The sequence below is a fragment of the Impatiens glandulifera genome, chromosome 3, assembly GCF_907164915.1.
Source record: "Impatiens glandulifera chromosome 3, dImpGla2.1, whole genome shotgun sequence".
In the NCBI taxonomy this organism is placed as follows: Eukaryota; Viridiplantae; Streptophyta; class Magnoliopsida; order Ericales; family Balsaminaceae; genus Impatiens; species Impatiens glandulifera.
The window spans coordinates 60,815,027-60,887,115 of NC_061864.1; the positions used below are offsets into that span (position 1 = coordinate 60,815,027).

At 30.4% G+C, this 72,089-nt stretch overlaps 7 protein-coding genes and 1 pseudogene across 7 annotated transcripts; 3 read left to right on the top strand and 5 right to left on the bottom strand.

Moving 5' to 3' along the window:
• Window positions 1-5,959: 5,959 nt before the first annotated feature.
• LOC124930555 lies at window positions 5,960-13,811 on the bottom strand. The gene is made up of 6 exons (XM_047470889.1): window positions 13,324-13,811; window positions 13,130-13,229; window positions 12,790-12,889; window positions 10,785-10,843; window positions 10,155-10,312; window positions 5,960-6,045 (listed from the first exon to the last, which is right to left on the bottom strand). The coding sequence occupies exons 1-6, from the start codon at window positions 13,544-13,546 to the stop codon at window positions 5,960-5,962; spliced, it is 726 nt and encodes a 241-aa protein (XP_047326845.1). The 5' UTR covers window positions 13,547-13,811.
• A 7,940-nt stretch (window positions 13,812-21,751) lies between these two features.
• Window positions 21,752-24,179, top strand: LOC124932825 (V-type proton ATPase subunit c''2). The gene is made up of 4 exons (XM_047473503.1): window positions 21,752-21,987; window positions 22,094-22,171; window positions 23,523-23,693; window positions 23,789-24,179. Exons 1-4 carry the CDS (start codon window positions 21,857-21,859, stop codon window positions 23,958-23,960), a joined length of 552 nt encoding a protein of 183 aa, XP_047329459.1. The 5' UTR covers window positions 21,752-21,856; the 3' UTR covers window positions 23,961-24,179.
• A 5,323-nt stretch (window positions 24,180-29,502) lies between these two features.
• LOC124930664 (3-ketoacyl-CoA synthase 11-like) lies at window positions 29,503-31,689 on the top strand. The gene is made up of 2 exons (XM_047470998.1): window positions 29,503-29,665; window positions 29,823-31,689. Exon 2 carries the CDS (start codon window positions 30,008-30,010, stop codon window positions 31,541-31,543), a length of 1,536 nt encoding a protein of 511 aa, XP_047326954.1. The 5' UTR covers window positions 29,503-29,665; window positions 29,823-30,007; the 3' UTR covers window positions 31,544-31,689.
• A 3,255-nt stretch (window positions 31,690-34,944) lies between these two features.
• On the bottom strand, window positions 34,945-39,716 carry LOC124930556 (annotated as a pseudogene).
• A 4,838-nt stretch (window positions 39,717-44,554) lies between these two features.
• Window positions 44,555-45,088, bottom strand: LOC124930557 (EG45-like domain containing protein). Its single transcript, XM_047470890.1, has 2 exons — window positions 44,968-45,088; window positions 44,555-44,859 (listed from the first exon to the last, which is right to left on the bottom strand). Exons 1-2 carry the CDS (start codon window positions 45,086-45,088, stop codon window positions 44,555-44,557), a joined length of 426 nt encoding a protein of 141 aa, XP_047326846.1.
• Window positions 45,089-53,307: 8,219 nt separating this feature from the next.
• Window positions 53,308-57,906, bottom strand: LOC124931151 (potassium channel AKT1-like). Its single transcript, XM_047471547.1, has 12 exons — window positions 57,673-57,906; window positions 56,912-57,277; window positions 56,697-56,754; window positions 56,301-56,621; window positions 55,981-56,226; window positions 55,802-55,900; window positions 55,620-55,652; window positions 55,361-55,546; window positions 55,043-55,237; window positions 54,873-54,948; window positions 53,788-54,396; window positions 53,308-53,710 (listed from the first exon to the last, which is right to left on the bottom strand). Exons 1-12 carry the CDS (start codon window positions 57,870-57,872, stop codon window positions 53,442-53,444), a joined length of 2,658 nt encoding a protein of 885 aa, XP_047327503.1. The 5' UTR covers window positions 57,873-57,906; the 3' UTR covers window positions 53,308-53,441.
• Window positions 57,907-60,157: 2,251 nt separating this feature from the next.
• LOC124931738 (GTP-binding nuclear protein Ran-3-like) lies at window positions 60,158-62,467 on the top strand. Its single transcript, XM_047472286.1, has 8 exons — window positions 60,158-60,253; window positions 60,433-60,502; window positions 60,625-60,681; window positions 60,761-60,878; window positions 61,441-61,530; window positions 61,624-61,803; window positions 61,882-61,959; window positions 62,176-62,467. The coding sequence occupies exons 1-8, from the start codon at window positions 60,251-60,253 to the stop codon at window positions 62,243-62,245; spliced, it is 666 nt and encodes a 221-aa protein (XP_047328242.1). The 5' UTR covers window positions 60,158-60,250; the 3' UTR covers window positions 62,246-62,467.
• A 6,432-nt stretch (window positions 62,468-68,899) lies between these two features.
• LOC124928678 lies at window positions 68,900-71,909 on the bottom strand. Its single transcript, XM_047468929.1, has 4 exons — window positions 71,821-71,909; window positions 71,082-71,486; window positions 70,838-71,003; window positions 68,900-70,298 (listed from the first exon to the last, which is right to left on the bottom strand). Exons 2-4 carry the CDS (start codon window positions 71,472-71,474, stop codon window positions 70,015-70,017), a joined length of 843 nt encoding a protein of 280 aa, XP_047324885.1. The 5' UTR covers window positions 71,475-71,486; window positions 71,821-71,909; the 3' UTR covers window positions 68,900-70,014.
• Window positions 71,910-72,089: the final 180 nt, after the last annotated feature.

Below are 72,089 nucleotides of genomic sequence, written 5' to 3' on the forward strand. Positions count from 1 at the left end.
TTTATATTATTTATCTTCATAATAGAGATAGAACACATTTTAAGGATTCTTTTACAAATGCCCTTAAGCTGATAGCGAACACAGATGTTGTCGTAACACTACTGTTCGCTACTCAGCTATTAGCGCAACACAACTGTGTTGAAGGAGCAAGACTAACTGCCATCGCTTCTTCAGCTCTGCTACTTGATTAAGTCTACTGTCAATGTGTTACGATCCTCGAATAAGAAAGTGCACCCTCCTCGGTCTTATGAATTAATTGGGTCAGCTCTATGTTCCGTTTAACAATTCATCTTTTATCTTCTCTTATTTCCTTTAAAACCGAATTCTGTTATTTTGTAAGTTGTTATAACAAATTTGTAACCGACTCTTGGGTACTTCAGCCTCTTTAAATGGTGATGCTCACCCCACTTTTTGGGGCTATGAATTGAATATTTTGGAACTTGGTGTTTAAGTTATCTCTCGGCCCTCCTCCCCCTTCTTGGACCGCTAGGTGTGATCTAGTGGTATTTCTCTCCTCCCCCTCGGCTCTTCTCTCCCTAACCTCGAATTCTCCTCTAATTCTATATCCGCTGCGCTAGAGTGTTGAATTCCATCATCAAGAACCCGTTTCTTGAATTAAAGAACTTGAAAGGCTCGGCCATAATTAAAAAATCCTAACATCTTGGTATCAGAGCTGGCCGATTCTCAACATGGTAGAAACTTGCCAGCAATCGGAAATGGATGCGCTCAAGACCCTGATTGAAAACTTGTCCCAGCAAACAGCAGCAATGCAAGCTGCCATAGACCGTAGATTTGATGTGGCCGAAGAAAGAATGGCGGCCCTTGAGAGCGGGGCATCTGGAAACATGCAAGAACCCCGCCACAGACCCTATGATGATAATTCTTGCCACGGTCCTTCATCATTTAGGCCCCCGCACCCTGGCCAGAACCGCGACCAACACTATGCTCCTCCTACTCGGCTAACCAAGGTCGATTTTCCTCGGTTTGATGGGTCGGATGTCGAAGGCTGGCTAATATCTGCCGAGCAATTTTTCAGGGTGGATAAAACTAGGGATGCCACGAAACTAGAAATTGCACCCATTCACTTTTCTGGCGAAGCAAGAATGTGGTATGGGTCTTATCTACAGAATCGTGATCATATGGAGGCCCTATCTTGGGACGTGTTCAAGAGAGATCTTATGACGCAATTCGGACCCTCTATACACGACACTCCAATGAGACAGTTGATGAATCTGAAACAGGTCGGGTCGGTTCAAGATTATAATCTGCAATATATGTCGATCTCTCAAAAACTCTACAACATGCCAAGGGAGTACGTCATAGATTGTTATTTGTCTGGTCTAAGGGAAGAAATTGCAAACTGCATCAGGCTTCGATTCCCAGATTCTTTAAATGAAGCCATGGCCATGGCTAAAGTCCAAGAAGCAACGTACCGGTCTTTAATGAGCAATGGGAATTTGTACAGCGCCGAGCCACCACTACTGCCCAATCCGAGCATCGTCAAACCAAGTTGGCAAAGCACGAACAGAGCCCCATACATCAAGCCGAGCTCTTCATATGGGTCTTCTTCGAGTGCAAATCAGGGCCATGTTAAGCAATTAGATCCAGCTTCAATGGATGAAAAGAGAAGGAAAGGCCTATGCTACACTTGCGACGAAAAATGACAACCAAATCACAAGTGTAAATCAAAGTTATTCATGGTCTCGGCCAATCAAGAAAATCAAGAACCCGACCAAGAACCTGCTCCGGAGGTAGATCTTGATGATTCTCTTTTGCAGCCTGACGCAGTGGAAGAATTAGCCATATCCTTACATGCATTGACGGGTTCTAAAACTTTTCAAACGCTCCAGATTCTTGGCAAAATTGGGAACCTACCGGTCGTGATATTAATTGATACAGGCAGCACTCATAATTTCATTAATAGCAGGATAATGAAGAACATTAGCCATGACATACTTCCCACCCAAGTGCTCTCGGTCCGAGTGGCAGACGGCTCTAACATTCTATGCTCTAGTTTCTGCCAAGATCTGAAATGGTCTATGGAAGGCATGTTTTATCAAGCAAATATGAAGGTATTAACAATGACAGGGTATGATATTGTGCTGGGAATAGAATGGCTGATTACTCTAGGCCCTTCAAAATGGGACTTTGAAAAATTAACACTCTCTTTTGAAAGGGAAGGGCTAACCACGGTCTTGCAAGGCATACCCCATACACAAATCAATTTAATGAAGGGTGATCACCTAGAGAAGTTATTAAAGAAAGGCAATGTTGCTGCCATGATCCAAATAAGAAGTGAAAACGAAGCACAATTTTTCTCGCTCTCTACAAGGCCACCAGATGATATTACTGAAGACCTTCAGCAAATGCTAGATGATTTCAGCCCGATATTCCAGCAACCTGAGAACTTACCACCCGCCAGGGAACAAGATCACCGTATCCCATTAAAGGAAGGCACGGAAGCTGTATGCATGCGTCCCTACCGATATCCTGCCCTGCAGAAGACAGAAATTGAACATTTGGTCAACGATATGCTAGACAGGGGAGTCATAAGAAGAAGCCACAGCTCTTTTGCCGCCCCTGTGGTGTTGGTCCGAAAGAAAGACTTATCATGGAGAATGTGTATTGATTATAGGCGGCTCAACTCAGCAACCATTAAGGATAAGTTTCCTATCCCGGTCATTGAAGAGTTAATGGAAGAATTGCATGGGTCCAGGTTTTTTTCCAAACTCGATTTGCGCTCAGGATTCCACCAGATAAGGATGCACCCAGGTGACTGCCACAAAACAGCATTCCGTACTCACGAAGGCCTATATGAATTTTTGGTGATGCCCTTCGGCCTAACCAATGCACCGTCCTCCTTCCAAAGCTTAATGAACGCGACCCTGAAACCATTTCTAAGGAAGTTCGTGCTAGTATTTTTTGATGATATCCTAGTATACAGCCCGAGCTGGAAGGAACATATCCAGCACCTACATAAGGTACTTTCAATATTGCAACATAACGAATTATTCCTTAACAAGGGGAAATGTAATTTTGGGTGCAAGCAAATTGCCTATCTTGGCCATATCCTTGATGAGAATGGTGTAGCCACAGATCCAGCAAAGTTAGAAGCAATGAGCACATGGCCAGTTCCAAAATCTCCTAAGCAATTGAAAGGGTTCCTTGGTCTGACCGGATACTATAGAAGATTTATAAAAGGCTACGGCTCCATAGCAAGACCACTCACGACCCTGTTGAAAAAGGGTCAGTTTGAATGGAATAAAGAAGCTGAAGATGCATTTCTATTATTGAAGCAGCGTATGCTTTCCCCTCCGGTCCTAGCGCTTCCAAATTTCGATATTCCCTTTGTAGTAGAGACCGATGCAAGCGGAATTGGTATAGGGGCAGTTCTAATGCAAGAAGGTCGACCAATTTCATTCATAAGCAAGGGGATTGAACCAGAAAAGTTACCATCATCCACATATGAAAAAGAACTCATGGCCTTAACATTTGCGGTGGAGAAGTGGCGATCTTACCTTAGGTACAAGCAATTTATTGTAAAAACCGATCATGAAGCCCTTAAATACTTGCTAGAACAAAGAGTTCAAACCCCGGCTCAAGAGAAATGGCTCTATAAATTGGTGGGATATGACTTTGTTGTTCAATATAAAAAGGGAAAAGAAAACTTGGTGGCAGATGCTTTGTCTAGGCGGGTAGCAGGTGTTCAATGTGCAGGAATTTCAGTCTATCACACTGCTGTCCAAAAACAGATTCAGGAAAGCTATGAAGAAGATCCCAACTTAACTAAAGTTATTCGTGAAATTCTGGCTAATGTTGATTCTCACCCAGATTGCTCATACGACCGCGGGTTATTGAGGAAAAGGGACCGGCTGGTGGTGGGGAAGAATAATGACCTCAGAAATACCTTAATTGCAGCCATGCACTTGGGAGCAGAAGGGGGGCATTCGGGGACTCTGGTCACCCAGAAGAAAATGCAACTTGTTTACTATTGGCCAGGAATGCTTAAAGACATTAGGGAATTTGTCCGGACCTGTGAAGTTTGCCAAAAAAATAAATCTGATAACTCAGCATATAGGGGTCTGCTTCAGCCCTTAGCAATTCCCAATCGATTCTGGGAATCGGTCTCCATGGATTTCATTGAAAGCTTGCCTAAGTCAAAAGGTAAAAGTGTTATATTTGTGGTAGTTGACAGACTATCGAAGATGGCCCACTTTATGAGTCTGCAACACCCCTTTTCTGCCCGGACAGTAGCTGAGTTATTTGTGGATAATGTTTCCAAGCTCCACGGAATGCCAACAACCATCATTAGTGATCGGGGCAAAGTGTTCTTAAGCACCTTTTGGCAGGAATTTTTAAGTATACAAGGAGTAAAACAAGCTTTATCTTCAGCCTATCACCCCCAGACGGATGGCCAGACCGAGATAGTCAACAAATGCTTGGTCACTTATCTACGCTGCATGGCTGGCCAAACACCGAAAGATTGGGTACGCTGGTTGCCTTTGGCTGAATGGTGGTATAATACTAATTTTCATACAGCAATACAAACAACTCCTTTTGAAGCCATATATGGATATTCCCCCCGGTCCACACACCGTATGTAGCAGGTGACTCGAGAGTGGAAGAGGTGGATGTATCGCTAACAGCCAGGGAAGCCTCACTCCAACTCATAAAATTCCATTTGAAAAGAGCCCAGAATCGTATGAAGCAGCAGCAGGACAAGAAGAGAAAAGATGTCACGTTGCAAGTGGGTAGCTGGGCATTGGTGAAATTACAGCCATATAGACAACGTTCTATCCAGAAGTTATTCCACAAGCTCTCACCAAAGTATTTTGGGCCATTTGAAGTGTTGGAAAGGATTGGAGAAGTTGCTTACAAGCTGGAACTCGGGGCCGACAACAGAATACATAATGTTTTCCATGTCTCACAATTAAAGTCATTCAAAGGTACCCCTGCTGCTGTTGAAAATATTCCCCAACTTAGCACACAACCAAACAGGACCGGAAAAATTATTGGTGAACAAGATATAATGGTCCAAGGAAAAATGAAAAAACAGATGCTAATCAATTGGGATGGGGCCCAAACAGAAGACCAAACTTGGGAAGATGCAGAAGTTATAAGTATTCAATGCCCAGAAATGCTAGTTGCAAGGAGGCCAACAAGACAACACTCTCTTCGTCGGGGTCGACGAACTTCTGATGGGGGAGATGATGTTACGATCCTCGAATAAGAAAGTGCACCCTCCTCGGTCTTATGAATTAACTGGGTCAGCTCTATGTTCCGTTTAACAATTCATCTTTTATCTTCTCTTATTTCCTTTAAAACCGAATTCTGTTATTTTGTAAGTTGTTATAACAAATTTGTAACCGACTCTTGGGTACTTCAGCCTCTTTAAATGGTGATGCCCACCCCACTTTTTGGGGCTATGAATTGAATATTTTGGAACTTGGTGTTTAAGTTATCTCTCGGCCCTCCTCCCCCTTCTTGGACCGCTAGGTGTGATCTAGTGATATTTCTCTCCTCCCCCTCGGCTCTTCTCTCCCTAACCTCGAATTCTCCTCTAATTCTATATCCGCTGCGCTAGAGTGTTGAATTCCATCATCAAGAACCCGTTTCTTGAATTAAAGAACTTGAAAGGCTCGGCCATAATTAAAAAATCCTAACACAATGCTTCTTCAACTCTGCTGCTGGAGCAAGGCTGTTGTCAGCGCTCCAGCTGCCATTGCCTTTGCTGCTGGAGAAGGTTGCTGTCAGCGCTCCTACTGCCAACACCTCTGCTGCCAGCTTCTTCAGATCTGCTGTTAGAGCAAGGTTGTTGCCAGCGCCTCTTCAGCTCTATTGCTGGAGCAAGGCTGCTGCAAGCGCTCCTTCAGCTTTGCTGCTGGAACAAGCTTGCTGCTAGCGCTTCTTCAGCTCTGCTACTGAAACAAATTTGCTGTCAACGTCTTCAACTCTGCTACTAGAACAAACTTGTTGTCAGTGCTTCTTCAACTTTGCTCAAAGCTGCTGCTAGCGCTTCTGCTGCTAGAGTTTCTTCAAATTTACCTGCGCATTAAAATATTTGTTGAACTTAGTTTTATTCATTTATCAACGCATCATCAAAACAATGTCGTATTGATTTTAATTATTCTAAGCTTATTTTAATCAATTAAAGCGTTTTTCATAATTAAACTCAATTAACGATTTCTCCTTTAATCTTAATTTAAATAATTTCCCCCATTTTTCTTTCTTTAACTTAATTTAACACGCTTTGTTAAATTCGACATCCTACTTAGTTGAATCGGATTTTTCGTTTCGAATTTTTTTATTCGAATAATACTTTCAACCGTTGGCGGGTCGTTTGTTGCTCATATTATCTGATTGTGTTATTGATCATTTCTCGAGTCCGTATATACCATTCTTAATTAACAGTTAAGGAGACAAAATAATCAGATCTGAAGTTTTTTTTTTCCAATAAAGAGTTACTAAAACTAGTTTTTTATATAAATGCCCTCTTACACCTATCATCTCCTAATTTGTATGAGTTTCTCTCTATTTCGATCATATGATCCTTTATTATTTGACACGACATTTTCCGACATTGTTTACCAACCATCGAATACAAATAATTTTAAATGCTGCTTAGACTATATGGTAGATATTAGTCCGACATTATTTCATTGGTTCGTTCAACTTTTCTACTTAAACACTCATTATTTAGGAATTCAAATGAGTTCGTCTTTGTTTATTAATTTTTTTTTTATTTAAATTTTTTTTTTGTAAATTTTTCGTACAATTTGTTATCTATATCATCAATGGTTTATTTTAATTTTGTATTATTTATTAATTAATTTATATATATAACTAATATTTAAATTTACTAAGAATTCTTTTTTATAAAAAAAAACACCATTATTCTAAATAGAGTGAGTATTCAAAATGATTTATATCCGCTTTACAAATCTCATTCTCAAACCCAAAAACATTAATATATTAAAAAAAATAGAGTTTAATATCGTTATATTATTCAAATAATTGTAGAGTTGTATACTTGTGTTTACTATCTTTATATCCTTTCATGATACCATGATATTATGTTTTAATATAGTTATATTATAGTCGGATTAACTATCTTTTTAGATAATCGATCAAATATAACTCGCATTGTAATGAATATTTATTTTGTGAAGACTCCTAACTAGGGTTGACCCTGACAGCAAGCGCCCTTGGGCTAGTGCAACCCATTTAATAAAATAAAGAAGATATTTTTAAACATAAATAGATTTAGTATAGTGGTTTAAGATGAAAACAGTTCTAACCTCAATAAAACTTGTTTTATTTTTTATTTTTTTAGTTGTTAAAATTCACGTTTGTTTAGGTTGGGACAACCCAAAATTTGGGGCCGACTTTCCTCGTGTCTGTGTAGATCATAAAAATTAATGTCTTTAAGATTATATAGTCGTGTTTTCATATACTTAAACAAAACGGATGATATTTTTATAAATATAAAATAATTTAAAATATAAAATTTGTTTTGAATTGACATTGATAACATTTAAATTGTTAAATATTATTATAATTTTATTTGTTTTAAATATGAGAAGTATATAAATGAATAAAAATAGTTATCTTTTACAATTTCTTTTATTTAATAAATTAAAAACTTGTAATTTCTAGTTATTATTTATCTCTTGTCATATTTATTTACTAAAGAAAAGTATTTCAAATAATTACTATGATCAGATTGTACAATTCAACCTAACTTTTTTTTTTTTAGAGGTTGATAACTCATTTCTCTGCCTTCAACGGTTGAATCAAGATTAGGACATATCAAAATTTAATTTTATGTGTTAAAATTTTAGCATGATTTGAGTTTTATTTTATTCATTTGGGACCAAAAAGTTTATAAATTTTTAATTATTCTCTCTTAGTTCTTTTGCGTTGTTAAAGTTTGTTATAACTTGATTGTATACCTAACATCTTGTTATAGTGAAACTTATTTGAACGTAAAGTGCCGTGGTTTTACCCCTTAATTTGAGAAGGTTTCTATGTAAAATATTGTGTGTTCATTGTGTTATTTATTTCCGTCTTTATTTGCTCATAGATTTTTTAATCAAGTAAATAATCGAATATACATTTTTTCAAACAAGTGGTATTAGAGCTTAGTTAACTTTTTTGGACTTGATTGAAATATGAAGATAAACACAAGTATTATAATTTTGATGAATGGTTCAAATTATCAAATTTGAAAAGGAAAGATGAAAGAGCTTTTATTTGTTAAGCCTTTGCTCGATTTTATTGATATTGTTGTTGAGAAACCTATCCTCAAATCTGGTTGAATGGAATTTTGAGTATGAACAAGTATGTGGTTTTATTCGTTAATTTGTTAAAAGATTGTTTATAGGCATATTCAACATGAGACATGTACACAAACTTTGTGGAATACACTAAAAAATTTATATTCTTCAAAGATGATAAGTAATAAATTATTTTTGCTTCAAAAATTAATTCAGACGCTTCTACGGCTGATCACAACTATAAAAGTCATTTAAGTGATTAGTCATAAAACTTTATCTTTACACCTCAACTAATTTAATTTATGAAGAAAAATAATTTATTACTTCTAGTCTTTGAATAATATAAATTATCGAGTTTATTCCACAAAGTTCGTGCGTGTCTCATGTTAGATATGGTTATAAACATTCATTTCAACAAATTGACAAATAAAACCACATATTTGTTCATGCTCAAAATTCCATTCCTATTTAGATTTGAAGATATGTTTCTCAACAACAATATCGATGAGAGCAAAGGTTTTCATTTCCAAATTTGATAATTCGAACCATTTAACAAAATTATCTTACTTGTGTTTATCTCCGTATTTCAATCAAGTCCAAAGTAGCTAACCAAATTTTGATATCACTTGTGGAAAAAACGTATATTCGATTCCTTATGAGCAAATAAAACACAAATAAAAACGAAAGTAATAACAAATAAACACACGATATTTAGTGTGAAAAAACTTCTCAAATTAAGGAGTAAAACTACATAATTTTACGTCCAAATCAAGTTTCATTATAATCAGATAACGGGTAAACAATCAAGATAAAACAACCTTTAATAGAAAAAAAAAAAAAAAAAACTAAAAAATGACATAACCAAAAAAATACAAACTTTTTTTTTCCAAAACGAATAATTCATCATTTCAATCGGCAATCGGCAATCGGCGGACTCCATTTGAACATGTGATAGTTTAATCTAAAGAACAACTAACCAAACCTGTTATATTTTCTCTCTCTACCTCCTTTTTCTATTTTATTTGTTAGGACTACTAGAGCTACTAGAATTAAGTTTATAAGTTTATTTTTCATGGTTTGGGCCTAAACAAATAACCCAATAACTTTTAACAAGATCTTAGTATGTCATAATAAAAGCAAAATATTTAACCCTTTTTTTACCGGAGTTTATTCCTTAGAGTTAGGCATGCCAGTGGACCCGAGTCGGGTAGCAGAAAGAACCGAACCCATCAATTCAGATTTTAATTTTTAGTTCCCCGAAAAAATTCCAAAATCGAACCTAACTCGATCCAATAATATGTTTCTCTTCGGGAGCTTTTTATTAAAAAAAAATGGATTTTGCTCCTAAAAAAAGGCATACAAAGATGATTTTAAATGGTTTCTCATTTAGTTTGTTCTAAATGCTCAATAATAAAGCTAAAGCAAAGCTATATATATATATATATGCAGTTTCTAAATTCTAACATAAAAACAGTCGGTACTAATATTTGAAAATAGTTCTAATTCATACTAAAAATACTAAATTGAGGAGGAGAAGAAGAGTTTACTTGATTTACCAACATAATTCATAGACTTACCCGTATGTATCATTGGCAGCAGGTGAAAGTGAAAATAGTTCATGTATATATGTATCTATACACCAATTTGCTGCATACCGAGAAAAGTTTAGCAGAATTGAAGACTAGAAGAAATATCGGTTATTTGTTTTTTGAAAAAAATGTCTTTTTTACGGTTATAGTAATACGTAGTCAACATGTTTATTACGCATGAATAGACTTTTGAATCTCTTTAAGAACCACCCATCTGCCAATCTAGACGATCGTGAACTCTTTTGCGAATTTAATCTTTGGTATGAGAATCGTCTCCCTAGAATTTTACCAAACCTGAACATATACCGTTTCTTTGGCCGTTGCTGTTGCTGTTGCTTGTAGTCTTCTTCTTCTTCTGTTTCTTTTGTGGTTTCCTTTTCATCATCATCATAGTCACTGTCCTCGGATTTCATGTTTACAGATTTTCTGTTCGACATGCTTGAAGACCTTAAGACAACAAAAATGTCATAATTGTCAGATCAAACAAGACAACATTAATTGGAACACTATGAACAAACTATTTGGATCCTGAAATGATAATTGGTAAGATAGTAACTATCTTTGATAACCTATTTGTTGTCCAACTTTGAAGTGATAGTAATGGGCTGTTTTTGTATGCATTGCATATTAGAAAAATGTAAAGGACACATAGGTGGTGGCGGGCTTTGCCCATTAGTAGTTAGTTGGTTTATTATTATAAATAGAGGAATAGTCAGAGTTTATGAATTATGATATCAGATGCTTAAAGTTGAAAGACAAACACTGATTCTCATCTCTAGCTTAGGCTATTCAATTTTCTCATTTATATTCTTTTGTTTCTTGTTCTAATGTCTCTATAAATCCTAGATATGTTACATTGCCTATCCACCTAGGAGAGGAAGAGATTACATATTCATTGAATGTATATGAGACTACTTACATCTTTGAGTTTCTTCTTTTTAAATTGAAGGTGATTGAAATTTGCCTGGTAAAAGTGAGCTGCAATTTCATAGAAAAGAAATAGCATCAGCAAACAAGTAAAAGGAAGTTCTAATTCTATCGGATTATGAAACATCTCCATAGATTACAATAACAGACAGAAAGAATAAATTAATCTTAGGTGCTAACAGGTTTTGTAATCTAGGAGTAATCCATACTCAATCTCACAATCGTTAGTATCGGTTTTCCAAAAATTTATATGAGGCCCGAACCCAATGTTGGATATCGATGAGAGACCCTATGCAACTTTTGTTTTTTAATTCTTTCTAACACTTTTTTAAATAATGTAATGAGGTGTAATAGTGTAATGTTAAAATTAACAAAAGTAACTTAACTTAGTTAGTTATCTTTTTTTTTATATAATAAATTTAGTGACTATAGGAGTGATGGTCATATGCAAATAACGACACTGTAATATACAGTCGGTCGGTTAAACCGCCGGTTTTCTATTATTTAACCACTAACCGAACTGACCAGAATTCGGTTATGTCAGTTTATAGTAGTTTTATAGTTTTGGTTGGTTTTTAATCGGTTCTGTTGATTTGTTTTTCAGATTTTTAGGTTATACTTACACCCACACCCTAACAGTCAATAAAGTCTATTTTTCTTAATTGTCAAATAACAACTCTAATATTTTAATACAATTAATGAAGACACATTTTTTTTTCTTTTTTAATAACATCATCATTTACAAGAATCCTACATATACTAATTTAACAATAGCAAATAGTGTCAATTCGTTCAAAATCTAAAAATTAGATCATTAATAATGCACTCTCATCAAGAGCTAAATATATTATTATTTGGGCTGACCAAATATATATTTTCTTTGGGTAAATTAGATAATCATAATCCAATCTGAACAAAATTGAAATAGCTTATCCAAATTACTAATTCGGATTTAGTTCGGTTTGGATTTTGGATTATTCAGTCCTATGTAATTCCGATGGAAACCAAATATGTTTTGCTTCTCCTATACATAATCTTTCTTGTTTTCCTCAATGTCATCATTTAACACCTATTTATGTACAAATATTGACAAAATATTAGAAGAAGACGAAAATAGTATTTCAGATTGTTCAGAGAATTCAAATGGTTGCTATTACATTGCCTAAGCTCTACTTTATATAACAGATCAAAACTAAATAAGAAAACAAACATGTTGGTGTGCATAAAAGGTAATGGCTTTCATCTAGGAATTTATATAGAAGAGAAATCATTTAAAAGATAGGCCAATCCCAATTAGATTACCCTAGCTTAATCTTGTCTTTGATCCCAACTAACTACATTTCTATACCAAATGGTCCTAAATTTCTAATCTTGATTGTGTTATTAACCAGATACACTTTTATATCAAACTTTGTCTTAATCTTGATTGACTGTAATCCCAACTAGCCACACTTTTATATCAAATGTTTGTAACTTTCTTAAAATAAATTGCAGTTTATAAGTAAGACCCAACTAGCTACATTTTTATACCAAATGATCTCAAAATAATCTTGATTGAGTTCTTAACCAGCTTCACTTTTATATCAAATGGTATTTTTTTTATTAATCTCGACTCTGATCTCAACCAACCACACTTTTCAAATGGTTTGTATCTTTCTCAAACTAAGAATTTTTTTAGTAAGACCCCACCCCACATCTACAGATTATCAAAAATAATGTTTTCAAATATAAGTGGAAAGTGAGATCAAATGATCTAATGAATATAAGTTAAGAGTTTGAGCACAAGAGTATTATACTATGAATAAGAGAAGCAGACATTATTGGTTTCCATCACATGTTCAGAACTTACTAGAAGTTTCCACAACTTATGCCTAGGATGTGACCTAAGTTTATGAACATGATATACTAAATTTCAATCAACTGGTAAGACACATTAAAAGTGGATAAAATATTAAAATTAAACACATCATGAATTCAACTGTAATCATATAACTGACCTGATCTCCATCTCTGATCCCATAATTCCTTATTGGTTCACAGTCAGTTACCAGCTTCCATCCATCATATGATAGGCAAAAATGTCCCCAGACATGTGACCTTCATCAAGGAATAAGTTCAAATAAGATGTATTCCTTATGTAGACAGCTAGATATCTCACATCAGAATGATGAACTTCCTAAATTAAACGCAAATAACAGTCTATGGATATGATTTGTTGAAGATAATCACATTTCAAATGCATGCCACAGGATAAGAATCAATTTGTGTTTGACTCATTCAAGATCCATTCTAATATAATCACTAGAATTTCACATTCATATTCAAGCCTAATATTACCATGAGATTTTTCCATGTCCTTTCTTCGGCTTATCATAGAAGACAGCTTCCACCGCCTGCTTCAACTCTGCAACCGTAGCTGTCATCGCAACTTCAACCTCTAAAAGAAATAATCATTTCAGATGCATACATACTTGTTCCTGTTTAATCACACAGGAATGAAACAATATAAGTCAGAGAGATTGATTAATTACCAAAAGAGGAGCCATCCAATTTACGGATAATGAGCATGATAGGTTGCTGAGGGAGTCTTCCGTAAGAGAGATTCGTCTTGGATACGTCATTGGAGAGTGAAAATGGAATAGAAATAGGAATATTGCAACACGAAGAAGTTCGACGTCTGTTGCGATAACGGCTACGATTTTCTTCAAATGAAAACCTAGGGAGAAAATCCTCGTCGAATGAAAGGATCTGCATAGTGATAGTTTACGTGTGGTATATATCTTGAAGAGATTGACGAAATCACAACGGAATATTACTAGACTTGTACGAAATGTAGGTTATATTAAACGAGGATTCTTCAAAAGATGATCGATTCTGCTTCCTTTGGTTGAAAAGATAGGGCTACTTCCTCCATATCTTCAATTCTGAGGTTTCTACATGGCAATGGCGACTCACCGGAGAAGGGAAGAGAGAGAAAGGGAGAAGTTGGCGAATCATTCTCCCTTGTTTCTTCTTCTCCTCCGACGTCGAGAAAGGGATCCCGTCGTCGTAACTGATCATAAACCGTCTCTCACACGGTGATAATATTTCTCACGTGTGACAGGTCGATTAGTTCAGTTTGTAATTAATTAAGTTTTAATTGGATTTTTAAGTTTCTTTTATAAAAGGTTAATAATAAAATTGGTTGACATTAGGGATGTGTTTGATAACCCTGAAATTGGAATTGGAATTGGAATTGGAATTGGAATTGGAATTGGAGGGTCCAATTTCAATTATTATATTGGTTAGACAATTTAATATTAAGAATTGGAATTGGAATTGGAATTGGAATTGGAATTGGAATTGGAATTGGAATTGGAATTGGAATTGGAATTGGAATTGGAATTCCAATTGAATTAAATATAGTGTAATTTGATAGTTCTCAATTTCAATTTTTTTAGGTCGAAATTGTAATTCCAAATTAACACGTTTTTCATGTTTTTAATGTGTTTAACACGTTTTCACACATTAAACACGTTTAACATGTTTTTCACACGTTTAACATATTTTCATATTTTGACACGTTTAACACGTTTTTGACACATTTAACACGTTTTTTTACGTCATTGACACGTTTAACACGTTTAACATGATTTTCACGTTTTTAACACGTTTTTGGCACGTTAAACGCGTTTTTGACACATTTAACACGTTTTTGTCACGTTTAACACGTTTTTCACGTCCTTGACACGTTTAACATGATTTTCACATTTTAACACGATTAACACGTTTAACACATTTTTGGCACGTTTCGCGTTTTTGACACGTTTAACATGTTTTGACACATTTAACACGTTTTTCACGTCCTTGACACGTTTAACACGTTTTTGACAAATTTAACACGTTTTCACGTCCTTGACACGTTTAAAACATTTTTGACACGTTTAACATGATTTTCACATTTTTAACACATTTAACATATTTTTTGCACGTTTAACACGTTTTGACACATTTAACACGTTTTTCACGTCCTTGACATGTTTAATACGTTTTTGACACGTTTAACACGTTTGTCACGTCCTTGACACGTTTAACACATCCTTGACACGTTTAACATGATTTTCACGTTTTGACATGTTTAACACGTTTTTGACATGTTTAACACGTTTTTGGCACGTTTAACACGTTTTTGACACGTTTAACACGTTTTGACACATTTAACACGTTTTTCACGTCATTGACATGTTTAACACGTTTTTGACACATTTAACACGTTTTTCACGTCCTTGACACGTTTAACATTATTTTCACGTTTTTAACACGTTTAACATGTTTTTGACACGTTTAACACGTTTTTGGCACGTTTAACAAGTTTTTGGCATGTTTAACACGTTTTGACACATTTAACATGTTTTTCACGTCATTGACATGTTTAACACGTTTTTCACGTCATTGACATGTTTAACACGTTTTGACATGTTTAACATGATTTTCACGTTTTTAACACGTTTAACACGTTTTTGGCACGTTTAACACGTTTTTGACATGTTTAACATGGTTTTCACGTTTTTAACACGTTTAACACGTTTAACACGTTTTTGGCACGTTTAACACGTTTTTGACACGTTTAACACGTTTTGACACATTTAACACGATTTTCACGTCCTTAACACGTTTAACACGTTTTTCACGTCCTTGACACGTTTAACATGTCCTTGACACGTTTAACACGTTTTTGACACGTTTAACATGATTTTCACGTTTTTAACATGTTTAACACGCTTTTTACTTTTGGCACATTTTGCACGTTTTGGTACATTTTTGACATGTTTTCACGTTTTGATAAATATAACACGTTTTTTTACGTTTTTGACACGTTTAACACGTTTTCATGTTTTTGACACATTTATTTATGTTTTTGACACGTTTACCACATTTTTGACACGTTTAACATGTTTTTCACGTTTTGGCACGTTTAACAAGTTTTTCACATGTTTGGAACGTTTAACACGTTTTCATGTTTTTTACATTTTGGCACGTTTAACAAGTTTTTCACATTTTTTACATGTTTTTGACACGTTTATCATGTTTTCATCTTTTTGACATATTTAACATGTTTTTTTACGTTTTTGACACATTTAACACATTTGTTTACATTTTTGACACATTTGACACATTTTTTTACGATTTTGACATATTTACCTCATTTTGACACGTTTAACACATTTTCACATTTTTTTACATTTTTGACGCGTTTTCACGTTTTTGACACCTTTAACACATTTTTTTTACGTTTTTCACACGTTTTACCTCATTTTTGACATGTTTAACACATTTTGGCACGTTTAACAAGTTTTCATATGTTTGGAACGTTTAACACGTTTTCATATTTTTAAACGTTTAAAATGTTTTTAACACGTTTAAAACGTTTTTAACACATTAAACACGTTTGACATGTTTCACATGTTTTTTTTAAGTTTTTGAAACGTTTGACACATTTTTAACACATTTCACACGTTTTTCACTTATTTGGCACGTTTAACACATTTTTGATACATTTAACACGTTTTTATGTTTTTGACATGTTTAACACGTTTTAACCTATCAAAACGTGTGGAAAATATGTTAAACGTATTAAAAATGGCAAAAATGTGTTAAATGTGCCCAAAATGTGAAAACGTGAAAAATGTGTAAAAACGTGTGAAAACGTGTAAAAAACATGTGAAAACGTGTGAAAACGTGTGGAAAACGTGAAAAACATGTTAAACTTGCCAAAACGTGGAAAACATGTTAAACGTGTGAAAATATGTTAGACATGCCAAAAATGTGTTTAATGTGCCAAAAATGTGAAAAACATGTTAAACATGTGAAAAACGTGGTTAATGTAAAAAAAACGTGTGAAAATGTGTTTAACATGTTAAACGTGTGAAAAACGTGTTAAATGTGCCAAAACGTGAAAAAAAAACGTGTTGAGCGTGTTAGACATGCCAAAAACGTGTTAGATGTGTGAAAAACGTGAAAAACATGTTAAACGTGTGAAAAACATATTAAACATGTTAAAAACGTGCCAAAAACGTGAAAAACGTGTTAAACTTGTTAAAGTGTGTTAAAACGTGTGAAAATGTGTTAAACATGTTAAAACGTTTGAAAAACGTGAAAACATGTGAAAAACGTGTTAAAACGTGTGTAAAACGTGTAAAAAAACGTGTGAAAACGTGAAAATGTGTTAAAACGTGTGAAAAACGTGTGAAAACGTGAAAAACATGTTGATCGTGTGAAAAACGTGTTAAACGTGTGAAGAATGGTGTGAAAAACGTGTTAAATGTACCAAAACGTGAAAAAACGTGTTAAACATGTCAAAAATGTGTAAAACGTGTTAGATATGCCAAAAACGTGTTAAATGTGTGAAAACGTGAAAAACATGTTAAACGTGTGAAAAACGTATTAAACATGTTAAAAACGTGCCAAAACGTGAAAAACATATTAAATTTGTTAAAACGTGTGAAAAACATGTTAAATGTATTAAAAATGTCAAAAACGTGTTAAGCATACCAAAAACGTGAAAAAATGTTAAACGTGTGAAAATGTGTTTTAAGTGTGAAAATGTGTTAAACATGTCAAAAACGTGTTTGAACGTGTCAAAAACGTGTAAAAATGTGTTAAATTTGTCAAAAACGTGTTAAACATGTCAAAAACGTATTAAACGTGTCAAAAACGTGAAAACATATTTAAAAAATTAATATTTTGAACCGATATTTTATTTTACAAACATAGGAATTAGAATTGAATTACAATTCTATCATTTTCCCAAACATAGGAATTGGAATTGAATTACAATTCTATAATTTTTCCAAACATAGGAATTGAATTGTAATTCAATGTCAATTCTCATGGAATTGGAATTAGAATTCCAATGTCAATTCCAATTCCAATTCCTCCTCATCAAACACACCCTAAGAGTTTTTGGAATCATAATTTGTGGATTAGAGACTATTAATAAAAAAACCCGATTTTTGAAAATTCTATATTCAAATTTAAATATTTTTTATTTAGCTTGATTCGTTTAATTCTACTTCCACAGATATTTCATAAATGATTTGAATAACACTCGAATTGAAATGTAAATTTTAATTTTTTGTTTATGAAATTAATTACAAAGTGAATGAAAGCTTACAGTGAGTTAGAGAACACTCCTAAACTTTTACTAAAGCTTTTGGATAAATCAGAATCGAGCTTTGAAGTTCTATACAATTTTTTTTAAAAAAAAAACTTAGAAGCTTAAAAATTTTAATGGCGGGTTTTCTAAAAAGCTTGATTGTGGACTTGAGGTTGGATCTTTGTCCTTCGTCTTGGTCGGGATATCCTATTTATAGGCTATCAAGGTCGGTTGTTGATCAAGTGGATCGAGTTTGGGACAAAAGTCATTAATGGCTTTTGTCTTGCTCGACCAATTTCTATATCATTTTAGGTATATTCGAGTTAGCCTTATAGGCGAAATGATCACTCGGCTATGACAGTCGTTTGAATTTTTGTTTCAACTAATTTGGTTCAACAATGAAGAAGTTTAAATAATCAAACTTCACAAATATTCTTAGCCGATGTCACGGGGAAGAAGATGAACCAGACACAACGACGTTGTTTCGTCTTTTGGTGTGGATGCCTAGTTGTGCGGTCTGAATTCCGTCTTCGTTCCATTCGTGATGAGTAATTTGCGTGTCGGGCATTAGGCTGTCATTTGTTAATCTATTGAGTTGCAGGAGCACTTTGCTTCCATTGTAGTGGGTTACGCGGTGGGCTAGCGTCCATCGGATGAAGGTTGGATGATCATCTGAAGGTCGTCTAGCATGCTGCAATCTTTTATTTGTTGTTGATTCCGGTGCACTGGATTTTGAACCATTTTAAGCCTTTCGAATTTGTTTGAAATTGATTCTTTCTTCATTTTTTTATTTATTTTAATTTGAAAAAATAACAAAATAATAATTTAGTAGAGATAAAATTTATATTTGGTCTATTTTGTTATTTTATATTTTTATATTTTTTAGGACTTTATTTTTAATTATTTTGATATTTAAATGGTTACCATCTTTGTCCAAAATAATTATTTAATAAAATCTTAAGTTTAATTATTTTAGATTTAAATAAATACAATTATTTACTTAAAATATTTATTTAATTTGTATTTAATTATTTTAGATTTATGAATATAATCATTTATTTAAAATAATTATTTTTATTAAGGAGTCTATTAAATAAAATATTATTTAAAGACTTATAATTTATTAAATTGGATTAGTGAAATTTGAGTGTCACGAGTCCACCATTATTTGACAATAGTTTGATATCCAATTGCACAATTTTTTTGATATTAATTTTTATTGCCGTTTTATTAACCTATTTTAATATTGAAACATACGTATATTTTTTAATATATAAAGTAGGGAGTCATAAAGTGTTTTAAGTGAAAAATACCACTCTTATTAACACAAATTATGATTAATCGTCGTGATAAAATTATGTTTGAAAGAACAAATATTACGAATTTGATTCATAAGAAGAAAAAAAATACAATGATCTGAAAAGAGGTTTCTAAAATGAAGTTATACATAAATACACTCTAACTTAACATAGTTTTTTCTTATTTTAAACCGTTTTAAAAAAAAATCGTGTGAAATTATAACATTTTTGTGGGTTTACTTTATACATTTGTGTTATTTAAAATAAATTTAATATTAAAGTATTTAATTATAAATTAAAATATGATAATAAATTATAATAATTAGGAATAAGTTCAAATGTTAATTTATTTGCTTACCTATTCTTCCAATAATCAACCATCATGAGTAAATAAATAGACATAAATAAGCTCAACATGTACCAAATTAAAATGATCATCCTTCTTATTTCTATTTGGTCAAGTTGTCAAATTAGAGCCAAACTTATTGTATCATCGTTAAATCTTTATTATTAAAGTTATACAAAAATAAAGTTTTTATTTTTAATAGTTTTAAACTGTATTAATTCATTATCTAGGTATCATTTATATATAAATTAATAAATTTCACCGAAACACAATATTTTGAGTTTTTTTATTAAATGATTTTCTTATTAGTAATTAATGGTAATTTTAAATTAAAGTTAAGGTCAGAAATCTCAAATGATTTTAAGGAGCTCCACTTCAATCATTCCACCATTTTTATTGACTTTATTAAGTAAATATTGAGACTTCAACTAGTCTAATGAATTATAATAATATTTTTTATAAGTATTTTCTTGGCTTCATAAATTTTTTATTTATACAGTAATCTGAATGAATTATATTTTAATCTAGAAACTAATTTAGTTTGTGTTAACTTATATTTTCTTTTATATAGTTTTGTTTCGAAAATAAATGGGATCTTGATCTAGTCATATTAACTTTATTTAAAAACTACTCTTATTTTCATGAAATAAAAAATAATAATCAATACAACTATAAATTGGATGGATTCTGATTAAATAACTCAACTCACCTACAAATAATAAAATCTCCAATTTGAGATGTGCCGGCTAAATATAATTTTTTTTATAGAATATAATTAATTAATTTAGAAGCTGTATATATTATTAAATGTCAAACTATTATTATTTATTTATATATATATTTTAAATGGCTATGATCAAAATGAAATTTTGGATAATATTACTATTTTAAAAACATATAATATTTCAAATAATTAGTAAGAATAAAGAGAAAATTGATAAAATAAGTAGCATTATCACATTTTATATTTAGATTATTATCTTGAAAATTTTACATTTATTATATTCTGAAAATAACACTATTTTAAAAAGTTATCTGAATTATGATATAAAAGTTAAAAATTAATATATAATGAGCAGAAAAAAAACACCTTTTGAAAGTAACAAATATTTTGAGTCAACTTATTTGAAAATTAATATTTTATATAAGTTTAGAACAATTTATAACTATTAACAAATTGTTAAAATTAAAATTAGTATTATTTTATTTGATATAATATTATTTTTAATTGTGACCAAATTGTAGTGTAATAATTTTTTTATTATATTTAATATAATGTAAAAAAATATTAGTATGAATTGTTTTGTTTAGAAACATTCATGTTAAGAGTTTTATTTGAGTTTTAACAAAAAAAAAAAAATTGATAAAAAAATATTTATTTTTTTTAAAGTATTTTGTTCTGAATATTGATTTAGATAAGATAGAGTAAATTTATCAAAATCATTATGAGCTAGTTAGGATTTCGGACATAATTCTTTAAAATTCGGTATTTAAATTAATGATTTTAATCGGGAGTCAATTGACTATTCATGTGCAAATAAGATAATATTATAAATTTTTTATTTAAAAAATATAATAATTTAAATTATAATTGAAAATATAAATTTTTAAATTTTCATTTTCATTAAATACATTTGGAATAAATCTTACTAATTCAATAATATTTTATAAATATGAGATTAATAACAAGATTATAATTTATAAGGGTTTAGAGGGAAATTTGACTAAATGGTCTTAAAGATGGCCTTATTTGACTTTTTGACTAGTGCATAAAATTAAATGCGTTTGTGACACTTCTTTTTTGGACAAAAATGTACAAATTACGAGACCAACTGGATGTTGTGTGAAAAGTCCACAATCGCGAGACGCAACCGGCAATGACTAGACAAAAAAAAATTGTATCTCGCAAATGTCGGTTGCGTCTCACGATTGTGGACATCTCGCGACAGGGGCAAAATCGTCCAAAAAAAAAAGTTGTCACCAGCGCATTTAATTTTATACCCTTGTTAAAATGTCGAATAAGGTTAACTTTGAGACAATTGCGTTAAATTTACCGGTTTAGGGATGAAAAATCAATTTATAAAGTTAAAGGGACTTTTTCAATATAAGAATAAAACTAGATCTAATTTCTAATATAATCAACCCCCCACCCAAAAGATAAAAACAAAAAATCTGAATCTTCTCTCTCTTCTCGTCGCTCGATTGATAACCAACCAAGGGAGACAGATCGCAGAAGAAGGAAGAAGGAAGAAGGAAGAAGGAAGAAGGAAGAAGAAGAAACTCCGATGTTAGGTTCAAGTTCCACGATGGGAGCAGCTTCGAGTTGGTCCAGAGCAATGCTACAGATCTCTCCATACACTTTCGCCGCTCTCGGAATCGCCATCGCAATCGGCGTATCCGTTCTCGGCGCTGCCTGGTAACTACGATAATCGCCACTCATTCATGTCTATCGTGCGGATCAAGTTGTAGATCTTTTGTTTTTTGTTCGAGAGTCTTGATGTTTTGTCTGGTATGTTTATCAGGGGAATTTATATAACCGGAAGCAGTTTGATCGGCGCGGCTATTAAAGCTCCTCGAATTACCTCGAAGAATCTCATCAGGTAAATAAAAGAAGGATAAAGCCTCATGTTTGCTGGTCCTTTTCACTTTTGAGTACTTTATAGGTCTAGATTGTCTAGTTACATTGCTTGAAACTGTAGGATCTTGCTAATCCATTCGGGATGGGGGATGGAGAGGTGGTTTAATAGAATAAATTTGTGAAATTGACTTCTATTTTGTTACTTGATGCATTATATAAAGCTAGGATGTAGAAGAAATTGGAGTTGGGCTTAGATAGATGGTTGAAATACATAAGAGGACTCCTTTACAAATTTGATTGTAAACAAGGGTAAAACATCTTCTTGTAAAAAGCCCCCTTATGCAGTTTGATTGGTGTTTGTGGAAGGGATGAAGAGAACTGGTCAAAGTTAGAACATGTTTTTCTCCATCTTTGGCCTGTCACCTCAAAAGTGTTTGTTTTTAAACTGTTCAATCCCTTGTTTGGATGGAAAAAAGGTTTTGCATCATTGTGATATTTTTGCGAAAGAGAAAAGATGAAAAATGTTGAATGTTGAGAATTTGCTATTCTTTTTTGATACTTTTGGAATGGGGATCTGCTTGAAATGTAAACATTAACTCCAGTTGGAAACACTTTTTAAGTTTTCAAACTTTCTGTAAATAAAAAGTTTTTCCAACTTGGGAAAATACTTGAAATATATATTTGTTCATGATGGTGTATTGCTGTTGACTCTTGCTTGAGGTTCTTGTTTTTTTATCTGTTCTTCAGCTAGAGGATTTGATGTTAGAGCCAGATTGATGTATATCTATTTGGCATGTGTTTTTGTTCAGTCATATCCTGTTTCTATTTATATTAACTCGAAGGATGCAATCTGCGTCATTTACTTCTTAGGATGGATCTGCAGAATGACAAGACAAACAATAATTGGGTTATGTTTGGATGTCTATAATTGGAATTAGAATTAGAATTCCAAATCTATTATTATATTTGGAGGAATCATGGAATTGCTATCCCCAAGTGAAAATGATGAAACTGAAAATTGAAAAGAAACATATATTATTCATCTCCATTGGATCCAATTCCTTACTTTATGTCAACAAACATACAAAAGATTTTGAACTGGATCCCAAATCCAATTCCACCCGAACCAAACTTAGCCTTGGATTGTTCATCTTTCTAGTTATTGGAAGTTTGAGAAACCAGAAACAGAATCTCGAATGTTATCATCAATATTATGTTGCTATCATTAAAAAGCATAGATACAGCATCCTTAGAGGTAGTTAGTTATGATAACTTTTCTTTTCTGGCAGTATATCTCCAGACTATTTTTGTGTTTAATCTCGGCCTCATGAAATCGTAATCTGATCATATCACCCTTTAAATTGTACTGGCAGTGTGATCTTCTGTGAAGCTGTTGCCATATATGGTGTCATTGTGGCAATCATTCTTCAGACCAAGTTGGAAAGTGTACCTGTATCACAGATATATGCCCCGGAGTCCCTTAGAGCTGGCTATGCAATTTTCGCCTCTGGGATTATTGTTGGGTTTGCCAACCTTGTCTGCGGGTTTGTCCACTTTACATAAATTCTTAGACCTTAATACTCATCATTCCTTTTTCTTTTATTTTATTTTTTTATTAAATTTCTTTTCTCTTGAACAGGTTGTGTGTAGGGATAATCGGGAGCAGCTGTGCATTGTCTGATGCGCAGAACTCAACTCTGTTTGTGAAGATTCTGGTTATCGAAATATTCGGAAGTGCACTTGGTTTGTTCGGTGTTATTGTGGCTATTATCATGTCAGCTCAAGCTTCATGGCCTACCAAGGAGGTGTAACTTGCCAGGTTTCATTTTGGCATCACTCTGTTATATTTTTTATTTTAAGTATTGATATTTCATTTGATAATTGGTTGCACAAAATCCTAATGTGAGGAGGAGGGTATTGAAATTATCCTGTTTGTTAGCTGCTCGAGTTCTTAATGCAACTTTTGGGGGCTTTGTCACACTTCTTTTTTGTGATATATTAATAAGATATGTTTGCCTTTTGTCCTTGTACATTTCATTGAGAAGATTATATAACATGGTTTGTACTTTGTAAAATTAGATAACATAATAATTTTTGCCCACAATTGCCTTTTGCTGTTTGAAATATAAAAATGGGTCAAGTGTTGAAACACGACCCTTTAAAATCCAATTCTGTTTGGATTTGCTCAAATCGTAGTCGAGTTTGTTCTTCATTCTTTGTTTGAACATGTTCTGGTTCTTCTATCCAAGGTGGTAAGTCACTCAGTAATTACTTTTGGTCTTGCTTCTTGGTGTATTGCTGAAGAAAGTTATGACTTTTCTCATGATTTGGTATGTAGCTCCTTGTCCTATTTGGCTTGGGTAAATTAGAGACCCCAGTGGTTTCGGGTCAAAGACTAGGGATGGCAACGGGTACCCATCGGGTCGGATAAATCAACGGGCCTAAGTTCGATAACCTGTATTTTTTAGATGGACTAAGGGCATTTTTTAAACTGTTTTTATTATGGAGGATGATGTCTTTTTCAACACTATTTTAAAGATTTTAAAGAATGATACAATGATCCTCTATTCTAAAGATTACAAGTATTGATATGAATGGTTGAAATAAAGTATACAATTGTTACAAAATTTTGATCTTTTAATACATTTTATTATTATTTTTATACTTTCTTAAAGAAATATTCAGTTAAATTTGGTGTTAATTTGATTTATTTTAAATTAATTTTGTGTTTTTGTTATAATTATATTTAATTGTTATATTCTGTTTTCCTATTTAGAACAATCACAAATACATTTCTAGTTGCGAAAGCATTAATTCAAATATTTTATAAATATTGTTAAGACACTTACTACAAAATTATATTATATAATATGTTACAAACATTTATTCAATTTAAACATAAAAAATTATTTTATAAATATTGTTAAGACAATTATTTCAAAATTATATTATTTAATATGTTACAAACATTTATTCAACTTAACATTAAAAATACTTTAATTTTTTTTATATATAATTAACAAAAACTAAAAAAAGTGTATAAAATTAAGTAAAAAACACAATAATTTAAACAATGATGACAATATGGAAAGATTATTTAGAAGGTTTTTCCCACCCCTCACATATTCCCGCCCTCCATTCCACTCCTTAATTAACTCAAAAATTATTTATTTATCCATATTAATTTTATATATTTACCTTTCATCTTATTTATTTTACTTATTTTATTTTATTTAATTATTAAATTTTTTTATCATGAAATATAATTAATTAATTAATTTTTAATATTTATTTCTATTTAAAAGATAAAAAATCTAAAAGATATATAATTAATTTTAAATATTATATATTAATAATAAAATTATAATAAATTAATTAAAATAAAATAATAATTTTATATAAAATAAATATTTTTAAAAATTAAATATAAAATATTTTAATAAAAAATATTATTAAAAATATGATGCATCGTTTATATTATTAAGTAAAACAATATATTTAATTTGACTTTATCTTATTTTGTTTGTTAAATAATTTTATTTATAAAAAAATTAATTTTTATAAGTATTTTAAAATATATATATATAATTAATATAATAAAATATTAAATATTTATATTTTATTAAATTAGTACCCATTTCAATATTTAATATATTTTAAATAATTATAATATAAAAAAATAATATTTATTATTTTTAATTAAATAAATAAAGTTAAAAATAACATATTAAAAATTAATTAATTAATTATATTTAATAAAAAAAACTTAATAATTAAATAAAATAAAATAAGTAAATTAAATAAAATAAGAAAGGTAATATATAAAAATGATAGGAATAAATAATTAATTTGGGAGTTAATTGAGGAGTGAAGAAGGAGGTGGGAATATGAGAAAGGGTGGGAAAAGCACCTCCCATTTAGAAATAGCATTTTGTTAAGTCATCATAATTATTTTTAAAAATTATCAAATTAAAAGGTGAGAGTTATTTTGTTTTTATTTGATAAAAAATATATGATTGAATTATATTAAATAAAAAAAAAGTAACAAATGAATAAAAAAAATAAAATTTTATATCAATTTAAAGAATCTTTTAAACTTTTTTAACACACTTGATTTGTTTATATTTTGATAAAAAAAAATGATTACTCAATATCCACTTAATAGTCTAGCCACACCAAACAAACTAGGTCCATTTAAATAATTATATATAAAAATAATAATTTTTAAAACATATTTTTTTAATTTTAAACATAATTAAAAATAAAATAGGATCATTTTAATGCTATGATTCCATTTGTGAACATCTATTTAGGAAGTTTCAAGAGTTTGGTTTGACTTTTTTTATATTCAATATATTTTATTAATCTATTTAATAGTGGTTTGATTTAATTTTTAAATTAAAAATATATAAATTTAATGAAATTCTACTATTTGTAACTTTAAACCCGTGAACCTGCTGTATGACCTGTATCAAACATAAAGAATCTGTCACATGGCACATGTGGTCTTTAGGCCTTGTTTGGAATCTTTTTGGATTTTGACTTAATATTTTATTCATTATATAAACTTATAGTTTTTATGGATAAATAAATTAATGATTATCTAATATTTGTTCTTAGACACGTAGGAGTGTAAAAGATATTTAAATAAATTTCATTGTAATTAGATCATATTCTTCAATCACAAACAGTTTATTAGAACAACACTAAAAGCAATTATTATAAAACGATGATAAAATTCTTACATTTAACAAGTTTCAAATAATACTTGGTTTCATAAAATATTAAAATTGAAAGTCATCATAAAGAAATGTCTAGTTCATTTGGGTTTGAATTATATTACAAGGTTCACCTATTTTTTTTTTTTAAAGTACACACAATTATGATTATAATTCACTATACGTGAATATCATTAGTTTTTCTGAAATCCCAAATTTGAGTTCGGTAGACGACAAGTTCTGCGTCTGATTAAGTTGTTAAGTGTGTTTGAAGACTGTATGTTTAACCCGCAGAGATTAATCGTACTTCAAAAATTAAACGGAACTCACATTTAAAAAAAAAAAAAAAGTCATGTGTCAAACCAAACAAGCCCAAGTAAATAGTCAAAATGAAAGAAAAAATAAAGAAGTCATTTGTTTTAGAGGCACAGATAGATATATTATATTATTGTAAAAAATTAAATATATATAAAAAAATAAATATTTTTGTTGTAAAAAATGGTGAACCATTTGTTAATTTAAAAAAAATATATATAATTTGAACTTAAACCAAAAACACTTCTTAACAGAGCAAAAAACTATATATAAAAAAATTAAGTATAATTCAAATACAATTTTAAAATAAATACTAACCAATAAACATTAAAAATTGAACAATTACCACACAAAAAAAAATATAAACAGCCTTAACAATTAATTTTGCTTTTAAAAATAAATATAAAAAAGTCAAACTCATTCCCATTATATTTAATTATTTATTATATTCAAGGATTTATTGATTAGGCATCTTCACACATAATAAGACTCTTTAATATTAAATTTGTTTATCAAAAACTCATATATTACATTTTATTTATTTAATTTATCAATTAAAATAATTTTATTTTATTTTTATAAAATTTAAATTTAAAATATTATAATAATTCAACTGATTAAATAATTTACTTTTTTTTTACCTAATAATATATTAAGAAAAACACTATAAAAATCTTAAATAATCAAATATCAAACAAGCTCCACTACTTGTATACAACTATAACTAAATCAAACTATTAAAAATAATAAATAATAAGCATCACTCATCAATAACTACACATTTTAAAAATATTTGACTGATTTGATGTATCTTCCCAATTTGAATGCTAATATTTTATTTAAGAAGGTGATAATTTATTATAATTTTAATTAAATAGTATTTTTTTTTAAAAATCCATTTATATTAAAAATGTAAAAAAAATAGCTTAAACATAATAACAATAAAACATAACATGAAAAAAATATAAAATAAAATAAATAAATAAAAAATGTACTTAATAAGTTATCGAGCTCATAAATCCTCATTAAGAACAATTAACTCTCCGACAGACTCTACTGACTTTTCTAAACGAATATAAAAACTCATAATAACAATATTATGAATGATACGAATCAGACGACCAGGGGTGAGTCGGTACGGTATATCTTAGTGTTTTATCCATACCTTATACCTTACCTAAAATTTCGGTATACAAAAAATGCATACATTTACCTTACTTTGATTTCGGTATACTTTGATTTCGATTTACCTTAATTTCGGTATAAAAAAATTAATACATTTACATTATCTTGATTTCGGTATATCTTAATTTCGGTACGGTATCGGTATTATATATTTGATACCTAACAAATCTCATCGATAAGGTAGAGACGATATATATTGAATAATATTTCAGTATAATTGTATTTTGATATTATTCAAAAATTATATTTCTATAATTAAATTAACATCAAATATATTTAATTATTTTGTTATAAGTATTATATATATATATATATTTTAACTTATAAATGTTATTTCGGTATTTCGATATATCTCGATATATCAAAATTTTAAAAATATCATACATTTACCGTACCAATAATTTCGGTATGTTATTATACCTTACATTTTTTTCAGTATACCTTAAAAATTGATATTTTCGATATATTGCGGTACGATATTTTTAATATACCTTTAATATCGGTAATTTTTCCCACTCCTACAGACGACGACGATTTCTCTCCAACCAAATAGTGCACTAAAAAATATTTGGGATGATAACCTAAATATATAGACATATTATATCAGTTGCATAAATCCAAACTTTTTCAACACTTACCCAAAAGACTCGGGTATAATTATAATTAAAGAGTGTTAAAATAAAGTGAAATAATTTTGTTTACATTTTACATAAAAAAAAGATATAATTAAACATTTTTAATATAAATATTATAAAAAATTGTCAATTAAAAAAAGTGAATATGCTACTATAATTTTAATTTATTTTTAAAAAAATGGTTATCTAATAGTTTTGTTTATTAACATGAATATGACAAAATTATGATGGTAACTATTTGTGTGACAAGGATAAATTTGAATCTAGTGAAATTAGTTCTTCATTTTTAAATAAAGATTATTCAAAAATGAATTATTATATATATATAAAGACATTAAAAGAAATATAAATTTGATTTAATTAAATTTTGAAATGGAATAAAATGAGCCGTCCATCTTTACAGCTCAATTTTCGTTGTAATAGAAACTAGGTCCCACCACCATTTGCTGTATTTTACTGTAACATCGTCTTCTTCAGAGATTTCGCCATTTCATTTTTAAACTCTCTTTCTCTCTCTTCTCTCTCTCTCTCTCTCTTCTGAATTCCATTTTTATATCCAGACGAAGAAACCGTCAATTTACTGCCTCACCATATTCTTCCACAAATTTCTCGGTCTTAGGGAGAGCCCGACGCGATCTGGCTTCGAACTTTTCACCGCTCAAGGTTCGTTTTACCATTTTTTTTATATATTTTCTTTGCTAATTTCTTCGTCGGATTCTCCTTTCCGTTGTTTTCCGGAGTCTGGAATCATTATCTGGATCTCTATCGTGTTTTTCATGACAATGCGGTTGTTTTTCATCTCGTGATTTGATTTTTGTAGGAATTTCCTCTCCTTGAGCTGTGTTATGGTGAAAATCTTGTCCAGACTGAATTTAGATGATATGTGATATCGTAAGTCAATATCCAGGGTTTACATGTTCAGCTGCATTTACTTTGTGTGAAAATCTAGGGAAAAATCTGTTAAACTTTTGGATCTAGGTTTACAATCTGTTTGTAGTTCTAAAGATGAGTGAATCAAAACCAGAGACTCATTCATTAAACTCCTCCTCGAGGAAACTGCCTGATTTCAAGCAATCTGTTAAGTTGAAATACGTTAAACTAGGTTACCATTACCTCATCACTCATGGAATGTTCTTATTTCTATCACCTCTAATGGTGGTAATCGTTGCTCAGCTTTCAACATTCTCCCTTAATGATATTTACTCCCTATGGGAACATTTACAATACAATCTCATATCAGTTATCCTCTGCACAACTCTATTAGTCTTCCTCTCAACTGTTTACTTCCTCACTCGTCCCTCCTCTGTTTATCTTCTGAATTTCGCTTGCTACAAGCCTGATGAAGAAAGAAAATGCACTAGACAGATTTTCGTTGATAGATCGCGGTTGACTGGTTCTTTCACTGAGGAAAACCTTCAATTTCAGAGGAAAATACTTGAGAGGTCTGGTTTAGGTGAGTCAACTTATCTCCCTGAAGCTGTTCTTAGGGTTCCTCCTAATCCTTGTATGGAAGAAGCTAGAAAGGAAGCTGAGGCTGTAATGTTTGGTGCTATTGATGATCTTTTAGCGAAAACTGGAGTGAACCCGAAGGATATTGGGATCTTGGTTGTTAATTGTAGCTTGTTTAACCCAACACCATCTCTTTCTGCTATGGTTATTAATCATTATAAACTTCGAGGGAATATTACTAGCTACAATCTCGGTGGAATGGGCTGCAGTGCTGGTTTGATCTCTATTGATCTTGCTAAGAATCTCCTTCAAGTAACCCCGAATTCTTATGCATTGGTTGTTAGTATGGAGAATATAACTTTGAATTGGTATTTTGGAAACGATAGATCTATGCTGGTTTCAAACTGCTTGTTCAGAATGGGGGGTGCAGCTATTTTGTTATCGAATAAGTTGTCTGATCGTCGAAAATCAAAGTATAAGCTCATAAACACGGTGAGAACTCATAAGGGCTCAGATGATAAATGCTTTTCTTGCGTTTACCAAATGGAGGATTCGGTTGGAAAGATTGGAGTCTCGCTTTCGAAGGATTTAATGGCTGTTGCTGGCGATGCTCTGAAGACAAACATCACTACCCTTGGTCCTCTTGTTCTTCCTATGTCAGAGCAGCTCTTGTTCTTTGCTACTTTGGTTGGGAGAAAGGTTTTGAAAATGAAGATAAAGCCTTATATACCTGATTTCAAATTGGCATTCGAGCATTTCTGTATTCATGCTGGAGGAAGGGCGGTTTTGGATGAAATTGAGAAGAATTTGCAGCTTTCGGAGTGGAACATGGAGCCATCGAGGATGACTCTTTATCGATTTGGAAATACTTCGAGTAGTTCTCTTTGGTATGAGCTTGCTTATATGGAAGCGAAAGGGAGAGTTAAGAGGGGAGATCGAGTATGGCAAATTGCGTTTGGGTCGGGTTTTAAGTGTAATAGTGCGGTTTGGAAGGCGTTGAGAACGGTTGATCCGAAAAAGGAGAAGACGAATCCGTGGATGGATGAGATCGATCAGTTTCCTGTTGATGTTCCGAAGATTGCGACGATCTAAATATCGGGTAATATGTATTTTGTATTATGGATTTCTAATTTATTAAGATTGATTGGATAATTGAAGTTTGCAATTGTTTGTGAGCATTGTGAATGATTTGTGGTTGATGGAATTTTGATGGGTTTAATCAATTCTTTTGTTCTCAATCTGAAAGAGCTTCTTTAATGTCTTCTTAAGTTATCTAAAATGAAATCTATGAAATTTACAACTGAAACAATTACTACATTCAGACCAACAAGAAGACCCAAACACGGAAAAAAAAAATCATGGGTCATGTATTTTATATTCAACTAAATCGGGTGAATCCAGAGTAAGTTAATGTTGACTTGTTGAGTTAGGTGATGTTAGAAATTTTCACAAAATGCCAATCTGAAAACTACCCTTACTTAGATAAAAGGGGAAATTTGACAAAATGACCCTATAAGTCATTTATTTGTATTTGTGGTCACCCATAGTTTTTATTGTTTTGGTGACCACTTTATTTTTGTTTGGAAGAAAATACCTTTATCGCGTAATGCGAAGGGACTTCGCGTTACGCGAAATGAAAAAATGTGAAAAATCCATAATACCCTTACTATTTAATATAACTTTGACATATTTTTTTATTTCTCTTCTTCCCCTTCTCTCCCTTCCCGCTCTTCTCCTCATTCTCTCTAACCCTAAACGGCGGCGGCGGCGGCGGCGACAATGAGCACGACGAGCACGAGCACTGTGGCAACTGGTACATTTGTTGTTTATTTACACCACCATGATGCTCTGATTCGTTTCTGTTTCCCGATGTGACTTCCCTTCGCGTTACGCGAAAGACTTCCTATTACGCGAAGGATTTCCCATTACACGAAGGACTTTACGTTACGCGAAGGACTTCCCTTTCACTTCAAATAGTATTATTCATTCATTCATTTTTCTATTTAGAAGCTGCTTTAGTTAAAATTATAGCATTATTTGAAACCTAGAACATGAAATTAATTAATTTAGTCATCTCTCAGTCGCTTTACACTGGCATTTGATTTATGAATTTCTTTGAAGTTGACTGCATCCTAAGAAGACTTTTATGGATTGAGGTCACTAGAAGTTGGTGGCGTTCTTGCTAACTTGGAGATTTAAACTATGAATTAGGAATGACTTGTGTAGTGCAATTAATGTTGCTCATGTTTTTATCAATTGAAGAAAACAATTTTTTTTTTTTGTTTGCAGTAACAACTGAAGAGAACATTTATTGTCTAAAGTTGTGGTGACATTCAATTAAGAACATTGTCTAAAGTTGTGGTGACATTCTACATAAGTTATGACATTTGTGGGGATGTCTCTACAGTAACAGAGCAAACAGGTTGAAGAGGTCACACCTGAAGGAACTGGATATATAGATTATCCAACTATGTTTCAGTTCCCAACAAGTTTGTTCCATGAAATTATATGGTTCATGTTGGAAATCATAAAATGACATCCTCAATGTTTGAGTGAGTTTTTGAGGATAGTTTCATCCAACAACTTACTTGTATTTGCTACCTAAAATTGGAAGAAAAGCCCTTGAAATCTCGGTTCTTTCTTTTAAGCTTTATGAAAATGATTAATAATCAATCATGTGGGAAGAAATCACTTCTTCAGTTCAATCTAAACCTAGGTGCACTTATGCTTAGGGGTGTTCAATATTTGGTCTGAATCGAATATCCGACCGAATTTGAATAAACCGAATTTGAATTTCATTTTCAGTTTTTGAATCGAATTTTAAATACGGTTTTCGAATTGGTTTTCGAGTTTGGGTTTAAACTCGAAAACCAAACCGAAAACCGAATTCATTTTTTATTATTTATTTTTCAATTTTTTATTATTTATTTTTCCAAACTTAGTTTAAATAATCAAATTATAATAAAAGAAAAAGAAAACAAAAGCATTAGTGGTCTAGTGGTAGAATAATATCCTGCCACGGTATAGACCGGGTTCTATTCTTGGCTAGTTCAATTTATTTTGAGTTATGCTAGTTCTAAAACTTAAAAAAAACGAATTCGGTTCGGTTTAATTGAAATTTATTCGAATTCGGTTTGGTTTTCGAATTGGCTAAAAAAATAAAAATTCGAATAAACTGAACTGAGGAACTCGAATAACCCAAAAACTGAACCAATGAACACCCCTACTAATTTAAGTTTGGAGCTAGACCTCATTAATCGTGACTCAAAGGTGGTAAGGTGCAATCTGCTAAATTTATTAATAGTGCAGAAAACGGGACAGATTTGACCACCATTGTTGTTTTTATGGCTGGCTGTAATGTGCCAACAGAATTTATACATATTTGAAAGGAAAGTAATGTCCCCGTTAAATCTTATATATATATATATATAATCTTTTCATTTTTTATTGTTATTAGTAACAGGAAAGGTGAGAAGTTCTTGTAAGGGAGGGATCTGGAAAAATTGTTGTGGCCGATCATTCACACAAGCTAATAACTCGTTTATGATGGTTTCATTGATATTCCTATTTGTGTAGATGTAAAAGTGATTTTGTAATTCAATGTCTGATTAATGATAAGATTTATTGACGATAACTTTCAAGAAAAGAGATGATGATCTTAATTGTGTTACTCAACATAGGCATGCATTTGAAAGTGTTTGATATGTTACAAAAATAGTAAAATTGTGATGTTTCTTATATCTCATTAAAATAATTATTCAAATAATATTATTCATCATTCAACTGAAAAAATTATTAGATATTAATCTTCTGAATATAAAAACTTGTGGTTGTTAATGGATAATTTATTCTTAATCGGTGACGAGTCTCTTTGATACCAATTAGGATCGATTTGTTTTTGCTCTTATCGACGGTTAAAACGGTCTGTAATCATTGGGTAGTTAACCACCAATAACAGCTAATAATTTCAATTAAAGTTACTGCAACGAAATTTAAACAATATTCAAAAGTTACAGATAAAACGAGACTAAATTAAGTTATTGAAAATTTTAAATGTTTATTTCAGTAAGTTTTCATTATACATGTGCTATATAAACTTATAATTTTCAACATGAGATACACATAAGGATATTATTAGAAGAAACAAGATAAGACAACAAAATCACATCTTTGGTGCATTATCCTAATAATTATCATTCAACAATACAAACTTCTATTAGACAAGAGAAAAGAAAACCTTGAACTTCCAAATCCAAAACTTGGTTATACATTAAGTCTACTATTACTATTTGATACATCTTATACAAAAGAAATACAAAAAAGGAGGTGCACAATTCATTGCGGGCATCATTTATATCTTCGGCCCTTGGCGACTAGAACAGCCTGAATGTTAAAATCACTCAAACAACACAATCATATTAAGCGCAAAGAAAACCATATGATCCCCTAACAATCATATGCAATATTTTTATGAAAAACTCAAAACGAGGAAATTATGTCCAACAATAAATTACCTCAATAAGGTTTTTGTCCACTATTAACTTGTTCAGTGTCAAAGTTCTAGTTTTATCACTACAAAGAACATTCATGCTTGTCATCTCTTCTATTGTTGTCATTCTTTTTGTGATTGCCCCCTGAAATCATTCAATTGATTTAATAACACAAAGATATATTTATGAAGACTGATATGATATAATTGTTCACAAACCTACTGAGACAAACGATGTGAACCGATTTTCATTGTCACGGATAGGACAGTGGGCATTGCAATGGGAATTCCACCTATAAACAGTACTAGCAGATTATCAATTCCAGTACGGTAGGATCAACGGTGAATAATGTACATCACAATAATCTCGATCAACATCCCCACTACAATAGAACATATGCAGAAATTCCCTATGGCAGTCAAGACATGTGTAACAGAAATGAGATTAATTATGAATGAATGAATACATTTAAAGGTGACAAACACCAAACTGACATACCTTTTGAAAAAGGCCAACTTGATTTGTACTGTCTATTAGATGAGCAGCTTTACCAAAGAAGGTATGCACACCCGTGGCAATCATAAAAGCTTCGATTTCTCCTTGCTTGCAAGTAGAACCGGAGTAAATCCCATCTCCAACAGATTTAACAGATTTTGTAACAAGAAGACACTCACCAGTTAAAGCAGACTGGAGCAACCAACCCAATTTCCTAAACTTAAGGGAAGGCCCTTTGCGTAACAGAAAAGCCTTCGTGAAACAGAACCGAATCAGAGCATACGAGAAAATGAAATAAAAAACATTCACCTTAGAATCAAAAAACAAGATTATCTGCAAATATCATCATTGGCAATATGAACAACCAATATGAACAATAAGATTACAAAATATGAACCAATATGAACAATAATAACAGATTAAATTTATTTAGGGTTTAGGTTTGATTAAGAACATAAATCGTTTAAAATGAAGATAATAGAAATAAGAACATAAATTGATATAGGGTTTTCAAATGAAGATATTGGAAACCTGAACATAAATCGATTTAGGGTTAGGGTTAGAGTTTGAAATGAAGATCATGAAAATAAGAACATAAATTTGTATGATGAACATAAATCGATTTAGGGTTAGAGTTTTCTTATCATTGATGTTTTTCGTCGTCGCCGTAGCTTTCGCCGTCGCCGTCGAACAAGAACAGGGAGAGAAGAGATAGAAAGGAAATGAATTTTTTTGAGTATTTATACAAAACCCTAATCCACTTCGCGTTACGCGAAAAGAGTATTTTCGTCTAAAAAAAATAAAGTGGTCACCAGATCAATTTAAATTATCAGGTGACCACAGATGCAATTAGAACCATCATTAGAGTCATTAGTCAAATTTCCCTAGATAAAGTTCTTCAAACGAAATATATAAAAATTAGTAGAAGTGGTGTCCAACTTATTTACATAATTTGTCTCTTATGATGAAAAGATGTCACCCTTCTTTCGTTGGACGCACCCTTGCATTGACCAGCCTATGTTTAACCCTGCTAGTTGCAAGCGGCTTACTTTACTAAAGCTATTGGAATCTCGATAATTGAACGAAGAAGCTTAGAAATTTCGACGCTTTAGGTGTCCAGAAATGAAGAAAAATCCCTTGTATTAGACCACGGGGAGCACTTTATTATTCTACCGTAAATTTAATTTAATATATTACAATTATAAATATTTTGTTGAAATAATTTGAATTTAATACTAAAAAATTGTTTTAAAAGATCAATTTTTTTTGTTGAATCAAATATATATATATATATATATATATATATATATATATATATATATATATATATATATATATATATATTTAAAAACATATAATGTTCTAAAAAAAAAAGTGTTTACTTTTTACTTTTAATTATAATTAGCCATTATGTTTGGTTTGAAATAGTATTTAAATATTCCTCCTATTGATCTTATTATTTGTAAAACTACATGTTAAAAAATAAATATTAAGTATAAGAAAAAACAATGTCCTTTTATAGTAGGTTAGTTCAGTTATTTGAGATAAAAAAATAAATAAATTGTAATATACTGTTTGTTTTATTTTAGTGTATAATAAGTTTGAAATGCGTTCACTTGTATAACATAGCTTATTATCCCCCTCTTCTTAGTTTTTTAGTTTAACAGTAATAAGCGGTGAATACTCACCTTAAAGTTCTGAGTTCGAATTCATCAGATAACAAGTTCTACACCTAATTAAATGAAATGTGTTTATGGGTTACATACTTAATCCGTTATTCCATTTTTATTTTTCCAAGAAATATAGCTTATTAGTTTCATTTATGTCGATTTAATCAGTTTTTATTTATTTATTTATTTTTTTTATTAAATCAATCCATTTGAATATTTATTTTTTCTTCCCAAATTCATGATTTTTAATATTTTCGATCTAATGAATTATTTTAAAATATTCTTACATGGCACACATAACTAGATTTAATAATTAATCCAGAATCTACATTGTATTAATCAAAATCGAATTTAATAATAAGATTATATCCCAGTATTCTATAGATATGATAATACATATTATTATAAATAAATAAATAAAAAAGGATGAATCAAGTTTTTTTATATAATAATTATTAAGTTTTTTTTTTCATAAGAGCAGAATCAGGCCCAGTCCGCAGCCCAAATGTGTTAAGCTGAAAAGTCCAGCCGAAAGAGGCCTAAAGGAGTTGATGTAAAAAGAAAAGACAAAAGAAAGTGAAAGGTTTGTATAATTTATATTTTTACGAGATTAGAGAGAAGTATATATTTTTAATTGTACCGATCATACCTTCTAGAAATAGGCCAAACCCAATCTTCAAAGCCCTTTTTCTTCTTCTAAATAGTCTTTTTTCACACTAAAATTCTCACCTTCCTCGAAAATGATTTGATTTCATAAAATATGTTCCATGAAAAAAAAAAAATTGAATTATTATTATTACACCAAATCTCAAAATATATATATATATATATATATATATATATATATATATATATATATATATATATATATATATAACCCCACAACCATGCTGATTAAGTTTGAGTTATTTAAAAAATTCAATAATTTTTTAACTAAAATATTAAAATATTAAATTAAATTATTATTTTTTATTTCATCGTTATATATTAATACTTTTACAAAATAAATACTCAAATTCTCAAATTAATAATTTTTTTTTTGAAAAACCCTAATCTAAACAAGAGGATAACATGGATATAAAGAAAACTCATAGTAATTAAAAATTATTTTATTCAAAATAAGAGAGAGAAAAACTCGGGAAATTTCAGGCGATTTTACGGCGAAAATTCCGACAGCAAATTCTCTCATCACAAAAACACGATCGGCATGAACGACATGAACGATACGATTGGCACGATCAACAAGATATCAATGTCGCGGTTCTCTTTTTGTGATTGCGGTTGCTAGTCTCTTAGGGTCTCTTTCGGCACGATCGACACAATTGGCACAATCAGCACAATCGACACGGTAACTCTAATATCTAGGTCATTCATTCATCTGTAAAACTTGGTTGGAAGGTTATGATTTCTAGTGTACCATATTCTGTAATATCCAGGGTTTCTAGTGTACCATGTTCTATAATTGTTATATTTTGATTTTGTTTTTTGTTCTTCATTAAAATGGAAAGAAAGAAAGAAAAACAATAAGGATAAGAAAGTCATAAAATTTATGATGGAAGGTTTAAAAGAAATTGATAGGATTGATGAAAAAATTATCAAGGAAAAATAGGAATGCAATAAAGGTAAGAAACCAATTGCTGATAAAAATTCTGAAGAAAATGTAGCAGGAAAACATGGGAAGAAAGAAATAATTTGGAAGATTGGTTACAATGAAAGAGTAAATCTCTTTGGACTGAAAAATCAAATCACAAAGCTCTTGATGCACACAAAAAAATGAGAGATTGTGCTAAAAAAAAAAAAAATACAGCAAACAACCGTTCAATTGAATGTACACTATCTTAAGGACTAGAATTTACTATAGAATAAAGAGTATGAAAAGATAGTAAACTGGTCAATTGAAATAATGAGGGAGTTGATGAAGTTCCCTAAATCTAAGACATATACTATCAGGAGAAATTTCATTTGGAGAGTAAACGAAGTCTGAAAAAATAATGCAGGAAAAAAATAGAGGATCATGCTTATAAAGGAAAAACTACTTGGGTGATGTTAAAACAAAAGTGTAGGTACTTAATTCTTCTTTTAAATTTAAACTGACAACTAAAGTGGAGAAAAAATGTGTTAAAGAATGAGAAAATGTAGTGGTTGGAAACTACATAGGGAATAATAGAGTATTATTCTCAATCACCAAGGAATCCTTAATGAAACAATGAGAGAATAATGGACTAAAGAAGATTTCTACAAATATACATGATCTCTATTTTCTGCAGTTCAAGAAGTGATCAAACTTGGATGATATTCTAAAACATGGTTATACTTATATTGGATCAAACTGTATAAAGTTGGAGAGATGATATAAAAATTAAACCTACTAAGCAAACCAAAAGAAACAACCTAAATATGGTTTAAGCTTTTGAACATCCCATCACACATGTACAATGCAGAAGCTCTAAGTCAATTTGCAAGTTTATTGGAAAAACCATTATACATAGACCCAATTATAGAAGGAGAAGAACAACTTACATTTGCTAGAATAAGCATTGGAGTACATCCTCGAAGTACGCTGCCAAATAACATGACAGTAGTTGACAGGAAAGGAAAGTCTACAATCATGGAATCATATGAATAAAACGGAAGAATCAAGGATCAAAGAGCATAAATGTGTAAAAACAATTGAGAAACATGCTAGCACTAAATGTGTAAAAACAATTGAGAAAGAGCATAAAATATTGAAAGCCCATGAAAAAAGAAGCAGAAAATAAAATGGAAGAATCAAGGATCAAAGAGCATATTGGGGAAGTTAAAGACAATCAATAAGGAAAAAATACAAATGAAGAAATCAAGGAAGAATCAGAGAAGAAAGAAAATAATAATATAGAGGAAGAAAGCAAGGTAGAATCAAATAATGAAGAAATCAATCAAATTGATAAAACATGAGATGATGAAAAATATGAACTTAAAGACAATGAAGAGAAAGAGGCAGAAGATGAAAACAAATATATAACAGAAGAGAAAAACAAAGTGGAAACTAAAGTTTTTGATCCTTAAACACATAAAACTGATGTAGAGAAAATTAGTGATAAAAGCCCTGAAATACTGAAGAAGAGTACATTTTATATATTAGTACGCGTTTATATAGAAGAAAATTAAATAATGAGAGCAGACATACATCATCAATTGCTTCAATTCAATCTCCCTATTAGAGTATAATATATTATATTTGTAAGATATTATCACAACATTATAAATTGTGATAATATCACTATTATATTATTTAGTTTTCTTATATGTCAGTTATAATGTCTATATAATCGACATAATCCATGTAACCATGAATAACAATTCAATACAATATTTCTCTCTTTAGTTTAACATGGTATCAGAGCATTGTTATCGTTTTGAGTCAATCAAGTGATAGTCTACCGCTGCCTCCATCAATGGTTACCTTAGCCATTGATGGAGGGCTTTAATAATTTATTATTAATATTTGATATGTCAGTGTTCTTAAGTAACTTATCTAGGGTCTTGGATTTTGTTTGAGTGAATTTTTTGTCGTCTAGTTGGATTGAGGATCTTAGTAGTTTGATTGGTCTTTGTTTGATTGGTTTTGGTTGTTTTGTTGAGTAAAGGGAGTTGAATTTGGTTTGGGTTTTCCCTAAGTTTGTAATGTTTGGTTTGAATGGTTTTGATTTAGTTTGGTTTGGTTTGATTTGGTTGTTGTGGGTTGTTGATTTCAGTTTGTTTTTTTGGTTTGGTTGTTAATTTTGGTTAGTCTGAATCGAAGAAGAGCTATTTTTTAGTGGGTGGTCAATGGATTGGGCAGAAGAGAAGAGAAGGAAGAGAAGAAGATTAAGAATGCTACATAATTTCTTATTGTTCGCGCTTTCGTTTTTTGATTGTCAAACTCTCAATGCTTATTGTTGTTATATTGTGAGTTTGAGTGGAAATGTTAGAGTATAATATATTATATTTGTAAGATATTATCACAGCATTATAAATTGTGATAATATTAATATTATATTATTTAGTCTCCTTATATGTCAGTTATAATGTCTATATAATAGATATAATTTATGTAACCATGAATAACAATTCAATATAATATTTCTCTCTTCATTCTAACACTCCTTTCATGAAGAACAAAAGAAGAAGGGGGCACAGAAGAAAACAATATTGTCAAAAGGCGGATATGGAGACAACATAGATTGTGATAGCTAAATTATAGTCTTTGTTCATTGTAATATGTGTTTTGTAATGTAATTTGACTACTACCATTCATAATTTTTTGGGTCTTTTATTTGTCATCTTACAATCAAAACTAGGGGTTGTCTAGTTTTGATTATTGACCCTTCCACTTTTAGGCTTTTTAATGAAATAATGTTAAACCGTTTTTCAAAAAAATATTAATATTTTTGAAAAAATACTTAAAAATTAGAAAAACTAGCTTAAACCTTCAAATCTTACATCAAGACAATTATTATTATTTTTTTTTTGTTTTGAAAGTGATCAAATGGTTTGCAAAAACATGTGATCAAACCTTTGTAAACAAACTATTCATATTCATTAAACATAGACAACAATATCAAATGAATTCAATCAAACTTACTATCACAACTAACAATTTTCTTTACAAATTCTTGGGACCACGTCTCTTTCCGGCCAAGATCCTTTGTTCAAGCTGGGCATCATTAACCTTCGATACACTTGTTTAACTTCAACCAAATTTCAATAGCGAAGAAAAATAATAAAAGGTAAAGTCTTTCACTTCAACACAAAATATTATCAACCAATTTGAATCTAATTATATTGTCTTTTCTTATGCGCTATCAAGTCCTTGCTTTAGCACACTATGAAAATCTTCAAGGGTCTTTCCAAAAGGATGTGATTCATTCACATTTTGAATTCAAAAAGATTTTGGCACTTCTATATATTCTAAAATTCTATCAATTTCTCAAAAACATCTCAGAGGACAACAATGAGAGCTAAGCACCTTTATAAACAAGGGAAACATCATCCGACAAAATATGGTCTGACATTGATGTTAAAACATAAAAAAGTTGTTGCCGAGTTTATTGACAAAGATATGTAGAATCTCAATAAAATAAAGCTTACACAATTCATATTAGTTTTTTAACCCACTAAGTTAGTTATAACAATGATTTTTAAGAAATTAAAGATCATAAATTTGATTTTTAATAAAAATGTTTTAAATCAATTGAAGTGAAGGTTATAATTGTGATTGTGGTCGACATGCTAACTTTCAATATTAAGAAAAGAATGGTTTCCAACTTTTATTAAAGGAAAAGAGGTGTTTTAAACTTTTATTAAAGGAATAGTGGTATTTTTCAATCTTTAGATATTCCAACTATATACAAATTCCCATGAACCTAGGTCCACATGCGCCATCCATGTAAAATGTTGATAAAATATCTTCCTTTTCGATAATTATTTTTCAAATAATTAAATACCAATTTATATATATATATATATATATATATATATATAATAATAATAATAATAATAATAATACTTAATTTTAAAGTTATTAATGGTAGAATCCATAAATTTAAAATGATTAAATTTTAAAAATTCATAAGTCTTAAACTTGTAAGATAACTATAAATTCATTTTTAAACAACTAAATTAATAATACTTTATATTTAAAATTAAACATAAAATTTGATAAACATATTACATTTCTAACAATTAATCAAGTAAGCTATTAATATTTTGAATTTGTTTATATATTTTAAATTATATATATATATATATAACATTAATTCAATATATATATATATAATTATATATATAATTATGAGCTTTTATAAATTATTTTATATTTTTACCATATATATATATATAATATTTTAAATTTGTTTATATAATTTTAATTTTTTTTTGTATATATTTATATATTTTCCTCACATGTATTTTTTCTCATAATTATATATATATATATATATATATATAACGTTTAATTCTGGATTGCAATTATTTGTGGCGCTATTAGCGATTTGGATATTTTTGTTAGCCAAAATGAATCGAGTTGATTTATTTAAATATAAACTCAACCATAAGTTAATGGATATAAGTTATAACAAAAGTATTATTTTTAATTATTTTCTCTAATCTATTCAATCTCGAGGAGATTAATATCGACTACAAAAGTTCATACTTCATATCAAAGTTGAAGTCAAGAAAACATATTCTCTTTGAAAATTGTCGCCGAGAATATCTTTATATTATCATCGATTAAAACCATCATTGAACTTAACCATATAATCAAACAAGAGTCAAAGATAAAGCTCAAGAGTCAGATAAAGCTTAAAAGCTCCTGTATTAGAAATGAAGTCGTCTAAAGACTCTGAAAATCATTGTTAGTGTTGTTAGAGTGTTCGAAATTTTGAATAAGAAAAATGATAGGGAGCATGAAATATATTGACAAAAAAATGTAAAAAAAATGATGTGTCATTTTGAATTTATTGAAAATTTAATAAAAGATAGAAATTTCAGATTTTGAATCAAATCAAAGGATGACATCATTTTAAATAACTTTCTGTCAATATAGTTCCTACTCTCTGTTATTTGTCTTTTAAAGAATATTAACTTTGATATAACGATGATGTTAAAATAATAATTAATATTTATTTATTTTAGGTTAATAATTTTACTAAAGAAAAAAAATTAAAACTTCTCTTAATCATAGGACATATTAACAATTATATATATATATATATATGTTAAATAATTATTTATACAATTTCAAATATATATATATATATATATATATATATATATATATATATATATATATATATACACACGCTTTTTCATTGATGTTTTTCTCATTATTATTGATGTTTTTAAGTAAAATTTTCATAAAACAAATGAAAATTCAATAACTTTATTGAAAATCATATAAAGAGCTTAGTGAAGAAGCTCTTGATAACCACTAAATCAAGGCAATATCGAGAAACACCAAAGATTCACAAGTGTCCTATAAATGATCAGATAGCGACACACAGATTTTAGTCGAAATGTTAATTTTAACACCTACAAGAATCTTGTCAAGGTTTGATGTACCGATCAATTTTTATATACAACTTTTCTCATTAGTATCAAATCAAGATTTCTTTATAGAATCAAACCATGATTTAAAAAAAAAAAAAACAAGTTGCACTCCATAGTTATATAAAGAAAATTATAATAGTTGAAAATTCTCTAATTGAGATAAATATTATTTCACCTTGAGATTATGAAAATGAACTCATTTTAGTTTGTTTGTAGTTCAAACTTCAAACCCTGCATATCAAATAATTAAATAATTATTAATAAAAGCCTTAAAATCATAGTGTCTACACATACTAAAACATGCTTAATAACATGTAAATTGATTATTTCAAAAGAATAATTCTTAATTTCTTTCTAAGAGAGATCAAGAAGGAAAAGACTTACTGTATAAATTCGATGTTAAGAATGGAGCGAGGACCGGAGGCGAGGGATTGATAAGCGGCAGTAGACAATACTATGGTGGCACCCTTCCTTGAGGGTCGTGAAACCGAAGTTTGTGCCCGGTCCACAATTCTCACACGAACTACCTGACCGGATTGGCACTTGGATGGTGCAGCCACACTTATACAACTAATTAGGTATTGTCTCCCACAAGCCGCTCCATTGTCCCATATCCCCTCTCCCGCCGCCGCAAAAAGGTTGTTAGTTGGAAATTGTGATGGATCATTGCCAAAACACGCCGTAGCTATATACAAAAATTGATATTTGAGAGATTAAAAATTACAAGTTTGATTCTCACCTAAAACGCGTTAAATTGAAGTAGAAGCAATGACCGTCATGCTAACTTTCTTACGTGTATAAGGAGGATTGTATTGAGCGGCGGTTCCCACATCTGCTCGAGAGATACCCGATAGAGTGGCTAAACTCATTAACATCATCAAACACTTGAGCCATTGCCATTTAAGTCCAGACATTATTGGTTGAAGAGTTAGTTGACTTTGATATCCTCCTACATATATATTTATTTTAGATTGTTTTTTTATAATATACTTTTATATAATTCATTTTTTTAGCTAAGAATCAAAATCCAATAAACTAACTTGAAAATCACCTCAAATAACTCTTAATTCAACAACCCTATATATATCTTTTTGGCCAAATATATAGTAGTTAATCCTCTAGGTAGCACTCATGTAAAAAATAGTCTACCTAAAATATGGAAACATTGAAAATTAATTATTTAGAATTTTTAAGATAAATTATTAAAATATTGTTTAAAATTTAAATTTAATAAAATAAATTAAAAATATTTTAGTTAACAAATCATTAAGTGTTTTTATAATTAAAATGTATTATAAAATAATTCTTTTTTATAAGAAATTTCTAAAAACACAATCTATTCAAAATAGTGAGATCCTAATAAAAATTGGAAATTTGGAATTAGCTTTAACAATTAAAAATAAATAAAATCAGACTACTTTGATTCTACAAATTTGATTTTTTTTTTATATTTGTTGGATAAATAAACAAAATAAAATTATTCCATGATAAGTTTTCTTCGGATCAAAATATGTAAAAATATATATATATATATATATATATATATATATATATATATATATAATAAAAATAGATTCAATAGAGAGAAAGAGAGAGACCTAAACTTGAACTTGAACTTGATATGCTGAAGGAAGTAAAAGAATTTTGATTTTTTTAAGAATTATATATATATATATATATATATATATATATATATATTATGCATTAAATTTGATAATTGACACAATCACATTAAATGTTTAGCATCCAAATCAGATTACATAATAAATTAGTATATACTATTTTGATCACAATCACATTAAATGTTTAGCATCCAAATCAGATTACATAATAAATTAGTATATATTATTTTGATTGTTGAAATATTTATATTTTGACTTTCATTTTCAAAATTACTTTATTGGGTGGAAAGGTTGAGTTTATTAATATATATATATATATATATATATATATATATATAATTAAAATATTATTTTATATAAATTAATATCCAAATTAAATATTTAACAATAAATTCTTTTAAAATAAATTTATATATTTTCTTAATTTAAACTCAAATGTAATTATGAGTTTAATAAAATAAAAAATATTTTATTCGAATATTAATAAAATATTAATTTGAAAAAACATTATTGATATAATTAGACATCAATTTATAATTCTTTGTCAATTATTAATAATCATGTTTAAAAGACTAAAGAAGTTTAGACTAATTTTCTATATTAAAATAAAAATTAGACATAGATTTTAAAAATTAATATTTATTTAGTGTAATTAATTTTTTTAATTTTTTAATTATAGCAATATTGCATTACCTCAAATTTATAGTTAAAATGTTTTAAGTGCTAATCGAATTAATGATTTTTATTATTTTAGACACCAACTTTTACCATTTGAACTTTCATAGTACTAAATAATTATAATTCCCGGAAATTTTTAATACCGAAAAGTTTTAGGTTCGAGAAATTTCAACATCGGTTTACGTGTTAAAAATATATTAATAAAATATTATTTTAAAATATTTATATAAAAATATATTTTGACATTTTAAAATTAATTATAACAATAATTAATTTTATGATCAATTTTATATAAAAGTTTTATATTTAAAATAATATACCTAGGTTGCTTCGCTAACGTGTTCGTCTTATCCTTATCTTCAATAACCCAATACCTAGGTTAGACATCTCGACCTAGAACTAGGCTGACACGAAATGGGTAAGAATTAGGGATAAGAATGAAGATCTTCAAATTCGACTTGAATTTGACTTCTTCAACCGACCTAAGACGACTATAAATACTCCACATAGGTGTCTCTACCAATCCATCAAACAATTACAACATATCATAGCAATAATTGAAGTTAGAAGATTCTAGTCAAGAACGGTTTTTGTGCAAACTTGCTTCGGCCACCACAACTTCGATCCAGGCTTCTGGATAGCCTCCAACATATCCAATGAGTGTTCTCAAGATGTTGGTATGAATCCAGAAGCTTTGTATTTTAATTTGTAATTGAAAGTTTGAATTTTTTCAAAATTTTCTAGTTTGATCGGTTTGATCTATTCGATCTATTCTAGGGTTTGTTCATGTGATTTCTTTGTTTAGAATTATTCCCTATATCATGTTTGAACTTTCTGTTGAAAGAAATCAGATCAAATCAACTTAAATAAAAAGTTTTGAAAAATTAAGCATAAAAATTGAATTTTGTAAAATTTTGTGTTCTTTAGTTTAATATGGATTTTTTTTTATTCAAATAGTTGTTAAACATGTTTGTAAACATGTTGGGATGAATTCCCCATTACTGTAACATCGTTTTGATCGTGTTTGATCAAACTGTGTTTTTGGAAAATTTTGGATTTTGATTCAATCTCCAAAAATCGTTTGAATGATGTAATGTTGTTCTTGTTTTGGTTGTGTTCAACTATATTCATCATTTCAAAGCTAATGGAACAAAAATCCGACCTTAAAAATGACTAATTTGATATATCTTAAATTTTGACCTAAAAATGGTTTTTTGAAATTGGTCTTTGTAAAGATCTAATAATTGTGATTTATTAGGGTTTTTGTTTTTCATAATCATATGAACTAACTATAGCTTACAAATCATGATTTCACGACCTGAATAAAAAATTATGGCTTCTACAATTTCTTCATACCAAATGAAGAACACTCGGTGATATGATCGAGTTCTGTAGGATTGAGACCGAGAAAAAGGACCGAGAATCTTTGGTCCGGACCGAGACCAAGGTCTAGTGTTCTTGAGTTAGGACCGAGTCCGAGGATTGATGTTCTTGGGTAGGACCGATGATTAGGACTAGTGTTTTGTAGGAAGGTCCGAGACCCAAGACCGATACCCAAGACCTAGGACCGAGAAAACCAACCGAGTTTTCTAGCCTATGACCGATTTTTCTACCGAAGACCGAGTTCTATCCTAACCTATGATCGAGTACCTCTAACCTTATGACCGAGAACTACCTAACCCTAGGATCGAGGACCTAGATCGATGAACTTGACTTGGGACCGAGTCTCCCAAGCTTAGGATCGAGTAGTTCGAGTTCGGGACCAAGCCTCCCGAACTTAGGACCGAACCCTCCGGATCAAAGGACCCATGCGCCCGAGCCCTAGTCCAGACCACCCCGGTCTAGATCGAGCCCAAATTGCCAAAATTGGACCTAGACCCTAGGACTCGGGTCTTAAGGCCTATTTGGTTCCATTTTTCAAAATTCAAAATTATTTTTATAATTTTGGAAACCGAATTCATTTTCAAATAATCCTGAAAGGTTAGAAATGATATTTTAATATTTTCGAAATATTTCATAAACCAATATTTTGGCTAAGGTCCTGTTTGGAATTTATTTTAAATTCTAACACTTTTATGATATTTTTCAGATTTTACTTAGTATTATATAAATGCAATCGCAGGTACGCCCTTTTAAATAATTTTGTACAATTATTTACGCAATTTAAATTTATCCTTATTTAGGACCCCCAAACTACTAATTGAAGAAAATAAATGTTAAAAATAAAATTTTAATAGCCAGACTATTTTATTAAATAATGTCGTCATTTGACGGGCATAGAGGATATAGCGCGAAAGTCCTTTCTCGAGTTAACCAAGACACGAACCCTTACAGAAATTCTGGTATAAATACGTTTATACAAGTATTATTTTATTAATTTTCGTAAAATCACTTGGCGACTCTTTTTCAAATAAATAATCTTTTAAATTAATTTATGTTTAATTAATTTAAACCGGGTTTAGCCAAATTATTTTTTGTCCCCGAGATTATTAAAATTTGAACAAAATTAATTATTTTACATAATTATTTCCAAAGCTCACATGCATTATTCTAAAACTCTTTTAATTAATATTTTCTTTTAAAATAAGTCTAACGTGCAAACTAAGGTTGAAACGCATCGAACCTTGAGCCTCCCTACGATGTATTGCCACGTGTCCACGACACGTGCTAAGCTACGGAGGGGAGCCTATTCTTGGGGGTTATAGAACCAAAACATGAATACTAGTTGTTCGTTGTAACCAATTCAAAATTGAAATTTTTATTTTTATGAAAAAAATTGGTTTTTGATCAAACATGATCGAGATTGTTTGGAATTGATCTGAATATACTCCTAACACCCCTATAAATGTGTTAGAAAATTTTTTGACCATTGTTCTTGAGTTATAACTCAACAACAAAAACCCAATTTTTAAAATTTTTAAAATCAAATTTGGGTACTTTTGATTTGGATTGATTGATTCAAATTGGTTTCGAAGGAAAGCTTGTAAATGATTTCATGGTCGTTTTCCAATCAAAAAATTGAACAATCAAGCAGTATATAAAACTGGTCAAACTAACATGTAAAAATTTCAATTTGAATTTAATAAGTTGAATTACAACATGAATGAAAGTTTACAATGAGTTGGAGAACACTCCTAAACTCTCTTAGAAGCTTTGCGATTACCCGAAACCGAGTCGTAAAGCCTTACACAGAATTTCAAAATTTTCAAAAAAAATTGAAAATTGTAATGGCAGATTTCGTATGAAGTGAATTGAGGGCTTAGGATTTTGATTCATTGGTTTCATTCTGGCTGAGGAAAGCTATTTATAGCCAACTAAGGTCGGTTGATCGATCAAGTGGGCCGAATTTCAAACAAAATGTCATTAATGACTTTTGTCTGTTCTTCCTCTAATTAATCATTATAGTACATAATTTATCATATGATCGTAGGTGAAATGATCATCAAATTAGGGTTATCACTTCAACTTTTGAATAAAGACATTTGATGGAGTATCGGTCAAGTTCCATCTTTAAAAAATCAAAGTTTTCGGCCTATGTGATCCAATTCTTCGCGAGTAAAAAGACAAACTAGGGTCGAAAACGATGTTGTTTGCCTCTTCTGTGTTTGAGCGTTGAGGTAGTCTCAAAATGGTGTCGTTTTTGGCCAAAGCACAAACATTTAGGTGTCCCATCGTCTGGGCTAACGGAGTTGAGGAGCGCGTTAGTTGATCTAGTGTTGTGTGGAAGCGCTTCTCTTCCATTGCAGCGAGCTATGCAGTTCTTTTCTATTTGTTGGATAAAGCATGGGCGCTAATATGATGGTTGTAGGGTCTGGTGCACTGATTTCTTTTAATTTCGGCTGCAATAGATCATAGTTCTTTTTCAGCCTTAGGGCTTGTTTGAAATTAATTTATTTCATCTTCCTTTTGCTCCATTTTTAACCTACAAAATATATAAAATATTTTTAATAGACATATTATTTATTTTATTTATTTTTGTATATTTTGGGGTTTTCTAAATAATTAATTTTGGATAGAAGTGGATACAATATTTATCTCAAATTATTATTATTATTTTTTTTGTAAGTTTTAAAAATAATTTGGAATAACATAAATAAAACATTTATCTCAAATTATTTTTATTTTTTTGTCTTTATCTTAATTAATTGATATTTAATTAATACAATAATTATTCCTTATTTTAAAATTTATAAATTTGATAGGTAAAAATTTTGTGATTGATTTTTAACTTTCAATTCTCTCAAAATTGATAATAATTTATTTAATAATTAACTAAATAAAATATTATTAATAACAAATTAATCAAATAATTTTATACTAAAATATAGAAAAATATTTATTTATCATTTATTTTATATTCTTTTATAAAATTTATACATTTAACAATTAATAAGTAAATAGATAAGAATAATTCATATTTTAACAATTAATATATATATATATATATATATATATATATATATTATAGTGAATTCTATACATTATTTACAAAAATAAAATTATTATCAATTAAAAAAAATAGATATGTATCATTATTTTATAGTAAGAGTACTCAATAGAACTAACATTTATATTGTGTATTTGCACGAGTAATAATATAAAAAAACGTCAAAAATATTACATAAAAAATGTGATAGCATTTTTAATTTTATTTTTAATCGTTTTAAGTTTCTGGGCGGGTCAACCCACAATCCGACTCAAGTATCCAATTACTCTCACATTACAGAATGATCTCTAAAATAATTGATATAGTTTGATTCCTCACCTCATTTAGTTTCACCTCAAGAGTCCACTTATTCTCTGTACTACGAGTGAAAGGAAAAATGTAAAGACTATTATTAAAATAGCATAGACGAGACTTACTATATCCATATGAATTATGTCCCCTATCTCTATAAATATGACGAAGTTCTTCCATTATTGCTCACTAATAATAGTGAAATTTATAGCGCAAAGTCAAAAGAAAATTATGACCGTTTAAAAACTATTGATGAACTACCGCGTTCATAAAATTTGGTGTTGAATTTAAAATATAAAGTGTTATTAGCCTAGTTGATAAAAGGGTTGTACTTGTTTTTGTTATGTTTCAAGTTCGAATCATACCTATAGCATTTGTAATTTTATTTTTAACCATTTTAAGTTTATGGACGGGTCAACCCACAATCCGACCCAAGTATCAATTTATTCTCTCATATATATCCAAATTAACCACAGCTCTCGACCCGGAAATCCGGACACTTTAAAAATTAAGCATAATTATATATATATAGAGAGAGATTAATTAGTTACAAAATTGAACTTATATTGTTAAAATATTTCGTGCTCATCAAATTTGGTGTTGAGTTTAAAATGTAAAGTGTTATTAGCCTAGTTGGTTAAAGGGTTGTACTTATTTTATTAGGTTGCAAGTTTGAACCATATCTACATCATTTTTTATTTTATTTTTAACCGTTTTAAGTTTATGGGCGGGTCAACCCACAATCCGATCCAAATATTCATTTACTCTCACATATATATCCAAATTAAGAAACAGCCCAGATATGGTTTAAGCTTTGGAACATCCCAGCACACATGTACAGTGCAGAAACTTTAAGTCACTTTGCAAGTTTATTGGGAAAACCATTATACATGGACTCAATTACAGAAGGAGGAGAACAACTTACCTTTGCTAGAATAAGCATTAAAGTGCATCTCGAAGTACGCTGCCAAAGAACATGACAATAGTTGACAGGAAAGGAAAGTCTATAATCATGAAAATCTCATATGAATGAAGGTCAGACATGTGTGTTTTCTGTAATACTTTTTAACATGCTAGCAGTAAATGTGAAAAAGCAGTTGAGGAAGAGCATAAAATACTAAAAGCCCAAGAAAAATAAAAATGAAATGAAAGAATCAAGAATCAAAGAGTATATTGAGGATTTAAAGAAAATCAGAAAGGAAAAAATATAGAGGATGAAATCAAGGAAGAATCAGAGAGGGAAGAAAGTAATGATGTAGAGGAAGAAAGCAAGGTAGAATCAAATAATGAAGAAATCAACGAAACTGATGAAATAGGGGATACTGAAGAAGATAAACCTAAAGACAATGAAAATGAAGAGGCAGAAGATGATATCAAAGATACAACAGAGAAGAAAAACACAGGGGAAACTAAGGTTGTTGATCCTCAAATACGTAAAACTGAAATTGAGAAAAGTAGTGACAAAAGTCATGAAATTCTGAAGAAGAATACATTTTATTATGTTAATACGAGTTCATATAGAGGAAGATTAAACAATAAGAGTAGACAAACATCATCATCAGCTTCAATTCAATCTCCCTTAATGAAGAACACAAGAAGAATGGGACGTGGAAGAAGGCAATATGGTCAAAAGGCGGATATGGATACAACATAGGTTGTGATAACTAGATTGTAGTCTTTGTTCATTATAATCTGTGTTTTATAATGTGATTTGACTGCCACCATTCAGAAAATTTTGGGTCTTTTGTTTGTCTTCTTACAATCAAAACTAGGGTTTGTTTAGTTTTGATTATTGACCCCTTCCACTTTTGGACTTTTTAATGAAATGGTGTTAAACTGTTTTTCCAAAAAAAAAATCAAATTAACCACAGCTCTCAATCCGGCAATCCGGACACTTTAAAAATAAAGAATCATTATATATGACCCAAATGAGTTATCTAGTTATATTGTAAGTGTGTCCATGTACAACAATTGTTATAAGTGGGAAATCTAAGTTAATCAATACAAACATGGGTTATAAGTGGGAAATCTAAGTTAATCAATACAAACATGGGATTTCTTCCTAGTACTTTCTTCTTCTTTGCTAACTCTAACCTTAATTCTAACCTTAAACCTTAAATTCTAAACTCTAACTTTATACAACCGAACTAAACATGATTCTTCTTACTCGTATATATTTATCTAATGCTAACAAAAAAAAAACATTGCATTTTTTGGCCACGGAATAGGCTATGTTGCCAAGAATAATTGGTCATTGTCTCTAATGAGTGCAACATCTTCTATTAATGCTCCTTTTGTCGACAAAACTTTAGTAACAGTCACACCAAATTTCTGAGAACCAATATCAAGTAACTCTTGTAAGGAATTCGGCAAAAAGACAAGTCGTCCCGAAGCTTGTCCTTGTTCGGGACAACTTATTATCACCCTTGTTTGCATATGGCCAAGCTTCCTAGGACTATTATCAGAAAACCTAGGAGATCGTAAACTTCCCATCTCACCTGCATTACATTGCTCTACCACTTAGTTACGAGTCATTCATAGATATTCAAAGAGTAAGAATTATCATGATTCATACCTTTACTTGGCCTGATAGCAGCCGACATTATTCCAAACATCGAGTTGTTAAAATTACTGACACTTTGTCTCCGATGATCATTAGATTCGGGAATGAAAGACATTTTCCTTTGGTTCTCCAAGATGACTTCCGATTTATATTTTGCTATTGCCGGTTCACTCTGGTATCTAGGCACGAACGAAGGCGCCACATTAACATCAAGAACAACATTATCAAGTTGTGTCTTAGTTTTCGTGTCTTTTAATGTTTGGAACAATAATTTCACTTCATCATGAGACTGATGATCTGCAATAGACCTCGGAGTCCAGCCATGCGCATCTGGCATGTCGATATTTGCTCCTTGTTTTATTAGGAATTTTACTATCTCAATGTTATCTTCGGAAACAGCTCTATGAAGTGCTGTTGTACCCTTGTTGTTTGGTAAACTAACATCGCCACCATATCGGACTATGTCCTTTAAGAGGTCAAGGCTGTTTTGCTCAACCGCTGAACATGCAAACTGACCCACGTCGCCTATCGATAACTTGGCATCATTTTCAACCAGAAGTTTAGCCACGGATTCGTATCTTCCCAATATTGCATCCCATAGGGGAACACTTCCTTCGGTATCTATTGTATGTTATATCACATGCAAGTAATAACAATTAGAAACTAATATAAAATGGTTCAGCAAAATTTCGTAAATCATGCAAAAGATAAAACAAGTAGTCCATACTATAAAGAAAGAATCATGGTTGATCAAGTATATAAGACCAAGAAATCAATTGATTGTTTATATTAAAATATAGAGAAATGGGTGTGTGATTTTTATATTTCCACATTAAACATAAGAACACAAGAATTTTTTAAAAGAGTATGATAAAGGGAAATAACGACAGTCCAATTATTGTCACTTTTGAGCTTGAGCAACGATAATTTGAAAAATAGCGACACATTTTCCATCGAATTTTAAGGTAATTTTTCATTTATTTTTGTTCCAATAATGAATAATTCAACCAATTTATACATGAAGTTTAGAGCTAATAAATCAGAATCCATATATAAATAAATTAGAGAGTAAATTTACTTAGGAATCAAATATGTACCTTTTCTATTGGGGTCTGCTCCAAATTCAAGAAGCTTAAGAACACAATCATGACTTCCTTTAGATGCGGCGATGTTCTACACGAAAACAAAAATTGAAAAACAAGTTTGTAAGTGGATCAAGAAGAGGAAACCAAATGTGTTTGAAAGTTAAAGGAAGGAAGCTTCATACAAGAGCGGTTCGACCAGTGTTATCCATTTCATTGGGATCCATATTGTTTTTCAGTAATTGTTGCAACAATAGGACATCTTCTCTTATTACTGCAAAACATAGTGTAAGAGGGAAATCCATTTTTCCATGAGCCAACATGGCTTCTGTATCTGCCAAAACATCTTTCATAACTGGTGTGTCGTTCTCTTTCAAATGCTACACAATCATTTAAAGAGATTATAACATTAGTATAAGATATGATTGAGATTGCATTTTATTATAATATCAAGAAAAGAGTTGAAAAAGACATTAAAAAGTGGAAGATGAAGTTTCTCAAACCTGAAGAAGATTGTTCATGATAACTGTCCCATCTCCAATACTTCCTTTGATAAGGTTTAAGAATACAGTCCGATTTATCCTTAGAAGTTGGCTAAGTCTTTTCGTACGAACGGTGAATAACTGTGGCTTATAACACAATACTCCAATCTCACCAAAGACATCTCCTGTCTTTAGCTCTCCAACAACCTACAAATTTATATGATATATCTGTCAAATATAGTTCAAAGTTATTTCAGATGATTCATGACTTTGAACTTACACGTTCAGTTCCATTGTTACGTGTAATAAGATCCTGTAAAAAATACATAAATGTTAGAGATCTATGATTTGTGTCTAAAGATATATCAAGTAATAACCAATCTTCAATAGTTAAATTCAGGGTATAGAGAGTTTGTTCTCTGATAATGGAATGTCTTTTGTAAAGGAGAAATTATATCTTACTGATATTCCAACGACAACAATATAGAAGTCAGTGGGTGCTTCATTTTGCAAAATCACATCTTCTTTCGGAGGAAAATACTCTGCTTTCATTTCCGAGACCTACAATATCAGGAAAAGAATCAAAAACAAATAATAAACTACTAAACACATATAAAGTTGAATTTCTGCTAAGCATTTACCAGTTGAAAGAGCAAGTCATTAGATATCCCATTGAATAAGTACACTTTATCAACAACTGGATAAAACAGATGACGCGATATACTTGATCGAATAGCTTTAGGAAGTGTATCAACGACTTCTTGTTGTTGTAGCCCTTCAGAGTCAGTTTTAAATTTCAAACACAAATGAGAAACCATTTGATCTCGCAAATTGTCTGGTATTTGATTTCTTTGTGCGAAACTCGAAGCAGCTTGAATAGAGTCTCTCTAATGAAAGTTCAAAATGGAATGAATAATTATAAGCAACACAATACCAAGAAATCAAGCAATATTTCACTCACGAAGTTTCTTGTTCGACTTGTGACATGAACAATCAAGTTGGTCATGTTTCCAATTAAATAAGAAGTCAGCCCAAGGTTGAATAGCATGTAAATAGTAGTAAAAATCATCTCCCCTGTATTAACAGGATGCAAATCACCATATCCAGTTGTTGATAAAGTTGTGATAGACCAATACATTGATGTTATATAACGACTCCACAAATTATGTTCTTCAAAATCAGCCCCAAGTGCCAATGCAATCCAGGTTGACTTTGGGTCCTTGTAACGAGCAGCTAAAAGATAGTAAAAACAACCCGCGCAGTGAACTGCGAAAAGAGTTACCTACACAGGCACATATGATTAGATAAACAAAAGCCTTTTCCGGAGGAATTATTTAAAAAAAAATCAAATGCTTACACATGTTAGTTTTGCAGATCGGACCCAAAAGTAACTGAAATTTCGATCTTTCTCCAATCTGTGGTAATAATATTGCAACCCTGTTAAGACTATTTTATTACTTCACCATATTCTATTGTGAAATTCTTCAGATGATACCACAAAAGAGTAAACATAGACTAAAGTTGAATTTTATTATAAGTTTGACATGAGATTAGATAGATATGTTAATGTACCTTGCAAACATGGCACTAACTCTTCTTAGACGCCAAAGTCGAAGCATGCTAAAGTAACCAAAAGATTGAAGATTAGAAGGCAAAATAATCCTGACAAGTTCAGCTGGAATAGTTGAAACCACATCAAAAACTAGCCCAGATTTGGCATATCTCCAAGCAATTTTCGTCTTATCATCCACAAGAAGATAAGTAGTTTTGTCTAGATACGCCAAAAAAAATGTCATGGCTATGTCTATGAAAAAGAATCCGTTGACAACATTGTCTAAAATGGGGAGGGGTCCTCTAGGCTTTTCAAGAAACCCGAATTCAAATGGAGATACCCATGCTGTGTAAAACACAAGAAGTACCAGAAATGTCTCCCAAAATCTGCAATTCCAAATTACACATAAATTACTAGTTTACACAATTTATATCACAATCACCTAACAGAAACAAACTATAACCTAACTAAGCTGTTTCCATCAATATCACAATCACAATCATAAATTATAGTGTTTAGTATGGAAAAATATGATTGAATTTCTTTTGACACACAATTACTGTTTGGTGTTTGAACTTGGAAACTATGAACCTGCAATTTGAAGCTTGAACTTTAAATGCAGCAATATATATGTGATCAATCAGTTTAGTAGAAAAGCTCAAAATAGCTAAAAATTGTTAATGTTTAAGCATAAGATGACCTAAATTACTCCGAATTCACTTCAAGGATTGAATTGACAAATGAATACATTAAAATGAGGAAATAAAAGATAAAAAAAGACCTGTAATGAGGATCGTAAGGAGAAATAATAAATCTGCCAAGCTTAGTCGTACGGGTGGTGAGAGCTTGAGCGCCTAGAGACGGAAGAATATCATCGGTGAGGCTGTAGGTGCTTTGATCATCCGTCGACTGCTCATCAAGGTCATTATGAAACTCGTGTCTTCCGCAGATTGCTGGTTTATAAAATGGTGACGACTTCATTTCTCTCTTTTCGCCGTCGCCGTCGCCGTTGCCGTCGCCGGGAATTCTTTCTCTTATCTGCGATTCTAATTTCTCTCAAAGATATTCATCAATGTCTTCTTCTTCTCTTTCTCCATTCCTCTCAATCTCTCTGAAAATAATTCTGTTGCAACTGTATTTTTTCCATACTAATCATTGGTATTCATTATTTTTAAATGTTTATTTTACTCATTTTTAGCTCTAATTTATGTTAATTTTTTTAAATAAAATTTTAATTTTAATTTCTATTAATAAATTATACTTGTTATGGATATAAATTTTATTCAAATAACAAAATGAATGAACTTGTTAAAATATCTTGAAAAGGGTCCAAATTGAATTTAGGAATGACAATGGTACGGATCGAGACTAAGACTCTCGCTGGTTTTAGAGCCGACAATGATGTCGTTTCATTCTATTTAGGATGGCATGTTCTCTGGACAGGCTTCTTTGTATTATATTCTTTAAACAAAATTTTTAATATTATATATTATAATATATTAAATATTTATATTATTATAATGAATAAACTTAAAATTCTTATAAAATATGAAGAATAAATATATTGTGTTTATAGTGTTCGGGGTAGAATTGAAGTGAGATTGAGGCAAGAGACGCAAATATTATCATCGTTCCATTCCCGATTAACTATTGGTCAAACCGATTAACTATTGGTCAAACAGGAAAAATCGTCCTTAACGAGACAATTCAGGTCGGAAACCGCGAGATAGTTTATTATTATTATTCCTAGTTGAATTAGAACGAATAAATGTTATTAAGTTTGTTAATATATATATATATATATATATATTAACAAAAAAAAATAAACATTATTTTATATAAATAAATATTCAATAAAATATAAAAAAAAAAAATTAAGTAAATTAAAAAAATTTATCCAAAAGAGGGTTTCAAAAAGGGACAATAGTAAAAAACGAAAACAAATATATATATATATATATATATATATATATATATATATATATATATTATTCAAATGATTCAATGTATCAAATTCGGCAGTGATAAATGAAAAAATCATGAAAAATTGTATGTGTTTTTTTTTCTTTTGAAGGAAGTTTGTACAATTTGTGAAGGGATTTTAATTAATAAAAAATATTCTACTTGTTAGTGAGATTCAAAATCGAGAAAATAAATATTATTTTAATTTTAAAATTGTGTCATTATAAGGTGCTTAGTAATGTAAAAATCTTATCAAAGTTTGGAAAATTATAGATTTTAACAATTACCTAATCTTGTGATATATATAGATTGGAAAATAATTGAATAATAATGAGTGATATTATAATTCTATAGTCATACATAATAAAAACTATATCCTTGATGTTATGTTTTGATTAAGACAAAATTGAAATTATAAATAAAATTGAAGTTAAAAAAATTATCTATTAGATTAACTAATATATATATATATCCGCATCTAAAGCAAGTCGTGATTGTGTTTATGATAATAAGACAAATCATCAATTAATTAACTATCCGAATCCGATACACGAAATCGATACTCTAATTCGACACCATCCCCGAATATGTGGGAACCGAATTAAGCACAATACACTGAATTAGCTCGAAATGTATATAAACATTATCTTTTTCTTATTTAAGATATAATCCATATACATTTTAATACCAATTCAATAATCACAAAACAATTAAAAAGATTTACAAAATAATAATTAAAATTTTTTTCCCAATAAAACTTTCCCGTACTAAAAGTTTCAGCCCGAACTTTATTAAGTTATTTCGTTAAAAAAAAATAAATAAAATATAATAAATTTTGAAAAATAATATATAATCGTAATTAATGACGAGATATTGTATTATTCTTTGATTATCCTAAGAAAGGAAGGTTAAATCTCATTGGAAAATTAAAAAAAAAAAAGCAGAAACAGTTAATTTTTTATTTTTGAAAAATAATATTTTCAATAAAACAAACTTAATATCTTTGTAAAGAAAAATAATTCTATTACTTCCTAATAATAAAACTAAAATGGTTCAATTAGATGTAAGCTCTCATTTTCACTTTTTTATTTATTTCAGATTACACAATGTAATTTTTAATTACATTTTTTTAATATTAATCATAATCTAAATAATAATTAAATTCTTACATAAATAACAAATATTAGAAAATCCATCTTAATCTTATTTATTAAATTGATCCAACGGTCAGCAATGTCGCGTTGATTTAAAGCTGATACAATAGCAAAACCCTTAAATCCTTTTCCTTCCTTCATATATATATATATATAAACTCTGTACGCCTTCATCTCAAATCAACCCTTCGTTTTCTCTCTCAACTTCTCAGCCGCCGCCGGAAAAAGATTCCGATTCCGATAATGGTTAGTACCGGCGATTTCTCTATCTGCTTCTTTTTCTCCTTTCGTTGCATCAAATCATGTGTTTATACGTCAAGATTTCGTTTCTCTGCGATATCATTGTTCATTCTATACGTTTATTGGATGTATCGAGTTAGGTTTCGCATTTTGATTATGGTGATGTTTTTTGATTGTTATTATAGGCTTTACCTAACCAGCAAACTGTTGATTATCCAAGTTTCAAGCTTGTACTTGTTGGAGACGGAGGAACAGGTACATTTTTGTGTTATTTCAATGCTGTGATCTGGTTTATTAGATATGCGATTTGTTTGACGGATCTAGATGATTTGATGTTATGGTGTATAATTTATTTTCGTGGATTTGAAATATTATAGGAAAGACAACATTTGTCAAGAGACATCGAACTGGAGAGTTTGAGAAGAAATATGAGCGTGAGTACCTTGGAATTTTGTTATGTTTCCTGTGTTTATTTGTGAATCTGACTGTTTTTTTATTTATCTTTATGATTAGCAACCATTGGTGTGGAGGTTCACCCATTGGATTTCTTTACCAACTGTGGGAAGATCAGGTTTTATTGTTGGGATACAGCTGGGCAAGAGAAATTTGGTGGTCTTAGGGATGGATATTAGTAAGTGTGCCATGTTGTTTTTTCTATAAGATCTAAGTGAATCTTGAATCTTGGTTCATGTGTATGATGTTATATACATTTTCCATCTTTTTTATGATTGCCCATGGATTTACTGGTTCAGGAGTTTCTTTAATTTCAGTTATCCAAAGCTAGCTTTCAAACCATTTTTTTATCTAGGGTACAATTTTATTGTGGGTTAAATGTATTGGTTAGTTTTGCAATATAATCAGCAAAAATAATCAGTACTATGACTATCAATAGTGAAAATAATTAATATTATAAAGTGTTATTGTGACTAATGTAGTGAAGATCTATAGCAGATTGATAGGTGTTCATTACATTGATACTTCATAATTAGCATCATCTAGCAAATTCATTTTCATCACTTGCTTTTTTTTCATCTAGGTACTAATAAGTCATTTTTAAATAATGTTTTAGTTGAATTAAGCTAAATGTTGGGTATTTACAATTTCATGAATAGTAATAGCCACATGAGTTTTGATTTGGATTTTTCTGTGTAAATCTATTATAATTTTGCCTTATATATTTGGCTTTTCTACAGCATCCATGGACAGTGTGCTATCATCATGTTTGATGTAACAGCAAGATTGACATACAAGAATGTCCCAACATGGCATCGGGATCTTTGCCGGTGTGTTATAGGAATACTTTCATTCTGAACATTTTTGTTTATTAAAAGAATGATCATCAAGACTTACATTTTGACATATATCAAACTTTTCAGGGTGTGTGAGAATATCCCAATTGTGTTATGTGGGAACAAGGTTGATGTGAAGAACAGGCAAGTAAAGGCAAAGCAAGTCACATTTCATAGAAAAAAGAACTTGCAGTACTATGAGATTTCAGCCAAGAGTAATTACAATTATGAGAAACCCTTCCTTTACCTTGCCCGTAAACTAGCTGGGTAAGTAACATTATAAGGTTTCTATTTGTTAGAACTTCAGGTTTCTGTTTTAACATTAAAAACTCTTCCATTTTGCAGTGATCCTAACTTACATTTCGTGGAGATGCCAGCACTTCTTCCACCAGAAGTTACCATTGATATGGCTGCTCAACAACAGTAAGTGTTTCAATGTCAACATCTGTTGGGTTTTTATTTAGCCTATTATGAAATTAGTATTTTGTCATGCTATATCTCATTGTAAAATTGCCAAATTAGCATGTTATGAATTTTTCAGATCATGAACTTGAAAAAAACATGTAACTTAACAGCATATGCATTTTAGAAAATCATTGATGATTTCTTGATACATTGTTTTTTATGTGAATCTTGCAGGCATGAAGCTGAGCTTGCTGCAGCTGCAAATCAGCCTCTTCCAGATGATGATGATGATGCATTTGAGTAGAAGAAGAGAGATTTGTTTGGTTCCCTTCCCCTTTGTTTGAATGGTGATTTTCTTTTGTGTCTTTGTTGAGATTGTGTCCCAGTCTTTTGAAACTTTTTAATGTGTGTGGTGTTCCAATATGATGAGCTCATATCATATAGAAACGGGTTTCTCTTGAGTTTTTGGCCATTTAGCCGGATTTTGTATGGAAAGCCATAATCAGATTTGGAATTTTTAGTTTTAGCTTGTGATTGTTACAACATTCTTATTATATGGTAGTGTAGTTAATTGTGTTTTTATTTCATAACTTTTGCTGTGTTTGTGTTTGTGTTTGCCTCTCATAGTAAGAAAGTATTCTGGATTGCTTTTGTTTCTGTTGCAAAACAGCTGTTGTTTTGATCTTGTTAAAAGCAACAATTGCTGATGCTTAGATGGAGTTAGAGAAATATCAATCCAAGATGATGAAAATCATCAAGGTTTTGATGCTGTTGATATCAGGTTGGTGAAATGATTATTGTTGATTTTTATTTCTTGTCAAAGGTTTGTATTAGGACTTATTTTCTTCCTATAGAAAATTCACTTAAAGGAGTGTTTCCAGTTTTTTGAAATTTTAACTTAAACTCGACAACTCATCTAAAACATTCATTCAGTAGATGTGTTCTGTTCTCGAGTTTAAGTTAATTTTCTTATGAGATGAATGGTAAGAAATTTTGTTTTTTTCAATTTATTAATAATGTCTTCCCAATCTCTATTTATGTTTTTGGAAAATGGGGGAGGTTGAGATATTTATTAATTTTTATCAATATTAAATAATTTTATTTTGTTAATTTGGTTTTTTTATATCCAAATATTTAAATCATAAGATTTAGTATTCATATATTAATTTTTAAATTTATACACTGCCTTATATTATGATTTAAAAAATAATAATTTTACCTATTGAAGTAAAATAACACACTATAGAATCGTTTAATTCTAATTATAAAGATTTTTTCATTTAGATTGATAAGTAAAACAATTTTTTAAATAAGCTTATGAATTTCAATTGAATATAATGTCATTAAAATATTTCCTATAATTACAATTTCTATAAGTAAATAGTTGAAGAGAAATTGAAATTATTATTTTCTTATTTATTTATTTATCTATTTTATTTTGATTAGTGAGACGTTTTTTCATTAATTAATAACCCATATTCTTATATTCTGTCCTAAACTTTCAAAAAGTTGAACTTGAGAAAAATCAAATTAATACATTGTAATAAGATAAACATGTAACAATTCAAAAAATTCTCCTACACATTTTTTTAGCAATTTTTTTTTCTTCCTTCCTTTAATAAACAGTTGAGATATGTATTGATGGTATCTAAGAACTTACTTTCCGATCACCATGAAAAGTGGGTCACCCTATGAACCTTGTTGAACTAGATTCCTTGTTAGCGGCCCTATGCTTAAGGCTGTAGGGTAGAAGGCCGCCTAAGAAAGGAAACCTATTCGTCTCTTCTCGCATTGAAAGTTAAAGGTCGCTAACCTAGGCAAAAAGATAGGCGGGAAGGTACTATACGTAGGTCTAAAGGTGAAAAAAGGTTGAATTAGGTGGATAAGATCCTTTTTCGTTAGATGGATCCTTAGAAGAATGACTTGTACTCGTCTTCGCTCGTGATTTCTTAGTGCCAAGCGTCAACCGCACGCCCTAACACAGCCTTTCCCTATGAATCTTGAATGCTTCCTTTTTGACTTGAAATTCTTTTCCTTTATCCTTTCAATAATTTCAACTTGCTTGTAAACATAGTTAGCATCTTCATTCGGTAACCATGATGCACTTTCTCCTCTTAGCAAATGGGTAACTATTAGTCAAGACATGTCCTCAAATTGAGTTCGAGTTTGGGTGCCACAACCGAAGCGATGAGCCCCATCCACTTCTCAAGGTCAATTTGAGAGCCGAGGTACCCTCTTATCACACCATGATCATCATCACATCAACATAACAAAAACATATCACCCGTTATTTTCACTCATTAATGACAAGTATTCATCGTCATTAAGAATCCCTTTATCTAGTAATGAAAAGTTCTCCCCTTTATATACAAGGATTAAAATCAAAATCTAACTCAGATGAAAGTCCCCATTATCACTAACAATAACAAGATCAACTAGCAAATATTAGATTATGATTGCGATAATAACAATAATAAAAAAGGACGAGAAAAACCTTGCATGAGAATTTCTCACATCTTAAACCTTGCAAGATCATCATCAATTCACAGTTAGCAAAAATGCCTGGAAATGAGATTCTTCAAAAGGAAGAAAATCATTCTTGAACTTCCTCAGCTTAAACTTTAAGATGTTGTTAGGTTTGAAATGTTGATTTCGTCTAGAACCCTGTTTCAGATCCAAGTAGCCTCACTGAATAACAATCCTTATTCAAAACTTTCAGAATGGTTGCAGTCAACCATGAACCATACTAAAAAACCTCATCAACAAATCCTTATCTGATAACCTTTTGGGTTACCCACTCGAAAACAACTTCCTCTTCTGTATATTCAAACTTCAAAAGGTAAATGTGGCCATTACCAGAAACGATTACATCACATTTCCATGAATTTGGCAACTTAGTTTCACTCTTAACCTCCACTTTGGAACCCAAATGAAACTGCACAAGTTAAAAATAGACAAAAGATCAGTTTAGTCTGCATGCATATGTGATAATGTGTCAAATCAAATTCAACTTACTAAAACAAGCAAACATGATGAACAAGAAAGCTGATCGAGTAAAGAAGCTATAAGTTCATAATAAGAAACATTCGATCAAAGGAAGATTCAATTAAACTACATTTATGTTGAAAAGCTCAAATCTCTTAGGCTCACATGGTAAATAGAAAGCAAACCTTTATTTTTTTTTATCAAATAATGATTAATTTCTATTCTTCTACACATTTCAAGAGATAGTAACCAGAAAACATTATTGAAACTTTAATGTGAGGTTTTAGATTGATTATTAAGCGTTTCAAGAAAATCACGTAGCAAATCTCTTAATAGACATCTTACAAATATGAGTACTAACAAGGACCATAAAATAATTTTCTTGACATTGAAGTTTCTTTTGTTCTTCATTAGTTTTCAAAAAAAAAAAAAAAATAAGATTTGAGAGTGAATCTAAGTGATGAAATATTTTAGAAGTTTAAAGGTGGAAAGATATTGTGAAGGTTTGTTTGCAAAATAGATTTAATAAGTACCTCATTTTCGACTTAGTTAATGATATTATTTTTCCATCTAGCTAATTTTGACATTATCCTATCTTTTTAAGTGTCATAACATTTCTAGTTTAGAAGTTCCCTAATATAAAAGAATACCTAAATATTTACCTGGTATCGAGTTAACTTTGAGCTCAATGTCAATTGGTTGTCTTGGAGAGTTCTTCGAGAAAGTCATGGAAGACGTGTGTATATCTATTTTCTGACCTGAGACATACGAGAATTTATGAATGAGGTCAGATAAACCATTAGTAATCAAGTTAAATAAGTAGGGAAAAGGGATCTCCTTACTTGAGCCATCTCGAAGGTGAGAATTTGGTCACGACTCGACATTGGAGGCACACATTATACAAAATAGAAGACACACCAGCCATAAGAAGGTCAACAATTTTAAGATGAAATCCAAGTTTGGTTAACATAGCTCTAAGAAAGACTCATTCAACAAGATCATGTGTTTATTCCATGTCAATTTTTTTAGCACAATCAAATTTCTCAATTTTTTTGCGATTTTTAAAATTATGAAACATTTCTTGGAAAAAAAAATATTATCATGGATTTGTCTCTCTTTAATGAAAGCTCATTGTTCATCCCTCACAATGTGTTTTAAATGTTTGAAGTCTAAGAACCAAGTTTTGTTGGAAATAACTTTTTATGTAAAATTACAAAAAACCAATATGGTGAAATTGACTAACCTGTTCAGGACTTTGTATCTTCGAAATCAGGACTACTTTTTTTCCATTAAGATGAGGAAAGTTATTCGATAAAAAGAAATCGGTGCAAAGTAGGATTGAAGAGATCGGTTTCAATAATATTTATCAATAAGTTGGTTATACTAGGAGGGTGTAAGACTCAAGTGTCAAATTGATCCTTAAGTCTCAAAATCTTAATATTTTTCCTTCTATTAATTCATGGAAACATTTATTATTGATATAGTGGTGTTTAAAACAAAATGGATTGTTTGAAAATTTTCCTTGATGAACAAATTAATAATCATGTGGAATGATCTAAGTAGTTTAGGCATATTTTGGATGGTTGGTTGTGGAAACATTTTGTACATTTCTTAATTGCAAGGGTTCTATTATGTTTTGTCCTTACCCAAAGTTTTTTGGAAAACCATTAGAGCCATGATCTAGAAATTGATAAAGATTAATAAAATCTAAATTAAACAAGGATATAAGTACGGATGACTACAGGGAAGTCAAGACTTTTTGGAGATTGAGATAAGATAAGAGAGCAATAGATAAAAAGAATAACCTTAACAATATCTTTCGAGCTCGGCTAAGCTCGTTTAGTATATATTTGAGCTCACCACTCGTTTCGTTTTTATAGTTGAGTTCACGAGCCGCTCGTGCTCGACCCGTTTAGAAAACTCAAAGTGTTAAATTTATAAATTCAACAATGAAATGAATAAAAATAGAGTTAAAACCTTAGTGAGATGTAACTTTGGACACCATGACTAGATAAATATTAGATCTTGACTAATCAGATCTTTCTATTATTCAGGAAAAAAAAAACTTGATAAATTATATATTTATTGATCCTAAGTTTTATTATAGGTTATTATTATATTAATATGGAAAATTATGTAATAATATTAATTATTTTAAAATATATATTTATAAATTACTTAAATATTGTTTTAATAATTTACTAATTATATTTAAACGATATTATAAACGAACGTAAGCCTATAAACGAACACGAACATGTTCGTGAGCCCATAATCGAGTCTATAAACGAATATGTTCAAGAATTTACGAGCCAAATATCGAAAAGTTCAAATTCAACTCGTTTAAATTTTCGAGCTTTTAAACGAGCCTGAGCTCGGCTCGTTAAGACTAACGAATGAGATCGAACGAGCCTTTTGTCGAGCCGAGATTCGAATAGCTCGCGAACATGTATGTTCATCTACATTCCTATTCAAGGTTATTGACTTGGTATTTGCATGGATCATTGGGAAGAGGGTTTATTACCGCATTAATGACAGAAAACAACTATGGAATTGGCATATTTGATGCAGTTATTGGTGAATTAATTAGAAACGGGAGATTGAGTTATTGATGGAGGTAGTAATTATTTCTTTATTGACAGTAATTACACTCGATTTCTGGAAAAGTACCATGTCATTGTGATCTCAACTACGACCTAAATAGGTTTAGGGTTTTCATTAGGGTTGATATATTTACTTACACATTATAACATTGTGTCCTAACCGACCACAAGAAAAACAAAGATCGCTTAGTCGTTCATATGTGAATTGGAACCGTCGATTTTGTAGATTTTTTTCTAGCAAGGATTAACCTATGGTAATAGTAGTACGATATTAATAACAACTCGACATTTAATGAAATAATAAAGAAATTTTATTAAGTTGTTACAGAAAAGTTTTAGATCAAAAAGTTGGGTTAAACGTTGTATGATTGAGTGATTTGTTAGACATGCAATACATCATCGAGCCACTCCTCCAACATGAGACTGCCTTCAACCGTTGAACTCGAGTATTTGAGAATCATTTCCTTATCGGATAGATGTGCAAACTTCATTTTAAAGATGTTGGAAGCTCTTAGGGCGCCATCGACCTCCTAAGCAGTTTTGTACATAATGTTTATGGACTATTTTCGTAGTCAAGATTTTAACTAGGATTTTTAAATCATGATCAAAAACTTCAACCAAAGACATGACAACTACAAGTAATGAGACATTGGAAACTATATCAATATTACTTAACAAAAAAGAAAGAAATATAATACCTGAAAAAATGATAATTCTATCATTTTCCCAAGATTCCATTCAAATTCTCTTAAATTTAATTCAATTAATAGATTAGTCTTTTAATACAAATAACACTGTTTATAATAAGTCAACTAAAAACAAACTTTTTTTCATTACTCTTGGTACAATATAATTGTTAGTAAAAAGAAACCTATAATCTAAAAGAGTGAACAAAATTTAAATCTTCCACTTAGAACCAAATGGTGGTCCATCTTCCTCAAGAAGGCGTTCTTGCTCAATCTCATTTCTACGATTCTCGAAACATAATGGAGACAGTTGCGGTCAAACTGCATAACCAAAATGGAAATTTTAAAGATCCTAGAAGAGAATTAGATTAACAATCTTCCAGCAAAACAAAAGGATTTTCACAAACCTCAAAATCCTGCGAGAAGTTGAAGTGGGATATCAATCTTCCTCTAGAGAATAAACTATGGTTTAGAAAAGAAAAAAATATATACGGCGAGAGGAACTGAATCCCTCCAAAACCGGATGCAAGTTGACAACCTGAAAAGACCATTTATGATGATCAACATAAAGAAGAGAGATTTTGAAGAATTTACTTTGGGTTTATATATAACTCCCTTGGGATAAAGTATCTGAACCGTCAATCCTTCGATTCTTCTTCTTTATCTTTTTGTTTTTACCTGGATATCGAAGAGAAGAGATAAATCTGTTTATGTTAGAATAAATCACTAGAATTATAGTTTCAATGAAGAAAAAAGTATAACTTGTCTTTGTTTGGCTTAATTCTAAATAACCTACGATCCAATCAACAATCAGACTTATATATGGATACCTTAAATGTCCTTTTTAAGGTCAAACAAGGTTTATTTGAAAATAACAACTTGGTTATTCAAATAACCTTAGATCAAACAAGGAATATATGTTTCTCATAATCAAATCATAATCAAAACTGTTTCTAACAATACAATCAAATTGAAAGCAAATTCTGCAATAATCAAACTGTTTCTTTCAAAATCACATCTACTTAAAATTCCAACCATCAAGATCAACAAGCTAGTTTTCAACATCAACAGAGCTCTTTCTCAAACTTCACTTCATTACTATTGTCTCCTTTTAATCAGGAGCATAAACCATTTCATATAACATTTCAAATCATTTAATTCCGTTGAAATCAATTCACTCATTTAACTATTCAATTTATCTCAATCACCATGTCTCTCAAAGTATATTTTAATCCAAAAGTATTTCACCCAGTTAGAAAATCATCTCAAGGATCTGATAAAGAGATCAAATTTCAATTTATCATAAACAGAAACATCAGCTAAGAACATCTAGACGATAATAATAAGAGACGAAAGGTATTTTGTTCCCTAAACTTTCATGTAATCCAAAATTTCTGATTTTTTGTACCGGTGTTTTCAACTACTATGAGATGGCCTAATAACATATGTAAAGGAAATGTCCTAATAACATAGGTAAATGCGATAAAAATCTAAATCAAGAGTTGTTATTCAAAATACAATATATAGTGAATGGTTGAATTAAGGAAAAAGAACTTGTAATTTTGAAATGTTATTGTATCTACACAAATATATTTTCCCGTGATTTTGATTATTAAGAAGTATTTGCCGTAGTTAAAAGTTAGGTTAAAACAACAATAAGTTCTCTCATTTATACAAAAATCAGACTTTGCAATATAGACATATACAACAGTAGGAAGCAAAATCCAACTCAGATGAATGTTCATCGATGAAAATTCTCATTATATTAGATTATGATTAAGATAATTATAAAGGATTTTTTATTTTATTTTAGGATGTAATAAAGCGTTCTTAGTGGAAATCGAACACGAGACATTTGGTCTCTTAGGCAAGAGCCTTGTCATTTCAGCTACCATAATAATAAAAGATTGTGATACGTAAGAACAAAAAACCTTGCATGAGAAATCCTCACATCTTCCTGTCATCAATTCAAAGTTAGCAAAAACGCCTGGAAATGAGATTCTTATAAAAGAACAAAAAGAGGAAGTAAAAACTGGAATATACCAATTGGCAGCCAATGGAAGCCGGCAAAAAGCATGGCCCCCTGAAAATGCAGGCCATTTCAACATTAACACCAACGACAGAACACGCTAAAATGTTTCATAAAATGTAATTAAATTTCCATACATGAGAAAAATCCTTATAAACCTTGTGTTTATTACAAATCTTCAATTACAAAGTATTAATCCATTAAATGCATTTGCAGCCACATTCGACTTTAGTATCCTATCATATCGAAAGAATCTTAATACTATTCTGTCTAAGCTACCGACTCACTGTCTCTTTCAGACGACAATAAGTTTCTCAACTCCACTAAATGTTCATCGTCTGATATATGGAGTGTACTACGGAGATTTGTTAACATCACTTCTTGTTCCCAACTTAATAGCCCCGAAGCAAATAAGGCCACTAGAGTGGAGCGATAAGCATACTTCTCTAATGAACGAACCTTAGCACCAATTTTTTTTTCATTATAATTTATCACCCTATTTTTTGTATTACCACTAATAACGACACTACAACTACCCACAGAACATGCATCATCGTTATCATCATAATCGTTAAAGGAAGAATAATGCTTGCCTTTTTCACCCTGTTTTTCTTTTGGGTATAAAACACCATCATCTACCTTTCTTCGAAACCTCTCATTATCTTCAAAAGGAATAAAATCTTTCTTGATCTGCTTCAGCTTAAACTTTAATATGTTACGAACACCGTTAGGTTTGAAATGTTGATTTCGTCTAGAACCCTGTTTCAGAAGTGAAGCAAAATTAGAAAAGAAACCAGATAGGCAAAAACAAAAAGATATATGGAAAATATTGTGTACCTGTCCAACACTAAACCATTTTTCGTGTTGCCATGATAATCGAACCCTAATTCTCGACTTATGTATTTTCAATTCCTTGGAAGATCCAAGCAGTCTCACTGAATAACAACCCTTATTCAAAACTTTCAGAACGACTGCAGTCAACCAAGAACCATGATCGAAAACCTCCAAAACATCGCCAGCAACAAATCGAATATCTTCAACTGATGAGGGGGGAGGACAAGGTCTGATAGCATTCCAAGACACTCTCTCTAAAACAGCCTCCTCTTTTTTCGATTCAAACTTCACAAGGCAACTGTGGTCACTACCAGAGATGAATTCAGCACATTGCCATGAAATTAGCATACTCTTATCACTCCTAACCTCCACTTTGCAACCCTTTTTGTATCTCATAATTGAATGTAACTGCAGAAGTTAAAAATATTCAATTAAGACTATCTTTCTCAATCTCAAATCACAAATAAATAGAAAGAAGATCAGTTTGCCTATGTGATGATAATCTGTAAAATCAAATTCTCGTCACTAATAATCAAACTTAAAATAACTCCAAGAACGACGATCAAGCAAAAAAGACGAGAAACGTTCTAAATTATCTAGTAAACACGATCGATCAAAAGAAAATTCAATTAATGGAATCGAACTTCAAAAATTGAATTCTCGGAATGAATTCCTCGTCAAAACCCTAGACAAGAACACATTAAACATAAAGGAATTTGAGTAAAAAGAAATCGAACTTCACCTTTTGGATGCCAGAGATTGTTAATTGAATCTGCCACTTGATGAAAGGATTTGGATTATGAAAGCTTAGATTTTTAGGGTTTGAAGAGAGAAAATAGTTTGGAGAATAAATTTATATAATAATATTTGTGTGTTGAGGGCTTTGATGGAATTTCATCAAAAAATTTCAGGTTTGGTTAATTTTTTTATTAATAAAAATGTAATTTTTTAAAAATAATTAATTTTTCACTTAAAATCTGAGCTTTAAAAATATATTTAATTAAAATATAT

What these genes read in the sequence shown, in the direction of transcription:
- LOC124930555 (XM_047470889.1), bottom strand. Translation starts at nt 13,546, where the DNA reads ATGCAGATCCTTTCATTCGACGAGGATTTTCTCCCTAGGTTTTCATTT. An exon ending in ATTGGATGGCTCCTCTTTTG is followed by an intron (nt 13,230 to 13,323) that starts GTAATTAATCAA and finishes TATTTCTTTTAG; the next exon opens with AGGTTGAAGTTGCGATGACA. An exon ending in ACGGTATATGTTCAGGTTTG is followed by an intron (nt 6,046 to 10,154) that starts GTAAAATTCTAG and finishes TTTAATGCGCAG; the next exon opens with GTAAATTTGAAGAAACTCTA.
- LOC124932825 (XM_047473503.1), top strand. Translation starts at nt 21,857, where the DNA reads ATGTTAGGTTCAAGTTCCACGATGGGAGCAGCTTCGAGTTGGTCCAGA. An exon ending in TCCGTTCTCGGCGCTGCCTG is followed by an intron (nt 21,988 to 22,093) that starts GTAACTACGATA and finishes TATGTTTATCAG; the next exon opens with GGGAATTTATATAACCGGAA. An exon ending in ACCTCGAAGAATCTCATCAG is followed by an intron (nt 22,172 to 23,522) that starts GTAAATAAAAGA and finishes TTGTACTGGCAG; the next exon opens with TGTGATCTTCTGTGAAGCTG.
- LOC124930664 (XM_047470998.1), top strand. Translation starts at nt 30,008, where the DNA reads ATGAGTGAATCAAAACCAGAGACTCATTCATTAAACTCCTCCTCGAGG.
- LOC124930557 (XM_047470890.1), bottom strand. Translation starts at nt 45,088, where the DNA reads ATGTCTGGACTTAAATGGCAATGGCTCAAGTGTTTGATGATGTTAATG. An exon ending in ATACAATCCTCCTTATACAC is followed by an intron (nt 44,860 to 44,967) that starts GTAAGAAAGTTA and finishes TTTTGTATATAG; the next exon opens with CTACGGCGTGTTTTGGCAAT.
- LOC124931151 (XM_047471547.1), bottom strand. Translation starts at nt 57,872, where the DNA reads ATGAAGTCGTCACCATTTTATAAACCAGCAATCTGCGGAAGACACGAG. An exon ending in GATCTGCAAAACTAACATGT is followed by an intron (nt 56,622 to 56,696) that starts GTAAGCATTTGA and finishes GTGCCTGTGTAG; the next exon opens with GTAACTCTTTTCGCAGTTCA. An exon ending in CAAGTCGAACAAGAAACTTC is followed by an intron (nt 56,227 to 56,300) that starts GTGAGTGAAATA and finishes AACTTTCATTAG; the next exon opens with AGAGACTCTATTCAAGCTGC.
- LOC124931738 (XM_047472286.1), top strand. An exon ending in TGGCATCGGGATCTTTGCCG is followed by an intron (nt 61,531 to 61,623) that starts GTGTGTTATAGG and finishes CAAACTTTTCAG; the next exon opens with GGTGTGTGAGAATATCCCAA. An exon ending in GATATGGCTGCTCAACAACA is followed by an intron (nt 61,960 to 62,175) that starts GTAAGTGTTTCA and finishes TGAATCTTGCAG; the next exon opens with GCATGAAGCTGAGCTTGCTG.
- LOC124928678 (XM_047468929.1), bottom strand. Translation starts at nt 71,474, where the DNA reads ATGAGATACAAAAAGGGTTGCAAAGTGGAGGTTAGGAGTGATAAGAGT. An exon ending in AATGGTTTAGTGTTGGACAG is followed by an intron (nt 71,004 to 71,081) that starts GTACACAATATT and finishes CTTCTGAAACAG; the next exon opens with GGTTCTAGACGAAATCAACA. An exon ending in AGAAAAACAGGGTGAAAAAG is followed by an intron (nt 70,299 to 70,837) that starts GCAAGCATTATT and finishes CTGCATTTTCAG; the next exon opens with GGGGCCATGCTTTTTGCCGG.